This window comes from Saccostrea cucullata, unplaced genomic scaffold, assembly GCF_032062105.1.
Source record: "Saccostrea cucullata isolate Sc308-1 unplaced genomic scaffold, CSIRO_AGI_Scuc_v1 ctg378, whole genome shotgun sequence".
NCBI lineage: Eukaryota > Metazoa > Mollusca > Bivalvia > Ostreida > Ostreidae > Saccostrea > Saccostrea cuccullata.
This window is the reverse complement of record NW_026923092.1, coordinates 8,042-80,130: the sequence shown is the minus strand read 5'-3', so window position 1 is coordinate 80,130 and position 72,089 is coordinate 8,042. Positions and strand designations below refer to the sequence as shown.

The following is a 72,089-nucleotide window of genomic DNA, read 5'->3' as shown; positions in this document are numbered from 1 at the left end:
TTGTTAGTTAGATATGATAAAATCATGTCTTTACCTGAGATTTTGATGCAGATTTTGTGCAGAAATGCAGCATTCAAATAAGGCAGTATATTCACTAATACATTTCTTGGCAGTTCTGAAAAAAAAAATACTTAAGTTACACATGGCACTCTGTCTTCCAAAAAAAAAAACAATGTGTATTTCCAAACAAATTCAATACATTGTGTTTTAAGGATACACCAAAGGTTTCCAAGGGGCAAAATTTAATTTGCTTGTAATTCTTTCATTAACAAAGATAACATATTAAAAGTATATATCATTTGAAAGCTTGTTAAATTCACTATTTAATAATCTTAATTTAAATTTTCATTTTTATCTTGTTTAAAAGTTATTAATATTTTAATGTAAATATTAGTGCATTCATATTTTATAAATCAAGTTTTTTGTATTTCACCTCTCAAAGTCAAAATTTTGCCTCAATGTAGATTAAAGATTGAACTTTAATACCGTATCTCAGATTTTTGATAAATCTTTTTATTCAAAAGTTACATCCATTTGTCTTTCAATGTTACCAATTTATTAGCCCAATTCTACATTTCCCCCAAGAATTCGAGAACTGAGCAAGATATCAAAAATCTGAGATACGGTTTTGTGAACAAACATTTGAGAGACAATCTAGCCAGTTTTCAGAGAAATTGGTCAATAAATAAGGGAGCTGAATCCTTTGAAATAATACCACCAACTGTCTGATCTTACTTTACAGTAGAGGGCAAAAACCCATTACACAACCGAGTCTGCCAAAGCTAGAAATATATGACACCTTGGAGATTCAGCTTTGGATACCTGTCACTTATCCATATTTCCTATGCATATTCACAAGAATGGGAGGTTCTATTCTTTATTTAGGTGCTTTTAATGAAGTAAAATAGGTTCAATTCTGAATCAGAAAGATTTCCCGGCAAAATGGCAAGAGCTAAGCTCCACCTCCTATTTCATGGTCATTAGTGACCTGTTAGATCTCCTTCCCTAAACCTTAGAGTCCCTGTTGTTTAATTACTGATAGCCTCTGTGTGGCTAGTGAAGAATTCCCCAAGTGGTCACAGTGATTAATTGCTCCTTTCAGTAGCAGGCAGTTACAGACCAAATCAGAAGCTTCAATAACGGCACATTCACATGTGTTAGTGTTTATGTTTGATTATTGTTAAATAATTAGAAAACCATTCAATAATCAGCAAGAATTTTTCATGCATTATAAAGCAGTGGTTAGCATTGTTTTCTTAGCCAAAAATCTCAAAATTGACAAAAATCTTGAAAAAAGCCTTTGGTGTATCCTTAAGAGGCCTTCATAAAATTCATTGAACATGTTGAAAATAAATCAAGACAATGGTACTTTTTCGGGATGGGGGCATTTAACTTAATTTTGGCGGGTAATAAAGAAATGCATATTCTACTATCTTAAATTTTAAGATAGAAGAATATAAATATATCTGTGCATTTCTTTATCCCCCTTAAAAATTGTAACATAAAAGCTTCAAACATTTGAGCACAAAACAGGGAATAAAAATATTCTGGCCTTAATTACCATTATTTTGACAAGCAAAAACTACTTGCAGCTTTTTATTAATATAAAACCCTTTCCAACTTTAATTTGCAATCAGAGATAAATATTATTTCTGTCCCTGTTTTAATTTATGATAGATGACTGATGTAATGTAAGAATGCCAGAATTGCATTGTTGCTATATCATCTGCTGTAAACCAACTTTTATTCGCAACAACTTTATACTGTGATTTACCAGGAATAAACTAGTTCGCGATGATTAATTTTCGCCATCAAGCCTTTTTGGATCTGTTGTTAATGACACATACTCTTTAACAATCTAATTAAAATTAGATGTTTATAGATCCACTCGCATACTCACTACACTAACATCTAACAACATCCCATTTAGGGTCACTTTAGAAGTCAGAAGTCAAATTCTATCAACCAATCAAATCGTCGCCTGCAAAATAATCGTATATTGTTGAAGCGAATAAGTCTAGAGCTGTTATGAATTTGACCTCTGACGTGACCCTTTATGGGAAGTTGTTAGATGTTAGTGTAGCGAGTATGTGAGCAGATCTAACATCTAATTTTAATTAGATTGACTCTTTAAGGACCGGTTTGCGACAAGAAATATTCATGATAACGAGGCTCTCGCGAACTTGGCAAAAATTTCTTGCACGTGAATAAAAGTTGGTTAACAGTATACATTCCATAGCATACACCTCAAATAGCTGCAGAATTGTAGCTCTCTGAAAAAATATATTGATAGACCAGAGAGCTACAGTGCCACTCATTTAAAAAAGTGTATATTCATCGAAGTCAATGGGCTAATGAAATTCCCATTGATTCTTAGGCCACAAAAACCATAAACATAATAGTCTCTCAGAGACTATTATGTTTATGGTTTTTGTGCTCACATACTATTGGTAAGGAGGACCAGAGTAATGAGTGTATATACAGTGGAGTCACCAATTCCGGGTCGTCTCCAAGTCCGGGTCACTCATTGTATTTTATGCTATATTTGTTAAAATTTAAGCGCAAAAAACTTAATGAATACACTGGTCATGAAGAATTGGTCTTTTTGTCTGTAATTAATTACAAAATTTTGAATATCAACTGTAAGAGAACACAATTGAAAATCTCAAACACACGCATTGAAAACGGGTATGTTTCTGCTTCGGTGACAGGCTACTTTCGTTTCTGTTCGCTGCAGCAAGGCTGATATAAAAGTTGTTGATAAATAATAAGAGCTTGAAAGTGTGGAAAATACATTCAGTTTTAATTTAGAAATCAATCATAATGATCACTGCTCAAATAAAATTATAATGATTAATTAATCAAACTGTAGTTGTTTCTCCAATTGCGGTTCACGTAATTGCGTGGTATGAAACATGTCAAAACTCAATGTACAAAACCAAGCAACAACCATGTATTTACCTTAATTATTTAAAGTATTCTAACTAGAAAATATTTTTCTAAAAAATAATACTGAGTTTACCCTTCAAATGCATTTTTTAAATAAATAAATTTAATTTTATTATTTTAATCCAATATATATTTTTGTTAATTCTGCATATTGCAATTTGTTTTGTTGTTATTGTTTTAAAAATTATTTAAACATATTCCTGTGTTTGTATACTTTTTTTCCAAACTGTATGAATTCTTTAATGTTTCAAAATCATAAAATTTGTGTTCCGAAACGATCCATGACTATTACAAGACCGTGAATTCACATGACCCGGAAATGGAGAAAATGATTCGTAACTGGGGAAGCTAGGCCGTGCTGAAATACCGTTGTAAATATTGTTCCCGTGTAGCTATTTTGAAAACAAATATGTTTTTGGATGACTCTTGTTTTGTACTTTCAATACATATATTGCATAAAATATAAATCAAACAGCTTTGCAAATTATCAACGAAACACCCTGACGTGACCCGGAATTGGCAACTTCACTGCACTAGACTATATAAATATTTTATTCAGCCAAAAAGTAGATTTCCTATGTTCAGATATTTGCTATTTTAGAGGGTCTTGTACTTTCAAGAACTGAAAAAAACTGCGGACCAGACAAAAATTATACACACACACCCCACAATTTGTGTTCCTCTATGTTTCAATCTTAAATTTTTTTATTATACACACACACCAATGAAGGTACCAATTTGTGTTCCTTGAGCATGCGATGCGTTTCAATCTTACACTCAGACCATATCAAGAATTTTTATATACAAAGAATTATAAATTATATTGATTAAAACTTACAACTGACTAGTTTAATCAATAGTTTGGAATGAAACAATGAAGGTACAATATATACATATTTTTTCATATCACCATGATCACTATTTGTCCATTATTACAAAGATTACATTGTCTATCATTTTTGCATTGCCTTGATTTGCATACAAATTTTTTGGTAGTGGCAGCAGCAGAAAGGAATACCTATACTCTTACCTTGTAACATCTCTGGTGTAAAGAAATTAGAGTTTTCTCCTACAAAAGCTGATGTTATATCCAGAAGTGACTTCATTGCTGAAAATATAGAAGCATTTTAGTAAATTTAAACAATACTTGTTTTAGAAAAAAAGGGGTCTCATTTTTTTTTACTGATGGTTTTTTAGCAGGATGTGTAATGACTGCATAATGATAATCTGACATCTGCGAGTTTTCACGATTCAGGAAAAAAATACTGTTAAAAAATACCTGATTTGTGATGCAGCCTCTCTATCCTTGGATAAATTGAGCATGGGAAACCATGTGTACCTGAAAATACTAATTCTTAACCTAAAATTTTATGGAAAACAAAGATTTGCAATTATTTACAATATCGCAGATCAACACTGGATGCAGAATTATGACACTAATGTAAAAAACCAAACACGATTATTTCCGGATAATTTGAAAATCAGACTAAATGTACAACTACATGCGATTTTAGCTGTATATTCATGCACTCGCTAATATGTGTTTAATGATAATATATTTTATACAGTAATTATAGTGTTGTTGACAGTTTTCTAGATGCCACAAAAGTTTTGCAGAATTTTTTAAAATGCTTGAAAACTTAATGAACAAAAAAAAAGTTTTGATATATTTGCTTTGCTTAAAAATATATTATTCTTTCAATTCTTAAAAGAAATTACTAGGTTGGATATCAATATTTTTTGCATTATTATTCTGGATGACTTTTTTTAAAAGTTCAAATATACTGGAATTTTTGTTGTCGAAGTCTTAATTGAAAAGGGGTATCATAATGTAATTAAACGTCATGTTTTATCATTATCATCATATAATACAAATGTACAAAATGTAAATATATTATATAATATCATATTATTTCATATACTAAAAAAAAATTACGGAAGATTTTCTCTTTTTGTCAAATAAAATACATAGGAAGTAAATTATGAAAAAAATAAGCATGTCCTATTTCGAGTTGGAATTCCCGCTAGTTTCATACGAAACCTGTATTTTCGATATATTTTTTTTAAAACAGGAAACGGAATAGATAGATCGAAATAGACGCCTTGAATTTTGAATTTTACCAAAAAAAACGCCAACTACAAGCCGAACATAAAACAGGTAAGTTGTAGAAGGTTTACTTTCTTTTTTATCGATTAAATGTTAAAAAGTTATTTTTAGGCGCGACCTTTGTAAGTATCTTGAGCACAAGTACAAACTTTCTAGGAGAAATTTGCATAACAAAATTTCTTAAGACAATTTTCTTACATTGCAATAAAAGAAAAGTAGTTAAGACAGCATATAAACGTTATACATGTATTAACGACTCAGGAGATGAATCTGCATATGCTTTTATAAAGATTATATTTTCTAAAACAAGTACTGATTACAATGGAGTCAAAATGTGCATGTACCCACACACACACATACCCTCACACAGAGAGAGAGGTGTGGGGGGGATTCTTGTGATAATTAAGCGAGGCCATTCCAAGTTTTTTCTATGTTTAGCGTCACACACACACAACATCAGGAGTCCTGAAATTGATTAATTTAGTTGAAATTTTTGAATTTTGTCACTCCACAGAGAGTTTTTGCATAAGAATGGATATTTCTTCTATTAAAGCAGTTTAGTTAGATCAATCATTTGAAGGGCGTCATTTTTATGACTTTAAAGCCTGTGTTTTATGTTTTGGCTTGTGTGTTTTTTGCGAATAGATAGGTAGGTTTTTGAAAGATGGGTGGACGCTAAACAGAGAAAAAGCTTGGAATGGCCCGATATGGAAACTTCAGTAGGTAAAACATTTAAAACATTGTGTCAATTTTTCATCTATTAATGCAATTCTTCAATAAATATTCTTCTTTCATGACTTTATTTAAGCAGTGGATTTTAAACTAAAAAAATACATACATATATACATGTATTGTTGTCAAAAATCAATATTAAAATATGTGAACTGAATTTCAAGAAATATATACATTCGCATTCAGATAATTACGATTGATGTGTATAATAATGATTGTAGGTAAAAATAATTTATAAATATTCAACAATAATCATTAATTGCGCTTGATAAAATGTTTTAAAAATAAACATTCAACTTTAAATTTTGAAAATGGTAATAGAAAATTGTAATTAATCAATAAAACAAGTACTTTTGTATGTGTGTGTGTGTATGTGGGGGGGGGGGGGGTAAAAAGCACTTTAACCTGTGTAAGCACCCTTCCAGGGGCAAAAGAAAGTAACTATCTAATTAAATTATATGTATTTATTGGTAAGGCATAAAATAGCTCAAAAGGCGACGGTGATAATAATACCAATTATGTATCAAGGTATATCCAATAAATTTTATATTGAAATAATACAGAATTGATCAGGAATGCACAGATTTTTTATTTGGAAAAAAATTTGATTTAGTTTCCATATTATATATTTTGGCTAATATATCGCAGGCGTATATCAAACAATGTCCATAAATTGCATACACTTTTTGCTTGTTGCAAGGATTTAATCAGACTTCATATTCAAATACTTTAAATCACAATCACAATTATATCATATTTATGTCGATTTCTTTTGAAAAAAAATTATTTTCAACTTTTTTTATAACATTAAATATTCTGGGCATTTTTTTTAGAGGAAACCTCGAGAATTAACGGTCCGATTTTATATATGTAAAGGCTGAATTATAAATGAATACCTCGCAATTCGATCTGTAATTTTTGCCTTGATATAAAATTATATCTTGTCAAATCTGTTCACAAAATTTTGCTAGAATTCGAAAAAAAACTATTTTCTAAGACCAAATTATATAAACCCCTCTAATTATATCTTGCATTTACTCCCATGTATTTTTTTGCAATTACAAGTATCCAAATTTTTAAAATTCTCAATAAGAACACCTACACTGAATCATTTCTACGAAACTTTAAAAGATAAGTTAGAAATCATTTTCGAAGAAATGTACCTTTATTCATGAAATCCAAAGAAATGAGGTAAATACAAATACTTATATGATTTAAAAAAAATTCCAATACGTTATTCATAACCAAATGCGCACATTTATGGTCAAAATCACGGATCTTCTTACCTGTGCTTTATAAATGTATATATTTATAAATGCTTCATTCCTATTTTTTTTTATTTATAATAACTACGCGAGATCCAATAGAATTTAAAGTGGCATAACGATCGATATAAGGCAATTTCGTTACGATGTCTTTTTATGCATATGTATTTTGTATGTGGTGAGTGATTAGCGCATTTTTCCGTTTGTTTGTTTTTTTTAGTGAAGATAATATATTCCTCAGAGATCCAAAATATGGGTGATTAACATATTATGTCTGAACAAAATCGTCAGACTTCGAAAGCAATTTAAAAATCAATGTTTCAACACCTTAACCAATTTACAAAAAATATACTTTGCTTTCTATTCTTTTCGATCCAAAAGCCGAAAAGAGACATTGTAACAGCAAATGTCTGGGAACAGATTGTGTAAAAGAATGTTTAGGATGTACATGTTTAGAGAAAGGTTTTGCCCGTAAAAGGGTGGAACGATGGGATATGCAGTGTACTGAGATATGTTTTGAAAGGCTTTTGTACTTTTCTTCGAAAATTCTGTCATCGATCAAAATTTGCTATTCATTGCATTCTAACACTATTAAAACAATTTTTAAAAAGATGAAAAGTATTTGGTGGTTAATTCATTTTCAAAGGCAACCGTTCCAAGAGATAAAGTTTTGGACTTTCAAGTCTGAATTTTATAGGAACTTTCAAGTTTGAACATGTCCAATCCATTCTATCTAGACGAATCAGATGGAGTTGTTGCAAAAAGGCAAAAAAGTCGGTTCACTTTACGCATAAAGTGGCCCTGTAGATATGCTTAATTAATTAATTGTAAATATTTTGTGTAATATCCTCTCTATACTGTTTTGTACAGTTTATGAGAATAAAGTCTTGTGTCTTGTGTGTGTGCCAATTGATTGATTAACACTTGATTTTCTATTTGAAACATTAAAATAAAGTAGAGACTTGGTGCTTTCATATCCTATCAAAATTTTCTCCTCAAAGTCCAGGTCTTGAAGAACTGGCTTTATGAAATTTCAATGATCTTGAATTTTTAGGTAAACAGGTATAATCGAGTACTTTCCGTGGAAAAATAATTCATTCTCTCTAAAAAATAAAACATGTCCAAATCCTCAGACACAGTTCTATCATTTACTACATATTTTAGATCAGAGGTTGCTGAATTTTATCTAAAAATAGCTTTAAAAATTGGCCGTTTTTATACACTTTTTCAGAATATGAGGAAATTGACGCATTTCGTGACGTCATAATGCATTGACTAGCCAGAAAATGACGTCATTTTTGAAAGATACACAGTCACCAAAAATCTAAGTGATATTTAATGAACTTTGTTCTTATTAGCAGAATTTATTAAAAATAATCATAAGCTACGACCTTCAACTCAACAATCAAATATATCCATGGGTTTCTATCAAGTAACAATAATAAATTTATTTTAAGGTCGACTCGATATGTCCAACTGAACTCGAAATAAAAGACATTACAGAGTTTGTAACATCTGTTATAAAATTGGAAGTTTTATTGACTGTAGTCGATAATGATCAACTAATGACTAAAATATATGACAAAGGTACATTGTATTGCAATAAGTTTTTCCATCGTCAACTTTAATTCCTTCTTTAAGTAGGTATATTCCACCATTACGTGCATATGGTATCTATGTCTCGCAACTACCATTCGATACGCAAGAAAATGTTCTAAATACGATAAATGTTAAAACGGAGGCAAGCTACTGACAAATGAATTTATGTATCAAGGATTTGAAAATCCCGTTTATAGTTAACTTTTCGCAAACTCTACGGTCGTTATAATGATCTTCTGTCAGTGGCGTAGCATCGTTTTTGAAAGTGGGGGGCCAGGCAGAGAAAATTTTTTTTTTACTTACCTGAAAAAGTTTACAAGCAAAAAAAAAAAGGGATAGGTAAACTTTTTCTCAGTGTCAACTACTTTTATTTGTACTTTTCGACAGGTTTCATACCATTTGCTAGGTCACTGTTTCAAAACCAGATTTGACCATGGAGTACTCCATGACCAATACATACATGAATGACCCACGGCAGATGTGACCGGTTGACAGGGGATGCTTACTCCTTTTAGTCACCCAATCCTAACTGTGGTGTTTCCAGGGATTTTTGCCTGTTCACAATTTCTTTTGTTTTATGGATTATGAGACTGAATGTTATTCTTTGTCTTCACCTTCTTCAAATACGATATCTAACAAACTATACAAATAAAACAAAATCATATATTATATAACAAAACACTGTTATAGTCATTTAAGGGTAAAATACAAATTGCTGTTAATATAAAAGAACCCCAAAATAAAAAAAAATCATTAATGAAGAAAGTACTGCTCACTCAGCTAGGAGAAAAATACAGTTTGGTGTGTAAAAACCACACTTTTAAAACAGGAAATCATTCATACGTATTTACTATATTCACTTATTCAAAATAAATTAAAAATAAATAAAACTGGGTGTGTTTTTATCATTCTGTGTATAACTTAATAAAACAGCCTCCCTTTGCGTGCTGGTTAAGGGAATCGAAATTTTGTGTAGTTCTGGAAAAAAGTTGTTTCTTTGACTTTTCAGTTTTAGGCATTGAAAAATACAGTTTGGTGTGTAAAAACACACACTTTTAAAACAGGAAATCATTTAACAATAGATTTTGTTGATAAACATAGATTTATTTACTATTCACTTATTCAAGAGTTGTAAAAATAAATTAAAAATAATATAAAACTGGGTGTGTTTTTTATCATTCAAATGTAAAATATATAACTTTAATATAGTTTACAGTCCGTTAACATAGTTTACAACCTCCCTTCTGTGAAACGATGATTAGCTGGTGAATTTGGGTGCTTAACCTAGTTTCACAATTGAAATTTTGTGTAGTTCTTTGACAATTTTCTATAGTTTTCATCTGTAAAACTATATTTAACGGTTGTAAACTAGTTTTAGAATAAAACTTTAACAATTTTTGCATTTTTTACGATCGTTAACTATAGTTAAGAGTTGTAAACCATAGTTTACAAAAAACTGTATTTATAAGATATCTATGTTTTGCAATCGCAAATGATTGTTTTCGGTGTTAAGTATAGTTTACGGTTGTGAAATATAGATTATCGCGTTAACTAAAGATATATAGTTTTCGTTGTTAACTATAGTTTACAGTCCGTAAACAATATTTTAAACCTAGTTTATCTTAAACTTGATTATCTCATTTTTGTGAATTTGGCGTGCCACACACATTTTGTTAGAGACACACATTTTGATTAAAATTATTTCTATTTGCTCGTATTAATACCAGTATTATCTCTTAAAAATAATTTGTATAACATAATATACCTTGAATATGATTGATTTGCATTTTAAAAGACTCATACTTTAATAGGCATTAGATATATATAGCTACCTCAATAATCTCTTTAATTCACAGAAAAATAAGTGAAAAAAACCTATAAATTACAGTTACTAGTTTTTTCTTCTTTAATGTGTTGGTTTGTACAGTAAAAATAATGTTTCATCAATCTAACTATATCAAATATACCTTAATTTGCAGATTAAGGTAGAATAAATAAGGAATTCAGAAGGCTGACCTGTTCCTGTTATAAATTTTGTATTTAACGCCACCCGTCTTGATCTTTGGAAGTATTACAAGGTAAGGTGTACTTACATGTATCCCCATGCATTAAAGATGTTATCTCCAATGCTTCTAATTTTAAGTCGTTCTAATTGGACATTTTCTTCGTACAGTCAACATTAGGTGTATATATATTTGAAGGAAAAATATTTCATTGGACTCTTGTCATCGAATATCAGAGATCTGGCACTGGTCCTATCTGTAAGTGCTACAATACAAAAAATGAAATCTTTAACATTTAAAAAAAACGATAGATTAAATTTTATTAAAATCAAAATTGATGAAGAAAGTAATCTCAGATACTAGTATATCTAAACAAAAATATTACCTATTGAATTTGGTGATGTTCTAAAAAAAAAAGGGGGGGGGGAGGGGGATGTAAAAGAAAAGAATAAAAAAATTGATATACATATATTCAATGAAGATTAAACTGAAATAAAAATGAAAACCTTTTAACTTGAAGGGTGTGAAACAATGGGGATCACTTAGTTCCTTCAAATGTATTCCTTCTAGTTTATTAAAAAAAAATGTACAAATGTATCTAAATTTTGAATTTTCTTACAAAAGTCTTTACAAAAAAGGAAACAAATGTATTTATAGATATGTGGTGATTGTTGCTTGTACCAAAAGAACGTGAACTTTCCTAGTATATCTTCAAAATCCTATATATTTATGTCAATTACATTATACATCAAACATACCAGTCTAGATTGGTATATCAATTATGATAGAGTGGAGTCATGCAATGGTACAGTATAGTTAAAAAAAAACTTTGGTAAAGCAGAAGGTTATAGAAGATTTTTAACCTTTCACCAAACGTTAAAATTTTTATCATTCAGCATCCGGATTTTTTTTTTTTTTTTGTTTATTTGTTTTTTATCTACAGGATGTGCACATCTTTTCTTAGTATTGTTGGCCCTTAGAGGAAGTAAAAGGAAAGAAAACAATATTTAAAAATATGACGTTTGTTGCTTAAACTGATGGACCCCTACCCTTCCACCCCCAAGGATGAAGCAGCATCATTGGTACTCTTTTGATTATACAAGTGTTAAACATTGGGAGTATTTCATTTGTTAACAATAGTCTGATGCCTTTGCTTGTGTTCTACATGTTTGTACAATATCAAACTTGAAATGTGATTCTCAAAATTGCTGTAAATTTTCAAATTGTAGATTTCTTTTCAAAATTAATTTAACTATTACACATCATTTCCTTTTATTAAAAGATGAAGTCAAGGACAATGAATTAGTGTATAAGTGTACTATATAAACATATACTCAATGAAAGAATAATTTTTTGTGAAAATTATAATGAATGAATTTTAGAAAACCATCTATCATAGAAAATCTATAATGCAGCTAAATCTATACTTTTCATTTTATTTTATTAGAAGATGTTCCTGAAAATGAATGAGGAAGATAAAAGTATTGCAAACATTTTGATTTTTGAAAGTACTTGATTTAAGCCTGCATCTAATAATACTTTTAAATCAATGTCCTCATTCAATCTGCTTTGTACGTCCTTGTTATAATGATTCTAAATTAGGAATTCTCATTAAAAGTGTGAGAATATTTAGAAGTGTCTGTTAATTACTTCAATCATTTATTGAACGTATGATTTTGTTCATTTCCTTTTTGATCAGGAAACACTAAAACTAACATCCTTATTAACTGGAAGTAATTCCATGTGTGCATAAAGTAAGAGTTTATTCAGCATTAATTCTCCACATGTTCAAAAAGCCCAAAGACTCCGGAATGGTAAGGTCCCCCTTTCTTCTTTTTATTGTGCATGTTTCAAACAAAAAGTGATTGCTTCTTTATGCCTTGACACAATTTTCTTTTTTCTTTTGATTTCAGGTACTAGAAATTTCAATACTGTGAAATTGTCTTTCATTTTTCTTCCTTTTTTTCACAATTTATTGAAAGGTAAGTTGACTCTTTTTGAATCCAACGATTTTTTTCACTGATAACGCAAGAAACTGACAAACACGTATTTTTTTGTTACATTTCATTAGTTTAGCTATTTTTTTCCTCAGGTCTATTTCTTTTAAACTGCATGATATAACACATAGTAACAAAGTGGTAAGGTTGTTGCAGCAAAGGCAATATCGTCTATTTCTTCAAGATAAAAAAAAATAATAAAATCGAAGGGCAGAAATTTGGAATGCATCATATACTAATGACTTCTTTTATTTACTGTTCATAATTATGATACATCTTAAACAAGTTTTATAATGTAGTTTTCAACTTAGATACATGTGAGCAGCTTGAAATTTAAAGTACACTTTCAGCTTTCATTTTAATGTATTTTGTTATATCTCCTGTTTGACAAATTTTGAAAATTTGACAATAATTTAAAAAATATACGAAATATTATCGTGAAATCATATTTCACATCTCTTCCGACATATTTCAAAAATAGACACAAGTGTCGCGATGTACCAACGTCCGTTTGAACTCAGTTTCCTGGTATATGCAACAAACCAAAAAATACTTCCCTATCAAAACCCTAGTTTGAAGTTGTGTTATATGTCCCTTTATTTTATTGCAGATGAAGACACATACCGATGCTGGAACTCGATGCTGCCGACATGATGCTTTTATAGTAGTAAGCGAACTACAAAAGATCATCACAGTTGTTTGGTAATGTTTTGCATTTGCTTAGCCTTCTAGGTTTGTATGCATAAATGTTTCCCATTTTGTGTATCGTTTTTCTTTCCTTAATATGATGGCGGTTGTCGATTTTCCGGCAGTGTAATAATTTAATGACTGTTAATTTCATTCAGGAATTTTCTCATCTATGTATCTTTTCCTAGGGGTTAAATGTTATTTCTTAAAGGATTGCATTGTTGAGAATACACTTTGACCTTTTGCATCTGTTAGTCAGTCCGGATGTTCTTCAGTATATGAATTTTTGTTTGAGGTTTTTGTTTATATATGCAAAGCATGCGCCTCTGACTCAAGTTGTTTCGATTTCAAAGTCAAGGGTTAAAATTACTTAGTTAGGGAAAAACCTGTAAACGGTTTTCAATCCCACCCACATTTGTTATGTATTCAAATAGTTTTCTCCTTCTTCAATCAATTGTTCTTGCATGTTTTTCTTGATATCGCACAATGACCCGATTGATTTCTCCAACTTATTATCTATCTGCAGAATGTTCTATTTACACATGGCGTGCATAAACGATATCTTCCTTTTTTAAAAAGTGGAAAAGAAAGAATAGCAACTGTTTCCCGCTTAAACACCCTTACTTGATTAGCAAACATTGCACAACGGTTGGTTTAATTCATCAAGGGGTTCAAGTTTGATTTTTGTTAAAGGTCGTTGTGACTTATCTTTTTATCTAGTTCAGTGGGTTCGTAGTAGACTGAAATAGCGCTCATTCATACTCTTTACGGGTGTGTGCATTTCTTTGAACTGTCCATGGATTCCGAGAAAACGACAATTACGTAACAACATGTCCGGTCTCGTAAAAATCTGGATCAAGACTAATGGGTATGCAGTTTGTGGGTTTCTAGGCGCATTATTTTCTATGCTTAATGAAAATGCCCCCAGAAATCCTAAAAATTTTGTATCCAAGTCTCTCTAAATTGATTCTGTGATGGGCGTTACTGGAGCAAGTTCATAGTTTGATTGGTTCTCTGGCCATGATCATATTGGATTAATGACGTATGCATGCATATTCTTAACCTTGGTGAGTTGTCAGAATCTTTCGGCTCTTTGACTCTCTCTTCTTACAAAGACAGTATATTTATATGTTTGTTAATTCTGAAATTTAAAAAAAAAATTGAAAATATATGTTACGGTTTTTTCTCGTTGATAATAAATGCAATTAATGAAACACTTTTTCGTTGTTTTTTGTGGTAACAAAGTTACATGAAAAGATAACCAAATTTAGATATTTATTAAAAATGCACATCTTCAACTTTTTTTCTGTAAGTTGTATATTTTAAAAACGGGTAGATGAATTTCAATTTTTGAACAAAATATGTACGTAAAATATATATGTCACTAAAACTTCCGCGTTCCCCATGTTTCTCTTCGCTGATTGGTTAATCAACAGTGTTCTGATTGGACGAAAACACAGAACAATTGATAAAGGTCTGTGCAAATATGTGCAGGGGATCGGCGTACATAAGTACTCGGCATTTTCTGAAAATTTAATGACCCACAATTCGTAACTTAACTAGAGCGTGTGAAGAGATTAGTCAATCTAACTACAGCACACCCTAGATTGAAAATGTCTAAAGCAATATTGTAATAAGTGGAGATCAGTTAATAATTATATACAAATAAAAAATGGATTAAAAAAAAAAATATGGTGTTGTATTCGAAATCTTTCAGTTTATAAATTATGAAATATATATCAATTTTTGTTTTCAATTCATTTGGAAAAAAATTTTTTATGGTAATATGTTATTTAGGAAATCGAAAATGGATTGAGGCAAGTTTAAAACAATAAGGGATAAATCAATTTTTTTTTTTTTTTTTTTTTTTTTTTGGCTTTTCGTCACTTTAATCTCAAATAAACTTATGGGAAAAACAAGTTTTAGGAAAAGAATGTTTGAATTTTTTTTTTAAAAAGAAAAAAACCTACTGGTTGCAGAGACACTTTTTTCATGCTCACTATCATTCTCCTTTTGGTAAACGGAAAGCAAGCAGTTGACAATATGCGTCATAATTATACACATGAACAGGAAACTTTTTAACAACGACAAAATCAACATAGTCGGATAAATGAGTATTACTTCTGACCCATTTAACACGCATAATTCTGCAGAGCTTAAGAATAATTATAATGAACAAGTTTAGTGTTACAAAAAAATCAATAATTTATTCTTCGTGTCGAATTTATTAATTCAGAAAATACAAGGGAGGAGGGACACAGGGATTTGTGTTATTTTTTTTAAAACACAAAATATATAAATATATGGGATGCATTGAAAATATAAATATATAGGATTTTATATTATATCAAAAAATGTGCTGGCACGAATTTCCTGCAGGAAACCTGCTCTTGTCGGCGTCCTGTGAATATTTTGGGCCTTGGATAATCTGTGATCTTAAAAGCTTTTTCCTGTTATCCAATTAGTGAATTAAATTATTTCCTGTTAAAATTACACGTTTTCAATGCTTTACAAATTATAATTTACAAATTTCTCTTCATTTTACTCTTAATAAAATGTATACTTTGAAAATTTCAATTCAAGATATGAAATTATACAATTTCCATTAAATTTGTCAACAATTCACATACACTTTGTTTGAAAAATAATGCCGATCTTTGATGATCCGTTAGAACTTTTTCCACTTAAACTCAAATTTATTTTAAATATCTGTATATCTTATCTAATTAAAAGTAGATGTTAGATCCGCTCGCATACTCGCTCCACTTACATCGAGTTTGCGAGCGGATCTAACATCTAATTTTGATTAGATTGTATCTTATATGGCCGTAGATTGAAAGCAGACTCCAAGAAATATTTCACGAAATTGATGGTTTTTCATTGTGAACAGTTTCTTTCCACAAAGACCAAAAATATAAAGGTTACAGCCGATTTTGTTTGAAAATTACGTTTAGCTATAAAAACAAAATAATTAATCAAAGAAAATAATCAATTTCAACTTCTTTTGTAAAATCAGAAAAAAATAATAACATTTACTGTGGTTGTTTCCACATGTCAGAAAGAAATTATGCATCTTCATTGTATCCATTTATTACATTAAAATAAAAATTAAAACAATTCATGTTGTACATGTAAGAATAGTTTCTACACTTTTCAAAAGAAAAGTATGAATGAAAAATGAAATACATTTTTCATCCTCTTTTCCCTATATCATATATATGGTATCATTATCCTATATAATGAACGTTTTTTTTTTTTTTTAGAAATGAAAGCTTTGTTGGCCTATCAAGTAATTTATTTTAGGAATAAGATTTACCGTTTACATAAAATCAGAATAAATCTACGAAATACAATATTGCAATATTTAGAATGCTGTTCTGAACAAGGAGAGCTTTAATGAAAATTGAAAGACAACAAAATATGGGATATCTGTATTTATTTATTGATTTTTGTATGGTAATGTCAAATTGTTGTCCTTAAAATGTGGAAAATATATTTTTAAAAAATATGTTTTTACTTCGTGTAAATTTGAAATAATCAGCAAAAATATGCTTTTTCAAACCCACACAAACAAAAAAGTATAAATATCTATAATTTTAAAGATTTATTTCAGAGAATCGCCAATATACCTCTTTAATATTAAAATTCCCAAAGCCTCTTGCTTTGACCAAAATTTTCTTTTTGGGCAAAATGAGAAAGTAGACAAGGTTATTTGAAATAAAATGAAAACATTTTTTTTCCAAAATTAAATATTGCAATTCGAAATTTTTTGGTCATTTGTGTAAATTCTAATACAATATTGCAAAAGCTGAATAAAGGGAAGTTAAAAATTTATTTTTTCGCCTAATTTTACTCTCTGCTTTTTTCTACATGTGTATGTAATTTCAATGTTCCAATGCTATTTGGAATAGTTAGTTTTTATGCCTGCCAATTATTTAAATAATACACGAGCTATAGCTTATAAATGATATTTTAAAAAAATGAATCTTGATTCTGCAAGATAAATTCTTTATGAAAATATTTTTGTTAGAAAGAAATTAAAAACATTTTTGTCCATACATCAATTCTCTGTTGTTATATTTTCGTAAATATTACATTAATTTTAACTTATTATATACTTTATTCATGCTCACTCCTCCATGGCACCTGATACCACCTCTGATGTTTCGGAGGTCCGTATTTGTTCTGCTTCTATTTTGTATTTTTTTAATGGACTTTGAGATTGAATACTGTTCGTTATCTTCATATCCTTCTTCTGTCAACTTAACCCCTGAGAAAACGTCAAACTTAATGTGACCTAATTTAAATAACTGCATATGTTTTTATTCTATTTCTCGTAAAAAAAATCTATTGTATAGATTTTCGAATAAACTTTTTGATTTTATATGCATATCAGTTGTAATGAATTTAAAGTGCTGTAACATTACGGTGTAGAATTAAATACATTTTATTTCATTATATATTTTTTGAATGATTATAATGTATGTCTCAAAACTTGCTCACAGTACCTTTTTCTAGTTTATTTTAGAGAGGAGAGAGAGAGAGAGAGAGAGAGAGAGAGAGAGAGAAAACACAAAAATAATGGGCAAAAATCTTACCTTTACCATTAACAGTTATTCCCATAGTAAATAACATCTAGTGACTGAAAATCACATCTGATCTAAAAACTAAATGATCTTCTCCTTCTAAAGGGATTGGGGATCAAGAAAGGCTGCAGATATAGTAAATAATGACCAGTTATATGAAAATTGAGCTCATTAACAATGTGAAATGACAACAAAAATGTTATGTGATGATATCTATATTTATTTACTGATTTTTGTATGGTAATGTCAAATTGTTGTCATTAAAATGTGGAAAATATATTTTTGAAAAATATGTTTTTACTTCGTGTAAATTTGAAATAATCAGCAAAAATATGCTTTTTCAAACCCACACAAACAAAAAAGTATAAATATCTATAATTTTTAAGATTTATTTCAGAGAATCGCCAATATACCTCTTTAATATTAAAATTCTCAAAGCCTCTTGCTTTGACCAAAATTTTCTTTCTAAGCAAGATGAAAAAGTAGACAAGGTTATTTGAAATAAAATGAAAACTTTTTTTCCCAAAATTAAATATTGCAATCCGAAATTTTTTGGTCATTTGTGTAAATTGTAATACAATATTGCAAAAGCTGAATAAAGGGAAGATAAAAATTTATTTTTTCGCCTCATTTTACTCTTACTGCTTTTTTCTAACCATATCAAAACTACATGTGTATGTAATTTCAATGTTCCAATGCTATTTGGAATAGTTAGTTTTTATGCCTGCCAATTATTTAAATAATACACGAGCTATAGCTTATAAATGATATTTTTAAAAAATGAATCTTAATTCCCTAAGATGAATTCTTTATAAAAATATTTTTGTTAGAAAAGAAATTAAAAACATTTTTGTCCATACATCAATTCTCGGTTGTTGTATTTTCGTAAATGTTACATTAATTTTAACTTATTATATACTTTTTTCATGCTCACTCCTCCATTTAAGCATAAATTTATACCAAAACCTCATGATTTTAATACAAAAAATAATATCCAGGCCTTTTATTTTCACTGACAAATTTTTTTAATGGACTCGAAATTGAGATATATGAATACTATTAAACTTAATTATCATATCCAAATTTTTCTGTCAACTAATAACCCCTATGATCGAAAACCCCCAAAGCTTAAAAATTAAACTTTCTAATTTAAATAACTGCAATTAACTGTTTTTATAATTACCAATTTTGTCGTAAAAAAAATAATACGTTAACCCTAACATAAAAAAAAAATAGATTTTCGAATAAACTTTTTGATTTTATTTGCATATCAGTTGTAATGAATTTAAAGTGCTGTAACATTATGGTGCAAATAATTAGAATAATAATTATACATTTTATTTCATTATATATTTTTTAACTGATTATAATGTACATTTTCACTTCTATACAAAACTCCAGGGCGTATAAATATATACCGCGGATCAAAAGTAAAATAAACCGGAAGTAATGCAATACGCCACCATGTAAATAGAAAAATAGACTGTCTGCAAGCCTACAACACATGTCTGCTCAATACAGGTAAAATACTAGTGAAAAACATAATTTAAATAAAACATCTAGGGGTTCATACTCTATTAACAACATTTATGCAATTATTTTAACAAAGACATCATTAAATACTTTCATGCATTACATGTACTGCGTTCTACCCCCCCCCATCACTCAATAAAAAATGCAGAGAGAGAGAGAGAATCTAATTACATAAAAATAATGGGACAAAAAAACTTTACCATTTTTGTCCATTAATTCTCTGTTATTCCCTTAGTAAATAGCATTAATTTTAACTTGAAATATACTTTACATGCTCACTCCTCCATGGCACCTGAAACCTCTGATGTTTCGGATCTATTTCCTTCTATTTTGTAAATGGACTTTGAGATTGAATACTGATTCATATCCTTCTTCTGTCAACTTATAGTACATAATGACCTAATTATATTCATTCTTTACAACATATATATTTTCGAATAAACTTTTTGATTTTATAATACAGACATGAATTTAGAGTGCATTAACAATGTGAAGATGTTTACATTTTATTCTTATATATTTTTTGAACATAACAATGTTACTAAACAAAACTGTGATATAGAAGAAAAAAAACATGCAGTACTGTTTTTCTAATAAAAAACAAAAACTTAGAGAGAGAGAGAGAGAGAAAACACAAAAATAATGGGCAAAAATCTTACCTTTACCATTAACAGTTATTCCCATGATTACATAATGAAAATATTGTTATTCATATTCTCCTTCTAAAGGGATCAAGAAAGGCTCTGAAATAATGACCAGTTATATTTTCTTACAACAAATCTAAGTATAAACAGACACTAAAGAGCTCATTAACAATGTGAAGATGTTTCTTTGTATTCTTCACAAACATAACAATGTTACTCTGTGATGAAGAGGTGCAGTACCGCTAATTAAAAAAAAATATTTTAATTTAAGTTTTTATATTACAAGATTTCCTAATTGCACTTTGCTTTTGCTATCATTATCCTATATCAAACACTTACTGTGTATTATAGTCCTGATGGGCTAGACGGTACTATAAATACAGTTGCAATGACAATCCAAGAGCAATCATTTCAAAAGATCCCAACTTCATCTGGAAGTCAGGATCGTGCAAATGATGTTGAGGAGTTTGTTAAACGATGGATTTAATACAAGGGGGAAAATTGATCATAGTATATGGAAAATTTCATTTTTATGTTAAAGGTGCATCTGTTAAGAAAGAAGGACACTAAATCATTATTTCTAAAAGGACCTAAATTTAGGGAAACCACGATCTTTAAAATGGCGTAATAAGATTACACCAGGCGATGGGCAAACATGAAAACAAAGACATTGACAGGTTGTCAGAATGGATTAAATATATCAGATGAACATGTATATTAAAATCTAGCATAAAGCGATTGAGGAGCAAAATGAAAACGACTTATCCTTCTGTGTTCAGCAATTTAAAAGTGAAAAAAGAAAAATAGATAGATTACACGGTCAGTATGCACTGGTACCTGCTGACACAGAAGGTAAAATATTGTCTTTGTTTGCCAGGCTCATTATATAAAGTGTATTTTAGAGGAACTGGGAATCAATTATATTAGTGGTATTCCAACTTATACCCATAGCTGTTTTTCTAGGAAGGAAATTCTTCAAAATGATATATCAGTTTTGAATATTTTTGATATTCGGAATGCCAACAACCAGAAAGAATTTGAATTACCATTTCTATATTGGATTCCGAAACTTCACAAAAATAATAACAGATACAGCGCGGGTTCCAGTAAAAATGTTTTACCAAACCCTTTTCTTTACTCCTCACTAAATACTAAGAGTAATGAAGGAGAGACTTCACGAGAGCTGTACAACAATGTCCGAGAAGGGGTGTAATCTCTAGAATTCGAGAATGTGGATTCTTAAAAAGTTCCAAGGAACTTTTGGAAAATTTGAAATCACAAAATTTTACCAAAATTAACAGCATAAAAACTTGCAACTTTTCAACTTTATATACAACCATTCCTCGCGATATTAAGGTTCAAAGGTTCAAGTTTTTTTTATTTCATTGACAGCTGCTTTTTTAATAAAAATAGAACTTGTAAATTTACGTATCTTCTCATTGCAATTGATCATTTGCAGATTTTCTTAAAAAAAAAAAACCATGCTCTACGTATATATGAACAATCTCTAAATCGAGGTAAATTATTGACAAACAAGATGCTGAAACAAGAATATCAGCATTCATCATGTTGTAGCTTCTCTAGTCGATTGAATGACCTTATCAGCGAATAAATTTATCATTAAGTCAAAATATTTATGCTGTCTGACATTTTTATACAAATTATTAGCCCATTACATATACCCTGAATTGTCGACGGATTCGTTTGTTATTTCTCAAGACACCGGGCACGCGGCGGGTGCGACCAGTCGACAGGGGAAGGTCATTCCTTCGTAACATCTGATTCCACCTCTGATGTTTGAGGGGTCCATATTTGCTCTGTTCCTATTTTTATTGGTTAATGGACTTTTGTACTGTTCTTTACCTCCATATATTTCATGTTAAAATCGGAAACAGCAAAACATATTACTTTCCTACACTTTATAAATCTATTCTTCATGGTAAATTAAAAATTTGTTGTTTTTTTTTTCATATCATGAATACAATCTTTATCATTAAAAATGAAATTCGGGATTGTTCACCTCGTGAAATTACTTTGTAAATGTTGGTTCTATACATGTCATACAAGTATTCGGAGGTTGGCATTAAAATGCTGGAGTTTTTCATTGAACAATTTCTTTGGTATTTGAAGACCATATAACAAACTCTACGTTTGATAGCCATATACTAGTATGTCGATATACATTACATGTAGATAACAGTAATTTTTTTCCAAAAAGTTTTCCATGAGAAGAAAAATAACCTGCTGGGGCCTTCAACTCGACAATTAAATACCTATATTGAAATTAACAATTATTACTTCCATTCATATGTCAACTCGACATATCGCACGAATTTGAAATATGACACAACAGAAGCTGCAACATATGTTTCATATTTGAATGTTTTTTCTGACCAATTTACCATATGGGCCAATTAACACTAAAAATGTGACAAACGAAACTACTTCAACTTTTCCATCTTCAAATTTCTTTCTTATTTAGAAAAATTCCAATACTACTGACATTTGGTGTATATGTCAGCCAACTCATTCGACACCAAAGAGCATTGTTGCAACCACATTCAATAGTGGTTGCAACAGAGCATGATCTGAATATTAATATGGTCAGCATTTCGTTAATTCTATATTCGATATAATGAGACAGTCATTGTATCGAACATAGAACATACGAAATGTTGACTTTAAACGAGACTGTTGAAATTTTTGTTTCATCAACTTGTTAATCCATAAATACCTCGTTTTAGAAATAATTCCTACGTACAGCATATTCTTGCGTATCTAATCAACTGAGAGATATAAACCCCCAATGCTGGTGAGAAGGATACATTGCTGTATTACCTTGTATTATAAGGTAGGGGGTCAACTTTTATCAAAAGAAAAATAAGTAACGTCAGGTGTATGTGGTTGAAACGTTAAAGTCATCATATTTATAATAAAGTTTGGTTGTTAAATACCAACGTCTTTTTCTACTAAAAATATCTAAATATGAAACAGATGTGTAGGACTCTTTGGAATCATTTCTTTCAAGCTCCTTTGGGATATATCATGTCGACCTAAAAATGGTAATTAACTATTGTTAATTGATAATACGCTGTCGATAGATCTAAATAACAAGTTGAAGGTCGCGGCAAGTGTTTTTTTTTTCTGATGTAGAAGTTGTTTGAATACATTCTGCTTCATATGAATACAAAAATGGGTCTGCAAATAACAGGGCGCAAAATGTACCCATGGGAATGCTTGATTGTTGGAAGATCTGTTCTCCAGAATCCACACAGATATTGTCAATCAGAAACTCTAGTATCTTTTAATATCAACTACAGATTACTTATTTTGATCAAAGTGTTTTTTCAAAATCGTTTTACAAAGATCAATGACGAAGTAAATAAATTTACGAGTTCCATTCTCATTAAAGAGGCAGCTGTCTGTGAGTATTTGAATTCTGATCTTAAATTTATCATTGGAAATATGTATTTGTGGTGAAAAGTCGTAAGTTTTGATTTGATTTTGATAAAAAAAAAAATTATAAAATTTTGTGACTTCAATTTTTTCTGTAAGTTCAAAGGAATTTTTGGAAAATTTGAATCATAAGATTTTACCAAAATCAACAGCTTAAATACTTTTCAAGTTTATTCACAACCATTCCTCACGATAAATTATAGTCCAGGTTCTTTGATATCAATGACAGCGCTAGCTGCTTCTTCAATAAAAATGGAACTCGTTAATTTACTTACCTTGTCATTGGTCATTTGCAAAATTATTTTGTTGAAAAACATTCTGATATAGTACACACAAGTACTCTAAAGATGACATCAAAAAGATGCTTGAGTTTCTAATTGACAATATCTATGTGTTTTTTGAAGACCAAGTCTTCCAACAATCTATTGGAATTGGGTACCAATTGCGCCCCGTTTTGAGTAGACCTATTTTTGTATTTATATGAGCAGAATTTGTCCAAAGTCTTACACGTGAAAAAGAATAACACACTTACTGTGGCCTTCAACTCGATATACTAGTAAATTTGTCAATTAGTAATGGTTATTTCCATTCTTTTGTAGATACAATATATCTCGGTGAACTTGAAATAAAGGATACCACAGAGTTTGACATATCTATTTCACATTTGTTTCATATTTTGATATTTTACTTGAGAAAGACGTTATAATGATAATGATAATCTAACATAAACATGATTACTTTAACTTTTCAATCGTCAATGGTACAGATCTAACCGCTAATGTTTTAGAGGTCTGAGTTTGCTTTGCTTCTATTTTGTATTATTTTATGAACTTTTGTACTGAATACTGTTCGTTATCTCCATATATTATTTCATGCCACGGGGCTGAAGTTGTGTGTTTCTGGATCCGCGCCTGCATGTATAGTGTCATTGCATGAGCAGTGAGGAATCTTTATCGTGTCATCATCTACTGCGATACTGGGTCCCGGTTTCTAAGGTCTCATGGAAAGATCCGCAACTTTCACCTCAAATTACAAAACAATTGCTCCTTTTGAAGGAACAGTTGCCACCTACATTTTATTGGCTCAGGTCAATCGTAGCAGAATTAAAAGATGTATGCATTGGTGGGGGAAGCAGGAATAAAATGTGTGAAAAGAAAGCCATCCATTTGTCACGGGGGCCGTATTTGAGTGATAGACAGCAGCAAACGAGGAAGACCTGTGAGGAAACAGATAATCTGTAAAAATGTCATCTTTAAAAAGATAAAAGAAAGGTGATGGAAAGAGATAGGCGAATTTACAGTTGCATATGTTACGCGAGAAGAGAAATTAAAATATTAACAAATGAAGTTATGTTACTGAAACATGTGTTAGAAAAACAAATCTAAATTGATAGAGAAATTTTGAAAAGTTGCTAATTGGCCACAATGTGTGAAATATATGATAGGGAAAGAATTTTAAAAACTCGTGACGTATACTACTTTTTTGACAACACAATGTTGGTAAGTGTGCTCGATCCATGGTTATCCTGGTTAGAAAACGTTGATTTTTAACATTGGGAAACATATATAGTTTCTATCAAATTACATGAAATTAAACTTATTACGTAAACAATATCAATATTTTAGGCGCCCAGATCTATAGATCAGGGGCACATATTGTTTTTGTCCCGTCTATATGTCTGTTTGTCTTTGTTGTCAACTTAAACCTTGCCATAACTTTTGAATCATGAAAGATAGAGACTTAATACTTGTTAAGGCATTTCCACCTTCCTGTGGGTGTTGCTAAAACGCGGAACGGAAAACGGAACGGAAAGCGGAACGGAACGGAAAACGGAATGTATTATTTTGGATTAAATCACTTAAAATACACAGATTTTATCATAAACGATCTATCTTATACGTATTCAATCCCCCACTATTAAAAACAAGTTGATTTTGTTATGCTCAAAAGATCTCTTCTTTACGAAAATCGCTAACACAGAGTCACCTATAAATTAATTTGAAAAGGGTCGATAAAAGAACTTGAAAAGTATTTGACAAGCAATAACACAAAAAGAAGACAATTGTTTGGTTCGGGAGGGGGGGATAAAACACAAAAAGAAAACAATTGGTTGATTCGGATGGGGGGATAAGTTCCAACTCCAACATCTTTCAGCACTATTTTTTTTTACACTAACTTTAATACTACCAGGGACCTATATACTAACTTAGTATACATATAGGTCCCAGATACTACATTAATTACATTCACAAAAAGTATGAGGATGTCAACTTGACCGAACATCTCTGTAGTAAATAGGTTTTGACTGGGGGGGGGGGGGGGCAAACATTTGAGATCTAGATGAACCATGGAAAGAGAAATAAAATGTAAAAAATTATTAAGATTACGTTTAGGGCAAACCTTTACGGCAAGCTCGAATAAACATCTCTTATACGTACTGGTTATTAAAATTGTATTCAAAATAGACTAGAGTCGCTTTCTATATATTTAAATTCTGGATGGAAAACTTTCATGTGGTAGATATAATACAGAATCTTTGCATTCAATGAAGTTAAATTTTGTTTGTTTAATTTGCGGTACATATGTGTTTTTTTTGGGGGGGGGGGGGTATATGAATGACCCGTAAAAAATGAGTTTGTTTTCCCGCTGATCGGAAAGGTCTGAGAAGTTGTAATAGGTATGCCCCCTATGATTCGCGAATTCGACACTGCGTGCATAACTAATTTTTACATTGACACTGGAAACAAATTGAAGGGGGGGGGGGGTAGTAAAAATTTCCAACATACAACAAATTTGACCATTTTTTTCACGGAGGGTGTGTATGACTCATTAATATATAATAGTTTACAATAAATTTTTATCAGAAATGATTTTTACATCAAGAATATTGCTCTTTTATGTGATTTATATCGAATCTATGTTATTTGTTTGACAAAAATTTTCCGCTTTCCGTTCCGTTTTCCGTTCCGCGTTTTAGCAACACCCCCTTCCTGTGAAGTCATGGGTTTTTGAAAAGATTGTTATTAGCCTATTAGAAAAATATTTTTTTTGTATGAATGCTTTTCAATAGGTGTAATGAAATGATTGTTAAGTAAAATAATTATAAAAATGTATATTTTCCTTGTTTAATCAATTATTCAATTTTTAAAATGTTGCTAAGGGCAATAACTCCTAATCTATTTAGGCATATTTTTTTACTGTACATATTATGTAAAATGCTTTCCCTGATAATCACAATTCTAATATTTATTATTTTATAAAGTTTCAATTACTGGAACTTTTAGCATCATAATTGTGTTTTTTATTTTTAATGTTTTAAACAAGTTTTTACCTAGCATTTATAATACTGTTCACTAAAATGAATAACTTTTAATGCAGCCAGATATGTACTTCTATCTAATATTGCCTTACTTCAGTTCTTATTAAATATGGCAACCTATGAGGATGAAAATACCTTTAGTGGACCTGGTTGATTTTTTTTTTTTATTAATTTTCACTCATTTTCAAACTCTTGGTCCAAATAGCAAGAAAAAAAAACCCGTGAATTATCCTTGATCCAATTAATTAAAAGAATTTATAGCTCACAATAGCTCTGAAATCCACTTAAGCTAACTTTATATTTTGCCAGAAATTGCATAAGAGCTTATATGTACTAATTGATTAAACTATATAATAATTCTTTTTTTATCGAATAATAAACGTACAGTTTATGTACGTAACAACGAAATCATCTTAGTCTCTAATGCGTTTTGGCAAATGAATTGCAACTACTGGGTTGAAAGAGGTACAAATACATCGACCAGAAAACAAACAATTGCAAAATTCACCCAAGGTGCACTTTCCCAGGGTGAATATGGAGTGTTTGCCGATAAAAACAATTGAAGAGCTTGACGCATGGACACCGGGTGACCAGGTAGACGGTAAAGTGTGCAGTGTTCCATTAGCAAAGAGGCGAGAGAGGTCCAGAAGCACTCCAAAAACATTACTCTGTCATGACATGTGTGGAGGGTATCTTACGGACAGGTTGTGAAGATTTTATATCTTACATACGTGATCTTATCTGTTTAATTGCACTCATCTGCATTGATAGCAGCAGATCTATAGCTCGCTGGCTTTTACCACACATATGCATTTATACTGTGTATGCTAATTTATTCAATTCATTTGATATAACAGGGCTCTCACACCACTTTTTGGGACTGGGGCCGGGGCCGTTCAAATTGGGAAAATTATCGTCATTTTGGGAAAAGTTGGAGAACACAAATTCATTTAAAAAAATCCTCAAAGTTTGCTTTTCTAGCATTTTATCATCAATGCTAACTCTGGTTTGAATAAACAGTTAAACAGATTTGGGTATAGGCTATTTATGAAAGTACATTAGCTTTGTCATTACTATCTTTGAGTGTTGATATTGCTTATATGTCTTACTGCGTGACAGTCGCTAGTCACACCCGAATTTCCTCGATCACATGGGCATTTGCTTACCAATACAGCACGCAGATCTAGGTGCAGCTTACTAATGTTTAAATGAAATGTCTATTTCTGAAACCAAAATGCTGGTTTTTTAATAACCACACATATGCATTTACAATAAAATAGTAGTACAGTTTCACTTTCATTTGCAAATGTGTTTTGTTTGGGTTTTTTTTTTTTTTTGCGATTAGGTTTGATGGACTTTTATTTTTTAATTATAAATATTTTACTCTGGATGGAAATCGGGAAATTTACATCTTTCTTTTGGGAAAAAAGGTACCTTTTTTGCATTGGGAACTGGGCCATTGAACGGCCCCAATTTTAGAAAATCGAGAGCCCTGTATAAAATGAAAGATTAATCAGTAAGTCATTAATATCTAGTCAATATGCTAACCTGAATAAATAACAACATCACAATATTCAATATGTGATTTAATTGAATTGATCATTATGCTCATGACTTAGTTATTTTGTCATGAACTTTCAGATTTGTGCAAGGGGCTGAAGATCCACAACCATACCGCTTTTATCACTGGCAATACATCGACACTTTCATATACTTTAGTCATCACTTTGTCACTGTTCCACCTGTAACATGGATTAATGCAGCCCACAAGCATGGGGTTAAAGTTCTCGGTAACTGACTCTTGTTAGTTTTACTTAATTATAAACTATATATGTATGCAAATATTATTTGTTAAGGTCTGGCTACTTCAAACGAAAAAACATTCTAGGTATGTGAGAAAAAAGTACTAATTTTAAAAAAGTCCAGTGCTTTGATGAATACCACATCAATTATTTCTACCAATATTTTTTTGTGTATACTGGTAATCATGTAAAAACTTTGAAGTCATAGGACCTTGTTTTAACTGACAACATGGCCAGGAATATTTTTTCAAAAATTGTGAATTTCTTATGTCAGTTTTTATGTTCATTTTAGGAACATTCATTACTGAGTGGGATGATGGTAAGCTTAGAAGTCAGAAGCTGTTAGAATCTGAAGAATCATTTAAAAGGATTGCCAATAAATTAGTTGAAATTACAAAATACTATAATTTTGATGGATGGCTTATCAACATAGAAAATGTCATCCAGGTATTTATGCTATATGAGTATTTAAAACCCATTTTATCTGTATTTTTCCTTTAATCTCTCTCCCTCTTCCTCTCTCTCTCTCTCTCTCTCTCTCATTCAATCTTTTTTTTTTTTTACATATTTAATCTATTACAGTCAGATAAGACAGAGAACCTGTGTAATTTTGTGGGCTATTTGACAAGCCAGCTTCACAAAGCAGTGCCAGGGTCTGAAGTCATTTGGTATGACAGTGTACTGAACACAGGAGAACTCAAGTGGCAGAATGAACTCAACTGCAAAAACTGGTACTGGTACTTATTAAAATCATTATATACATGGTTTCAAGTAAAATAGTAATATTTCACATGTTCCATGACCATAATGGCATATTCCAGGATAGGAGCAGCAGAATATTAGTTATTTATCAATAGCAACAATACATATCATTTCACTATTAAGTTTTTGTTTGATGTATTTTTTGGCTAATTTAAACTTTGTAAAATAGTATACTAACATTCTTAACTTCTCTATGAGAAACCAGCCACTGCAGATTTCAATTCACGTTATTACTATTTGGAATTTTGATTTGTATGACAAAGAAAATTCAAGAAAGAAAAAAATGAAATAATTTTCTTTGAAAAGAAACATTGTTTAAAATATGCATCACCCTTTTCATGGAATTTTTTTTCAGTATGTATTTTGATGCCTGTGATGGAATATTCCTGAACTACAACTGGACAGATAAGACACTCCACAACTCTCTGACAATGGCCAGGGATAAGGGGAGGGATATGGATGTATACGTGGGGATTGATGTCTTTGGTAGAGGGTGCTTAGGGGGAGGAGGATTCAACACTGTAGAGGTAAAACCCGTGTAAAGTTTACAATATATTTAAAAGTTACGGGTAATGAAAAATCATTTCATTGTAAGCATCAATTTGTTATAAGTGTGTTTGTTGTAACCTTGTGTTTTACAATATACTGAAAGACTTGATTTATATAAAGTCTTTCAGTTTTCTTTCTGTAAAATATTGATATTAATGATTTGCAAAAGTAATATTTTTGTTTTTTTTTCAATTTGAATTATATCAAGTCTCCTTATTTAGGGAACGTTTTTAAAAATACAATATAAAAATACAAGTGTAAACTGAAGTTTTCGAAATAAAATTTTAAAATATACAAGTGTAAACTGAGCAATCATTTTGTTTGAAAGCTCAATAACTTACTCATTTGAAGATCAAGATTGTATAAGATACAGCTGTTTGTAGGAGTGTTAATAATATTTTATATGCTTACAGGCCCTTGCAGCTATTAGGAGATTCAACATGTCTGCTGCTATATTTGCTCAAGGATGGGTCATGGAAACACAAGAAAAAGAGAAGTTCACAGAAAATGAAAATAAGTAAGTTGAACAGTGGCTAAGTATTGGAACAGAATTCTACTTTTCAGGAATTTTTATCCATGGTAACAATGGAGACTTTCTAAAATCTGAATTGATATGCCATGGAAATGTTTTGGTATGTTTGTAAGACATATGTATTTTATATGAACCCCTTTGTTCTGATTAATGCAGATTTTGGAGTATGCTGGATTGCCTCCTGCCTGCTAGTGAATTAACCAATTTTCCTTTCACCACCTCATTTTGCCAAGGGTTTGGAAAGAAGTACAGTTTACTTGGTGAGGTAAGAAAATGTGTATATTGTCATGACTAGGGGAACAAGAGATTTTGTGTGAAAGCGCTCACCTATGAACTTGCAGACTAAAAAAAAAAAATAAGACAAATTCATCTACAATTTAGCCAAAAACCTATTTTAGTCATCATAGACATATTACTGAAAACTTCAAAGATGTTGTTACATTTTTCTGAAGAAAAAAATTAAGAAATGCTGTTTTATGTATAAAAACTTTGCAAACAACACGTATCTGAAAAATATTATTGACTGATTTTAAATTGTTTTGCTTTGACAGGTCATTCATGAGAAGCCATGGTATAATCTGTCTCTCCAGGAACTCCAGCCGACCTGTACAAACTCCCAGTTTCTCAGGCATCATCTGCAGTACCAGCCAGCCATAGATATTTGCACAGACGACCCACTGACAGGAGGAGCCTGTCTAAGTCTCAGTGGAAAATTGTCTGTGGATGGACAGCCACTTTTGTTCAGGTATAGATAAGGATGAACAGATATTTTTGGACAGAATGTTTTTTGAATCTCCAATGTAGTTCATGCTGAGTAAGAAGTAACATATCTTGATATTTTTATTATCATCAATGTAGGAGGGGGATTGTATTACTTGTAAATACAGTTTTAAAAAAACATTCTGTAAGAATGGAAGTTTTTTTATTTTTCCAGTTTGGATATTAACTCTCTAATCTTTATCAGAACATTTCACCTTGATATTGAATTTTCAAGATGTCACCCATGAAACTATGAATATGATGCAAAGGGAGATAAATGTTGCAAGAAACACATGTAAATTTTTTTTATAAAAGGTTCATGTATAATTTCTTCCAAGTCATTGTACAAATGACAGATTGAGACCAGCTTCTATGTGTAGATGTATATTGCTGTATATCACCTTTTGGATTTTCAGATTATTTGATACATCTATTACTCTGCCTCAAGAAGACGTCATCATGTCTTACACATACAAAATGAGCAGCACCACGACCTGTGATTTGTTCCTACAACTGGAGGTCCAGGAAAGTAATGGATCTAATCAGTTGTGGATTTTGCGAGATACGAAAGTATCTCAGGTCCCACAGAATATGACAGTATATAATTCACTGTCTGATGCCGAAGTTTTGGATTTGATCCCTAGTGTGAAAGCATCACCAAGCAATGGTTGGATTACAAGGTATTTGACATTATGAAGATAAAAATGTATGCATGAAAAGTCCAGTTACTAAATAACGTAATGTAAGAGTAGATATTATTTGATTTCAGGTATTATTGTATCAAGTCAAAGGGTGGTTCAGCAATTAAATCCATCAGCTTTGGCTTGCAGTCCACAGGATCCCTTGACAAACAGTCCATTCAAATAGGTCATTTACAGGTAAACACTTTATTGCTTTATCTACAAGTATTTAATTGAATGCAGTGTTTGTATAATGTTATTATTCCACCTCAACAATTGGGGAAAGGGTGGTTTAAATAACAGTTTCTGTTTATCATACTAGTTGTCTGTATGTGCAAGGTAGAGCTACAAGTTCATGTCACTCTTTGACTAATTTTGAGAGGTATATCCAAATCCCACTTGCAGACTGGTACATCAGTGGATAAATAATTAATGAGCTGCATGCATTGCTGGTCCCTTTGCAGGGATTATCTAGGCCAACTCTAGTTTAACACTACTTTGACAATAAATGTACTCTTTTTCCACAGATTGTTGCACTGAAAGACCTTCAGTCACTTCCAACAAATAAGGATATAGAACAAGTTCAGTGGGAGACCTCGGAGGAAGGGAAATCTAAGATTTCCTGGCAATTTCCAGAAGACAATGCCGTTACTTATTATAATGTGTACTCAGCTTCAGAGGGCAGCAAATGTTTACTAGGACAGAGTAGAACAAAATGTTTTTATACCGACTCAAAGAACAAAGGACATTTGTCTATACAGCCAGTTTTCTTTTCTTCTATCCCAGGAAAGACAACTTCATGCTAGCCAGCTAGCTTCAATGTCATAATTAGCTAAATTAGCTCAGGGAATAGCAACACCATGTCAAATGGCGAGCTCAGTTACCATGTCAAGGCTAGCTAGACTAGCTACATTCTTGACAGCGTTTCATTGTGTGATCCTTTTAAAATATATGATTATCTACTAAAACTTGCTAACTGAAAAAAAAAACATTATTATTGAAAACAATTTATTTTCTTTTGTTGTACATAAAATGAAAATTATGTACAAAATAAAAAAAAAAAACATGTAAATTTTCCATTTTTTCACCTGTCTATGATTCATATATTTTATTAACTTCCAAATAAATGTATAAAAAAAGAGAGAATATTGTTCATCTTGTTTTCTGTACTTTCATTCTGCACAAGTCTTTCCATTTTTCCATTTTTGGAATTAAATGTTGAAAATGTGTGTAAATTTTATCAAAAGTTCTGCAATGTTGAAGAATCTCATTTCAGAAATTGTGCAAAAATTGACAAAATGTTGCAGAGGGAGAAAACACTTATTTTTACTTTTCATTCAATACAATGGTGTATATGATAATAGCACATTCAAGTGCAGAATAAATATGTCACTTTATAATATTGAAATGACCTACTTCTTTAAAAAAAAAATAATAATAAAAAAAAATAAAGCTTCTTTCATTATACAAATATTTTTCAACTAATAATAATAATTAGCAAAAAAAGAAAAAAACAAACCCTATTCAAACCCTGTATGTTTTCTCTATGCCTTGAAATTTCATAAGAAAGCGACAGTAGGTAAAAGATACGGCATTGAGGCAACAAAAAATAAAGCTATAATGTATAAAATCTAATTTCTTGTGATAATGATGTTGTGGTTTATGAATTTATAGACTAACTGAAAGCTTAATGTAGAAACATATTGGCAAAGTGTAGAAAGTTTGCGTATATTTTTGCTGTATTAAAATAACAAGAGGCCCATGGGCCACATCGCTCACCTGAGCACTAAGGGTAGGAAATAGTAGAAAATGGCTTTCTATTGTAATGTTTAAATCCAAAAGTAGTCCCATGACAAATCATGGATTTGCTATTTTTAGAAAATGATTTTTAAAGAATTTTCCTATATATATCTTTAAAAATTTTGGTCAGCCATTTTGACCCCGCCCTACCCCATGGGGTCATGATTTGAACAAAATTGAATCTACACTACTTGAGCATGCATGCTTCCATAAAAATATGATGAATTATGGCTTTGTCATTCTTGAGAAGAAGATGTTTAAAGATATTTCCTCTTTCTATGTAAAACTTTGTCAGCCATTTTGGCCCCGCCCTACCCCTAGGGGTCATGATTTGAACAATCTTGAATCTACACTACCTGAGCATGCTCCCATATAAATTTGATGAATTATGGCTTTGTCATTCTTGAGAAGAAGATTTTTAAAGAATTTTCCTATATATTTCTATGTTAAATTTTGGTCGGCCATTTTGGCCCCGCCCTACCCCGGGGGGTCATGATTTGAACAAACTTGAAACTACGTACACTACCTGAGCATGCTTCCATATATATATGATGAATTATGGCTTTGTCCTTCTTGAGAAGAAGATTTTTAAAGAATTTTCCTATATATTTCTATGTAAAACTTTGGTTGGCCATTTTGGCCCCTCCCTACCCCCAGGGGTCATGATTTGAACAAACTTGAATCTACACTACCTGAACATGCTTCCATGTAAATATGATGAATTATGGCTTTGTCATTCTTGAGAAGAAGATTTTTAAAGAATTTTCCTATATATTTCTATGTAAAACTTTGGTCGGCCATTTTGGCCCCGCCCTACCCCCGGGGGACATGATTTTAACAAACTTGAATCTACACTACCTGAGCATACTCCCATATAAATATGATGAATTATGGCTTTGTCATTCTTGAGAAGAAGATTTTTAAAGAATTTTCCTATATATTTCTATGTAAAACTTTGGTTGGCCACTGTGGCCCCTCCCTACCCCCGGGGGTCATGATTTGAACAAACTTGAATCTACACTACCTGAGCATGCTCCCATATAAATATGATGAATTATGGCTTTGTCATTCTTGAGAAGAAGATTTTTTAAGAATTTTCCTATATATTTCTATGTTAAACTTTGGTCGGCCATTTTGGCCCCGCCCTACCCCCGGGGGTCATGATTTGAACAAACTTGAATCTACACTACCTGAGGATGTTTCCCCATAAGTTTCATTTTTCCTGGCACAGTGGTTCTTGAGAAGAAGATTTTTAAAATATGCCACCAAATTTTCATTAATTCCCAATTATCTCCCCTTGAATGAGGGCGTGGCCCTTCATTTGAACAAACTTGAATCCCCTTCCCCCAAGGATACTTTGTACCAAGTTTGGTTGAAATTGGCCCAGCGGTTCTTGAGAAGAAGTCGAAAATGTGAAAAGTTTACAGACAGACAGACAGACGGACAGACAGACGGACAGACGGACGCCGGACAAAATGTGATCAGAAAAGCTCACTTGAGCCTTTGGCTCAGGTGAGCTAAAAAGGGGGCTGCTTAATACATACTTGTGTTCTTCTTTATATGTCTATAACAGTTGAAAATATATCTTAGATAATGCTTTCAATACATATTTATTATTATATATAATATGTACAATACACAAATGAATTCAAACAAGGCTAGCAAAGATACCAGTAAACTATTATTGCAATCAAGATTCAGCATAATAAATAAGCATCACTAGGCATAAAATACATGTACACTGTACTAAATGATAACAAAACATGGAATGCACAACGATGGAATACTTGATAACATGAACAATAACATAAAACAGTCTAAAAATAGATATTAGCATTTGCAACAAGTGTGGAAAGGGCTAAAGATTGGGAAAGAAGGATTATATACATTTATTGTTTAGCACAGTTTTGATTGATTTATTTTATACCAGAATACACATACTGTTATAAAAAAAACTTTAGTATGGATTCAATTTTGACATATCAGTATATTGGCATATTTGTTAAAGAAGACAAGTGATTTTTTTTTTCAAAAAATTATACAGAGAAATTAATCATCCTTCAAATTTTCCAGAAAAAAAATCAAAGTACAGGATATGGCGATTTTTTCCAAAAATAAAACGTGAAGCCTTCAGTTTTAACAGATACATGTACTTGATGCATGCAATGACTTTGAACCAGGAAGTCCCTAGAAGATGTAAATTGCTAGATTTACTACATGCACATAGTACTTATAATTTACACTTAAACACTTCTGTATCTCCACCCAAGAATCATCTCAGACATTTTACAAATACAGGCATCTTAATTAACAAAAGACTAAATGCATCATTCTGCCATTTAATTTTTGTTTCATTGTTGAATATGCTGCCCAGGTATATATACAATCATGCATGTAGGAATGAGCGGGTCTAAATTTTCTTTCCATACTGGAGTTCACTTTCATCATCTTTATTGTACTTGTAAAATTATCAGGAAGGTGAAATTTCAAATACAGGCAGAAAAATAAGTACAGGCAAAATATTATTCCCTCTACACTATGGAACAGTTATAAACATTAATGGTCACTCCACAACAATTGTAACAATTCATTACCCAATTCTAAAACATAGTTTCTTTTATAGTGGCATATTTATATTGACAACAGATCTGAAAACCACATAATTGTATCATTAAAGATGCATCTTAAAGTTTCTTTGGTATAAAAAAGGTAATTATTTATATAACCCTGTATTTTGCATACTTGTTCAAAAAGTTGTGAACTGATAAACAGACTGACCAAATACAACATGACAGGATAGGCATGAAGAGCATTTGAATGTTTTAGATATTTTCAATACTGCAACATCTTTCTTCTTTCATTGAACAACCCTTATTTCATTGCACTAACAGACATTCTCTGAATTAGTATATATTATGTATTGTGTATAATTAATAACAAAAAAAAATTTGTAACATTATCCTTGCGTCAGTTCAAACAAAGTTGAAAAAACAGAAAAAAAAATTACAACAGTCTTCACACACACACACACAGACTCCAACCAGAATTGCACCATTGGTTATCACTCAATGTCACACAGACAAAACACCCTGACGACTAAATCTGTCACGTCCTTAGTACAGAAAGTCTGAAGGACTCCGACCTCTTTGGAACCAAAAGACTGGCCACTGAAAAAAATCAAAAGGCAGTTTAAATATAAGTAAGAGTTGTGTCCCTTTTTCAAAAATTGCACAATATTTGGTGAATCAGGCTTCAACAAAACTAAACTATGAGTACATGAAAAGCAACTCAGGATTGTACTGAGTTTGATGGTTTTTGGACCCATCAATTAAGCCCTAAGGAGCCTGGATGTGAAAATTTTGGATATCTTTCCCCTGTCATCCATATATAGCCCCTTTATAGTAAAAAATTGTTTGGAATTAGTTTTGCCAATTCAAAGAAGTTGAAAAAGTCAAAATTTCAAGTCCATTGGTACAGAGACTGGTAACATACTTATAATGCTCATTTCACATGATAGCTGTAAAAACAGGTAGGAATTATTTCTTTTATATGGTAGTGATGTAAAATTGATCATAGTATGTAACAGTCCTTTCAGGGGCATATAACCAAGAAAGTGATAATGAAGATCACTGATTCCCAATAGGTTAATTGTTTTGCCACTAGTTCCCCTGAATCTGAAATACAGTATACATACATTTCAAGTTTCATTCCTGATCAATGTACGTAAAATTATCCATGCATAATTTCAAGGTCTTATTTAATAACAGTATAAGATACTGATCACACTTCAACAATGCATTCATACTTCTCATAGTCATTTATAGATAACATGGGTATCTTACTATATACATATATATACATTGTAGTGTGTTAACCCCAGTATGGTGAAAGTACATATATATTTGCAAGTACACAAATAAAGCTTAAATATGTGAATGAAGTGCTGCCAGAGATAGAAGGCAAGGATTAGCATAATACTATAAATTAATGTAACATGTACTTTGTTCCAATATTGTGTGCATAAAGGCATACAACTGTGTAAAATTACCACACAATACTGCCACTGTTACATTTTTTATGCTTAAAATGGTAGTTTTCAAATAAAGAGCAAGAAATGGGACTTGCTTTGCTTGAGATGAAAAAAAAAACAAGGGTAAACATGAATAAACTATTGTAGTGATTTAGGAATAAAATAATGGTTATTCATTCATTTTCAAAAACTGGTGCTTTTGAACGTTTGTGTTATTTTCATCCAATGAAACAAACTTTCACTCTTTGTATAAACTATGATATGAGATTTTTATGTTAGTGTTTTTCCTTTCAATCTGTGCTTTCAGGTTTGCAAGCTAGCTAGAAAAAGAAAACAACTTGCCATATGAATTATATGCTTGATTCAGGATGTCCATGCATGAAGTTACATTTTGGCTCATGGGAAATAATTATTCTTCTTATTTCACATATGAACAACAAAGTATAGTTTATGACAAGAAATATGAAGCAAAATAATTCTGCCATTTGAAGTCCCTGCAGATACTTTTAAGATGTATGTGACAGAAAAATATGTTTTAAAAAAAACATACTGTCAGTATTGAAACTTTGATTATTACCCATACAGTTTCACAGCAAGAATGGATGATATTGCATATGCCGCATTAAGCAATTACAACTTATTGTGATTTAGTTCAGGGAGTTAAGTTATTATACAAGAGGTCATACCTTTATTTACGATAGATCTGAGTGTCTGAAAAATTAGGTCTTATTTTTTTACTATGTTGATAGTTTGTAACACTAAGCCATGCTTTTGTACATTAGAGTATCAAATAAAGTTAAAATTTTGGATAATTTAAATTTTTACAAAAAAGTTGTTTCTGTATAATAAATCTATAGTTATGTAAATATGAGTATAATAAACGTGTTAACTTCTATATTTCTGATAAATATAAAATTTATTTACATATGAAATGGATATTTAGATATTACATGACTATACACAATATATGTCTGCATATAGTATTGTGGCTCTTTTCCTGAACAAACTAAAATTCTAACCCTTGCAATAAAAGAAAATTAAATTAAATGATATCTTTAATTTTTACATTTCAACTTTTAGACTTCAGATACACTGATGGCACAAAAATTTTCTTTACAGAAAAACACTGAACACTTTTCAAGTGAAAATTCTTAATCATACATTTAGGCTAGTGTCACTAGAAGTTCCACAAATCCATGTAATGTACATATTTTGTAAGGCCTAGCCATTAAGGCAATATATTGTGCTTTAAAAATTTAAGTAGCAATTAAATGAAAGAAAAAATTGCAAATAAAAAAAATAACACAATCCATTAGTACACCTCAGCAAACTGGAAAACTGCATGTTAAAGAAGAAGCATTTTCTTTTTTAGTAAAACAGCTAGGACAAAAAAAAATTAAACTTGCTTGAAATCAAAAAATAATACTAAGCACAAAAATAATCGAAAAAAAACTGCAGTAATTAATACACACACATTAAAACTATTTCTACACTAAAGCCTTACATCTGAAATAATAAAATATACATACATCTATTGTCCTGTGGTGTCATGGGCAGCTCTGTAACTCGTTGTAATGCACAAATCCACTGATTCATATCCTCACGTGTCTCGGCACTAAGAATAAAGTCTCGTTCTGGCGTGTGGAGGGTAAACACGTAACCCTGGGTATTACAGTTATCACTGCAGCCCATACTCACAGAGAAATCCCCATCTCGATGCCCAATAAACACCTCTCCTTTTGGATAAGGATGCTGAAAAAAATTGTATGAATTAATAGACTTTCTCCTTGTAGAGTCATTGCTCATAGAAAGCTTCCTCTTTTAATCGAAATGCAAAAGTAAGGAATTGACCCTATTAAGTACCCGGTGCTTATTTTACATACAGTATATACAGGTAAACTTCGTTATCTCGACATTGACGGGACAATCGGAAAATGTCGAGATATCCGAGGTGTCGAGATATCAGAGTTAAGACTCGACGTCCTTAATTTTACTGCATAGTGACATGTAAATACGTATATCTACGTACATTATGTACACGTCTTCAATAGACTGTACCTCGTTTATTTCAGCTATCCCTTCATTCAAGTATTTATTAGAAAATCTAAAGTTATTCATAAATGTAATTTATGAAATGCTTCCTTTTTTATCGAAATGTTCTCGTTTTACTAATAACAGTTTTCCATCTTGATTCGAGACTCTGCATTCCGCGTGCAAATTGCTTTATCAGAACAGGATATGAAATGCGCTCTATAAACTTCGAACCGTAACGGTGCAAAGTCGACTTCCGTGATACGAAAAAAAATAATAATGCGTATTTAAAAAAAAAATCATTTCACTTCATTTTAATTTCATCATCATTCATCTTTTTTTTCATTGTATTTTCAAATCAAATTTTAAACGGATTTGATTATTAAAACAAACTTAATGATGTTACACATGCATGAATATTACAGTATTTAATAGTCGTGCATGTCGTAGATTGGATTGTTTGCTGTTGAATGCATTTTTACCACAATTTCTAAGTTAAATTGAATTCAATGTGTATATTATTCATTGCAATTCGGCATCTTTTTTTCTTATGAATGATAAAGTTCTGTTAGATTTCGACATAAATAAACGGTTGTACATTTACGCAGAATCGAGTAGATTTATCAATGATATTACCCAAGCTGAACATTAAACAATTAACGTATTAGAGACGCCAAGGGGGCTTGGGATTTCCTACAAACACATTTCTACAGAAACAGTATGTAGTCAAAATATGGGTGCCAAAGGTGTGAATTTCTGACGACGTTGAGATACACGGAGTCGTCCGTGCGTGACGAGCGACCAGCTGACAAACAATTAGGTTAAGTAGAGCAGAAAATTTCCCCAATGTCGACATAAACCAGGTAAATTTTGCTCTTGGGACTGTGAATATTCGTCGAGATAAGCGGGGTAGTCGACATTACCGAGGTCAACATATCAGAGTTTTTGCAAATCATTTATATAGTAAATAATGCCGGGACCGCGGACAGACGTCGACATATCCCAGGTTGTCGACATATCCGATGTCGAGATACCGAAGTTTACCTGTACATGTACATGCAAGTACATGCAATCTTCTGTTTATACATGTTCTATACAGCTCATAAAACCTCAAGATCACATAATACTGTGAAATCAATTTGTACAAGGATGTGATTTTGTTTTTGAGGTATAAAGAGATATGTAAAATGTCATGTATAACTACTAAGATATTCATCTATAAAAATCAAATATTTACTAATCTGTAGTTTTTCCTCAAGGCATAAAAGTTTTAACTCCACAAAAATATTTGATTTTACAGTACTTCATTTCCTTTCTCTGCATTCATTCGTGTACTTAAGGTTTAACTAAGTTTGAACAATGATAGATTTCTAAACCATGCACCATAATTTTATCTGTTTCCAAGTTAATAAATATATTTATTATATATATTACCAGAGGTTCTTCTAAATACATAAGTTTCCTTTTATCCAGTGTAAAAAATCGTTTTTTGAAAGGCTCATTTCTGGGGCCCATTTTCTTTAACCAGCCCTCTAGAATAAAATCTCTGGTGAGTTCTTCTGCTAACTGAAAAATACAACATAGACATTTAATTTTCAAAAGCCAATATACTGTTAAGTATTAAAGCACTGTATTCAATGTTAAGAAAAAAATAAAAAATGTCAAATTGTGCTTTTCTTGAAATTGATTGGAACTTTTAAAAACAATGGTCAAATCTCTCACCTGAGTACCTTGACTAGTGAAAAGCAGAAAGTTTTCTGCATTCAAAATTTTAAAAATACGGCAAAGAGGGAGGGAACAACAATTTTGGTTCGTTATCATAGAAATCTGTTATATCTGTTACATTTGCAACATGTTTTTAATCCACAGGAAAAGACAATCACAATGCTGTAAGCATGAATTCATTAAAAGTGTTTTCCTTAAAAACATGTTTTACTGTACATGTATGAGTACTAGTGGTCCATTCTTTACTGAGAAGTCATGATTTGATCAAGCATGATCAGCTCCACCCAGTCACCCCTGGGGTCATGAGACTCAGGATTTGTACAAACTTGAATCTACCCTACCTGAGGATGCTTCTATGCAAATAACAAAAATATGTTTAATACTGAAATCAAAAATCCATAAAAATGATCCAAATCCCCAATGGAATGCCACTTATATTTCTGAGAGTTCCAAATGAAAAAGCTAATTATCTATTGCTATTTATTTTACACAAGCAATAGATTTTTGAGTTACATGTTTAAACTGAGACGGTAAAATTTAACAAAATGTTACTTGGCAATGCATTGTGATTTAATTTTCCTTTCACAGATACTCCTTCTCTTGAAATTTATGGTAAGTTCTTCACCCTTTAAGAGTGCCCCTCTCTCTAAACATGCTAAAGATAAGTGGTTACATGTTTTTATAAAGATACCTACATCTGCCTCTTCCCTATCAGGGAAAGCCACTTTCTTCCTCTCCAGTTTGGCTGCTCGGATAGCATTATACCAGTCTACAGCATCCTGTCAACATATCATCAAGATATAAAAACATACTTAGGACATTCAAAAATATCTTTCCTTTAAAAAAAAATCCATCTTCAAACACAGTGGCATATACAGCAACATCTTTACCAAACCGAGTCAACCAGATCCTTTTTTTTCAAAAAATTTAGAAAGAGTCCATGCAAGTACTTAATCTTACAAAGTTTTTGAAATAACAGAATCAATACTGTAAGATCACAATTTTGTGGGGTAAAATGTTCAAGATTTGAGAAAGAAATATTGGTTTGTGGGGATTTGCAAGACTTCAAGGTGGGAGAAGTGTTGAGTAATAATGCATATTAAATTTTACATTCGTGGTGGTCATAAATTCGAAGGTCTCTACATACCTCAAAACCATTGAAAATCAAACCCCACAAAAATTAGTGATTTCACAATACATAAAAACAGTCACCTTAGGATCATCTGTATATACAAATAGGTTCCTCGTAGATCCTTTAGCAAAGTAAGTGATCTGCATGCCATTAGGGTTCCCAATTTTATCTGGGACAAAAACTATATTAAGGTCATCTAGATTGATCTCAGCTTTGGGTTTCTCATCTTTTTTACTCTGGAAAAAAAATTAAATGGAATAAAAATTCATAAAGTGAGAATTATCTTAAAATTCTTTTCTCATTTGAACTGATTTTCAAAATTTCAAGTTCATGTGTTAAAATATTATTCTGCAACTGAGAAGTAAGGTAATGCCCCCCTTCCCCATATATGTTTTTTTCCTTCTAACTTTTTAGTTTAGTTAGTAAAGTATTCTCTATCATGTCTATTGTAACATAACTCAAACAATCTTAGGAAGCTGTCAGGAAGATATTTTTTACTTTAACCAACATACCAAAAAAAAAATACTCTCCATAAAGGATGTCCTGATTAATATTATAATTTGTAGTTTCAAAGCTATGTGCCTGACATGAATACCGTGATGTAATCTTTAAATAAATTAATAAGGAAACTATTAGCCTTTTTCAACCGTGTACTTGAAATTTCAGAAAACAAATAACAACAGTATTATATAATTTGCAAAATCAGTAGTAACTTGAAGATTGCAATTTCCTTGGACAAGAATGAAAAATAAAAAAAATATGAAAAATTATACCCCAGGGTTTCTTTCTAAGAAAAAAAACATACAATAGAATTGTCAACTTAAATTTTTTTCATACATTAAAGGCAACAACTATTTTTTGATGTACTTATATAGACTGCTGCATTTTTCAGATTCCCTGATTACACTGATTTTGAGAAATTTTCACTTCCTTATGACCAAATATATGATATTTCCTTCTATTTTGAGATAAGAGTGATAGAAATCAATCTATAATGTTACAATGTTATAAGTGTCAGAGTAAAAGTTTTGTGTTTTATACTGTACTAGAGCATGTAGAGTGAGAGTCTTTAATATTAGGAAAAATGGCTTGAGCAGAAACTAGCAAACTGACCAGAAAAGTTAAGTCAAAGAATACATCAATATCAACAAGATTGGTGCAGTTGAATAGCTCTCTTTGATAATGTAACAGAATATGAAGTTTGAAAAATATCTTAATATTGTTTCTTTGAAACTTGGCTATATACAAACTTAAGAAGAAAATTTATGAGGTCAGGTCAAAGGACCGGTCAAGGTCAATAAATGTTGATGCAGTTGAATTATGCTTATCAATGTACTAGTATATCAGGATATTACGGTTCGATAAAAATATTTTGAATAGTTTCACTGAAACTGAGCTAACAGCAAATTCTGATGGTCAGGCAGATGGACAGATAGAAGGACATGATAGATATGCCAAACACCATAACATCTGCCATATTCAGGTGTGGCCTATAAACCCCTCAAATAATATCATAAAACATTATAAATTGTTGCTTCATTTTCAATACAATGAAGTTTAGGTATTTAATGCATGTACATCCACCTTTCAAGAAGTTGAAGTTACGATAACTTTTAAAATCCACAAATTTCATGAAGGGATATAAAAATATGTATTTATATAAGGCAGTAACAGAAATTAAACATTTCTTTTCAAGCATGATACACCCTAAAACACACTTACATTTTCCTTTGCAAAGTAAGACAATGTATTGTTTTCCCTTGATAAGATGAATTTCCTCTTCTGAAATTTCCTATCATCCCTCCCTTTTTTCCACATGATGCCCTCTTTTACGGGACAGTTGTATCCCGTGGGAACATCTGGGGTTTTGAATTCTAACCTACTGTATTTGGCTTTGATGAATTCTGATTTTAATACTCTAAAAAAAAAAAAAGACAAGACATTTTAAAGTATTCACCAGTTTGACATTTTGTACCACTTTGATTATTTTATAACCATGTCAAATTTATTTTGAATCTTTTTTTTTTCTTTTAAATATACACTGAAACTCATAAATATAAAAAAATTCAGATCTGAAACTTTATTGTTTTTTAACAATGGTATTTTTATTTCTCTGACTCAGACCAAGCCAAAATAACTACATGTACTTGTCTCATATGGATCAATTCTAACTCAGTTACAATGGGATGTTTAGATACTCACTCCACGTCATTATGATGCGGCTTTCTGTAGTAGGGAGGAATGAACTTTTCATACTCTTCATTCACTATTGTGTTGCCCTTGTCTGCCATCACCTGCAAATTCAATCAAAGTACTAAAAGTACTGCATGATGGAAGTTCTACTTGTTTTGCCTTAATATAAACCAATTGCAAAGACATTGTATGATATATTTGCAACATTCATTGATCTTTTACAATTACACTGTAAAAATTAATAAAACAAGCATATCAAAGAGGGAAGAAATCAAATATTTAAAATATTCTGCAGTGTTCATCTAGGGTGTAAAATTAATTGCCCCTGCCCCTATAAGCGCCCCCTTAGGTCTTTTTCAATCGTCAGGAAATAAGGGCCACCTGTACAGTGATTAAAATCAAAAAGAATGGTATCAAAAAATTGAAGAAAGTGAAAATGAAACTTTTCTATTACCCAACATATCTGTGGAAAATGAAAAATTTAGCATAATTTGGGTGGATAATCTTCACTTTCAGTAAAGTTAGACATTAATATTTTAGTGGTTCCTTGTATTTATTTATTTTTTAAAGATTAAATTAAATTATGACATTATATATCATAAAGAGAATACCAAAATAACTGCCCCCTTTTTGCAATTTTCTAAGCGCCCGGGGCGGTTAATAGGGATTATACAGTAATTAAATTAGCAACATTTTCAAAAGTTATTTTCTAATGATAAATTTGGCACATAATCAATATAATTGTATCAAAAATTATATTAATCCATCTATATATGAAAGCAATTTTACTCTTTAAACTCTTTAATGAATAATACATCAGCAAATATTAACTTGAGAAAAAAATCTGAATATACAAATAGTCTTATGCACTGATTGCATTTTCAGTATGTATTGCTCTGTTTATCATGTGTATAAGGTTATTATAAATTGATAACCTTTTGTTTAAACAAATGGTTTACAATTGCCTGTTTGTAAACAATTGAAGAGAAATCTGCTTAGGCCATCCTTCAAAAATTGTTTGTTTGGAATTGCCGCCTGAAGGGTTTCAGACACAGGAGGGAGGGAGGAAAATTATTTTTTTTTTTAATTGAAAACCTAATTTTACATAGATCTGACACTATATTTCAGTGTTTTGTATGGTGCATGTGATACATGTAATGGGCAAAAAAATTGATTAAATAAAAAAAAAATCTTCCTACTTTTGGTCAATAAAATTTTTTCAGGAGGGGGGTATTTCAATGAGGCGGGAGGCAATTCCAAACAAACTATAATTTTATTTTGGCCTTATATAAATATGGATATCTGATTTAAAATTAATCTGTATCAATACACATGGTATTATTCATATTTCCCTACATACCCTGAGTTTTGCATTATCTAGACGTAAACATATCTTAGGAACCTGTAATAAGAAGTCTCTGTAGAGATTGTAGCTCTACTAGTTTGTACTTATAATTATGAAAACAGAAGAGAAAAAAACACATGGACTTAAAACTAGGACTATAGCAACAATAAGAATGATCCTTGGTAACATCAGTTTTCATGGAAACCAAAGAAACCCAGAATTATGCATCTTTTTTCTACTCTATTTGACAATGTATAATGTATATAATAAAGTTTTCTTGAAAAGTTGTAATCTGACCAAAGCTCTAGGAAGAGTACCCTGTTTTGAAAGAATTTCATAGGAATTTTTTTTATTTCAAGGTACAATGGCAAAATGTTTTTTGAAATAAGTATACATACTGACATAAGACAACCATCTTACAATCATATACATGTACATTGTACAAGCTACCATGGCTACTCTGGTCTCTGACCAGTAGAGCCAAAAATCAACTTGTACACAAATGACACTTGTTGATGTCCAGTACATACTAAATGTACTGAGCTTTAGGGCAACAGTATAAGTCAACAGGCCAACTGACCTCTACCCATCTAGAATTACTTGTAGTGTTGTCATTCACTTTTCATCAAATTAGGCATAATTTAAAGTTCATTATCTTTCTAAATGTTACAATTGCTAGAGATAATAATCTTTTATGTTGGCACAGAATTCAATTCCTACTAGTCTGACAGCTAGAAAATTTAATAATTAGTCAAGAAAAATTTCTCTGATAATGTTAAATATATTCAACTAAACTCAAAATCTTTGGGTGCATGAAAGATAATTTATGCATTTTTAAGTAACCAAGTATCATTCTATACAGGAAATATTCATAGGAATGATCTACATGTCAAATCAATCTATACATTTAAAGAGTCCAATTTACATTTCAACCTTTGATGCAGCATATTTATCCAAACATCTAAACCTTACTAAAGAAGATATTTTAAAGTTAGTGACCTTTTGCTTAATAACTTAGGCAAATAAAAAGAATATTTGGTAAACAATTTAACATGGCTTTAAGCAAAAAATTACAAATGCTGAAGATCATAGCTTAACATATATATGCTGAAGTTTATCACTTAGATATGCTGAAGTTTATCACTTAGATATACCTGGTACTGAGGTTCATAGCTTTATTTATGCTGAAGTTCATCACTTAGATATGCTGATGATTACAGCTTACTTATACATTTATACTGAAGTTTATAGCCTTCTTAAGCTGAAGTTTACAGCCTACTTATACTTCAATGGATGGCTTACATATGCTGAAATTGATAACTTACCTGAACTTGGTCCCCATCCCAGATATCCAGTCTGATAGACTTCACTCGACTCACATCTGTACCAAATCCTCGATGTACCCCCGAACAATCCAAACAAATAAATGCACCTATGTTACAAGATGCCCACTCTGGATCTGCAAAATAATGATGATTTAGAAATCAATTTTTAAAAAAACTCTCTAAGAACTCAGCAGTGAATCAAGATCAAAACCTCGAGCTTCCAATAAGCTACACATGGATGAATACTCATCAGCTAACTTATCACTAGGAAGGTTACCTTATTTTTGTCCAGAAGAATATAACTTCAGATTTACACAAAGCATCTAAAGTTGAAAGTCTGACATTAATCCTCATCTTCAGTATCTCCTATAAAAGTTCTCACCTATTAGATTGTCAATCCATTGACACATACACCAAGTTATTGCACAAATGTTTAAACAGGAACAGTTCAAAAGAGATAGTCCCACACCCCCTATCCTTAACAGAGCTATATGATATATTTCTCATAGATTCCATGCACCATCAATTTTTAAACCAAGGCAGGCTATTGATGGATAAGTTGATGTTACAGGGATTTCAAAAACTTATATTTTGTATTTTAATTCAATACATGTTGTAATGACCTTATTAATCAGATATAACCTATATTTGGCTGACAAGTTTCGTACCAATTGTTAGGCCTTTGTTTTTATACTTAATTTGACTAAAGAATGTTCCATCTCCCTCATCAATAATACCAAGGGCCCACAGCGGGTGAGACCTGTCAACAGGGGATGCTTACTCCTCCTTGGTACCTGATCCCTGATAGTCTGCAGCCCTTATATGATTTTTATTTTTTAATAAATGGATTACATACATCATGTATTGATACCTTAATTAATTTCACACAAGAACTTTTCCTAATAAAACCAATAGGTGTTTGTCTGTATATGTGTGTACTGATCATCATCTATTGGAATAAATGGTAAATTTGATCAACGGAATTTTTTTTTTCAATGAGTATGAGGAAGGGGGAAGCCCGGTTACCTCTTCTTGTCACAAAACAGCTGTTTGCACTCTATTTCTGAACCTTTTTTTTTAGAATACATATTGACAAATTATAGTTAGAACCAATCCTATGACAACTACAGTCAAATTGCTTTCATTTTGAAAAATTAGTATTCATTAACTAATTGATTTGAATACAATTAATATAATACAACCATTTATTTAAGTTTTCTTTTATTAAAAAAAATTGTGAGCTAGATCTTTTGTAACCTTTTATAGATTAATGTTCGGCATATTATCATTTGTGTTGTACTGAATAGGGATGTGCGATTTTATCGGTATACCGGTGTATCGCGATTTTTTGTTGCGTGATACGTATCGTGATACGGAGACCTAAATACCGGTCTTAAGGTACATATTATAAAGTCCAGAAATTATTCATTTAATTGTTCAATCTTTCAAATTACAATTACAGAAAGTGTAAAAAATGTTGTAAAAAGTGAAAAGAACGGCGTCTTACCGTCCAAACATAACTGATTTTATAAATTCAAGAAAGTAAAATTTTGTTTTTCAAGCATATTTTTTAGAAAAATAATGACTTTTCCTATAAAATCATTGTAAAAACTTCTTTTAAAAATATCATAATATTATTTTGTGATATAAATCGTGATATATCGCGATACGAAATGTTTGGCGATACCCATCCCTAGTACTGAACATGAAATCTACAAAAAGAAAATAAATATCAAAATAACTCTTTTTTTTTCTTTATATGCTTGAAATATGAATTTAAGAGCTGGATCTACATTTGTAGGTGTTGCACTCCAGAACACTTATACACACTTCAATTTGAGTATTTAAGCTCCATTTTCATTATAGAACAAAATTAATTTTCCTTGTTAGCCTTTTCTCTCTCAACTAAACTCTATAAATAAACTGAAATATACATGATAAATATAACCCAAATATAACATCAATGTATGATTCATGTTTCAATTTATATATTCTGTTTATATATTCTATACGCATGCTTGTTATACAGTGTAAATTGGTGATTAGAATATTATCTGGCAGAGGAAGCATTTTTCTTGACTTAAAAATTTCTTATTGAAAAAATGATTATAAATACATGTATACCTATACAAAAAGAAATGACTAACTTAACAAAAAATTAATATGTTGTCCTGAAAGTAGTTGGGTGGTATTATATTTTTACTGCTTACTACCAATTATAATTTTGTTCATGAATATTCTTCCACTGAATATTCTAATCTTAATGACATTCACAAATGGTAGTTGTGCTTTCCACATTTTAAACATGTAAAAAAAAAAATTATTTTATTGCTGTCAGTAACATCTAAGCCAATCTTTCAAAAAACTTTAAAAGCAGATTGATAACCATATATATAATTGGCAGATTTCTATTCAATTGTTTGTATGTCTTTCCTATCAATCAAGCAACTCTTTCTCTCTTAATATGTGTATGTATATTGTACTTCATGTATATGATTATTATCATTTTATACAAGTGTTAACAAATACAAAGTACTTTTTCTTTGCCCCACAGGGGCCCTTAATTGATTTGGTCAACATGGTCAATGAATTGAATTGTTCTTGACAGGACTTTCACCTGCAAGTCCAGGTGAAAGTACAGTGATGGTCAACTGCACCAATTATATCAAAGGACAGGAGAAAAGTTCAAAATGCATGGTTGGGCAGGGTATTAAACCTTTCTGCATAACTAGTCAGGTGCTCTACCAACCGAATTATCAAGGTTTAAATATCTATGACCCATATAAAGTAACATCAACATTTAGGCCTATGAAAAAACAACTTCAGATATTGATATGCCATACAGAAGTGACTCATGTGAAATCATGATAATAGAAACTGAAAAATGATTACTTCATTTAAGTATTTAATTACAAAAAAAGGATTGCACTAATTGTTTAATTTTTTAAAAAGAAAATAAACATGATAAAGCCCCAAGAAAATGTACAATTTCAAAACTGAATAACCTTCACTTCTATATTGTGCCATACAGTAGGAAAATGTCTTATTTCTGTTTTATAATTAATTGATAAATTAAATACTCGTTAATACATTTAAAAGATTACTTTTGAACAAACATCTCTAATATTCTATGCACTAAGTAGGCCTATACTTGAGGTGAGGATACAAAGATAACGTGTTCAAAGCGTAAGATCTGACAGTACATCGTACACACAAAATTCGAATGCTACATACTTTCTTTGCCACAGTCTGCACAAACGCCGTTTCCTGGTCTTCGAAGCAATTCCTCAAGAAACTTCTTGTGTTCCGCCATCTTGTAGAGCTACCTTCCGTAGCTACTATTTTTAATTCGGAGATTCACCTTGTGACGTCATTGATGCTTAATTTAGAAAAATAATTTATGTGTTGAGTAATTTGAACAAAAGGACATTCGGGTTGGCTTTGTGATTCATTTATTACTCATGAAAAACGTGACAATGACACAACTTTACAACGATAATTATATAATTATACAATAAAGTAGGTTAATTTGATTGAATCAAGCCACCCTCTTCTACGTATATATGAAGTAAATAATTTGTAATTGAAAAAAAAAAACATGTACATACATGTTTTTCCCACTGACCAGATATTTTGTTTAGTCACCAATGGACGTTTGCTTTAAATTTTGTTTGCAATTTTCTTTTTAAAAACAATTTCAGAGGTGCCTTATAGCCAAAACTAATGGCTGACGATACTGATGAGACGTTCCCATTCCAGGAGCATATTGCAAAGTTGATGAGTTTGATCATCAATACCTATAACTCCAAAACAGAAATTATCTTCTTGAGAGAATTGATTTCCAATGCTGCTGATGCACTTGACAAAATCCGATTTGAAAGTCTTACAGACCCATCAAAATTGGACTCGGCAAAGGAACTGGAAATCCGCATTGTTCTAGACAACGAAAATAAGACAATTTCCGTCATTGACACGGGCATTGGAATGACCAAAGCTGACTTAGTGAACAATCTTGGGACCATTGCAAAGTCGGGTAGCAAAGTCTTTTTAGAATCTCTGGAATCTGGAGCGGACATTTCTACAATTGGTCAGTATGGTGTGGGGTTCTACTCTGCATTTTTGGTTGCTGACAAAGTCAGATTGACCACCAAACATAATGACAGTAGGCAGTATATATGGGAATCTGCCGGTGGTGGATCCTTTAACGTAAGATCCGCACCTGAGAATACAATTGGTCGTGGGACAGAGGTCACTCTTTTCCTTAAGCAGACGGAATATTGCGAGGAGGCGCGAATTAAAGAAGTAGTGAATAAATTCAGCAATGTCATTGGATACCCTATCAAGCTCATAGTGAAAGATGGGACAGTTTCTGATTTGTAATTTAAATAATTAAGCATGCGTAAAAACAGAAAATTAATATTGAATGCTTTCGCACTAATCAAGAAATTACAATTATATTATTATTAGTGTACATTATATTCGTAAAACCTTGTGGAGAGGGAATGTTTTAATTACTATGACCAAGAATGTACCAAGTCCCCTACTCGTGGTTTAACAAAATTGTGCAATATACATGTTAGGCCTCATCAAATCTTTTTACATGTCAGATATGAATGATATTCAGTTTTTATTGTTTGTAATCATGTATTCCAGTATGGTTTTTTTTTCAGTGATATTATTTGTTTATATAGCTGTTCCTTGTGTGTGCAGGTTCATGATTTGTATTTCTACCCATATCAAAAAATAATACAGTAAAGTATATTTTTAATATACTTTTAATACATTCATTTTTGTACTTTCTTAAAATAATACAGAAAAAATATATTATTTTCCTATCACAAAAAATTCAGTATATCATTTTCGTATTAAAATTTGACTTTGATTTTGTACAGTGTATTATTTTTGTATTTTTTTGGACTTAGATTATTTTCAGTGTATTATTTTTGTATTTTTTGGACTTAGATTATTTTCAGTATATTATTTTTGTATTATTTCAGGACTTAATTTTTTCCAGATGTATTTTTTCTGTATCAAATTTGAACTTACTAATTTTACAGAAAAGTCTATACAGTTAGACTGTATCATTTCTGTATTAAATTTGGACTTAATAATTTTACAGACAGTTTGTCTGTATTATTTTTATATCAAATTTAGACTTAATAATTTTACAGAGTTTGTCTGTATTATTTTTATATTAAATTTGGACTTGGTAATTTTACAGAAAGACGATCAGTATTTTTTGTCTCAAATTTGATTTTAGTTCATTTACAGAAAATTCCATATATTTGGTCTCTATTTCTTTTTGTTGTTTGGGGGAGGGGGGGTTAAATTTAGACATATTTTTTTCTATTTACATTTGTCTTTATGAACTTTATAAATTTAAGAGAAATTCCTTGCAAAATGTCTGCTGCTTTTTTTTTTTAAGTTTATAGCATACCCGGTACTTAGAAAATTTATATTATATATTTTTTTTCAGGAATCTTGGTATCCGATTATCTAGAACTTAAATAAATAATTGGTACTAAAATTTATGTTAATCTCAATCAGTGGTAATCTAGAGAAATATTTCCATCTTGGGCATGAAGATTTTACAGCGGGTTTACATTAACTTTTCAGCGGGTTTACATCTTTCACTGTTTAGATCTATCACACAACAGGTGGTCTTGCAGGCTAACAAATGGTTACATCATACTACAATTCAGAAATCACGTGATTTACCTGTGCACATGGAAAGTCCCAACTGGCAACTAGCTAATACCATGCATACGATGTTTTCTTCAGATTTTAGTAAATATGTGCATTTTTTTCACTCAGAGAAGGAATCATATTCAAATTATCCTAAATAAATTTCAAGAAATGAGCTTACAATGTTCAAGTAGAAAGGGATGTGCAAGTAGTAGGTTTCCTAATTAAATTATCAGTGTGTTTAAGATAGATATTTACACTAGAGAATGTTAGCTGAAACTAACTTAGGTTGTTTTTTTAGCCTTTTGTCACATCACATTCAGTTTTTGGTACAAAGTAAGTTGTTTTTATTCAGATAAAATATCAGACGAGTTTTTCTTCAACTCTGTGTTTATAATTCTACTCTCAGTTTAAAAAAAAAAAAACGATCCTGATTTTAATTAGTTAATAATTTACAAGTTAATTATGTTTGATCTTGGGCTAATTCTTGTATAATCAATGCAATCAAATGACAGTTTCTCAAGTTAAATCTTCTACCCTGACAGCCTGAGGCATGTTAATTAGCCAGGTGGCTGTGTGAATCGTTCAAGCGTGAAGTGATTTCCTGTCGTGAATTCACAGTTGGTCAATTGTTGGTTGCGTTATGTAAACAAGAGATTATCAGTATGCACTGAATCAACAGAACAGCTAAGGAATATTGCCAACACTGGGAATATTTATTAATTTTTTGTCAGGAAAAAAGGACATGGCGCCGAGAAAAGGGGGGCATGGCTCTATACCTTGTTATTTTGCTTTAGATTTAACACTAAATTGATCATTCAACTTGTATAATTAAAAAAACAAAACAATATGGCTGACTAGAAATCTTTCATCTGTAATCGGAAAATTTCTTAAAAACAAATATAACGATTATAAGAAATGAGTCCTCCTAATTATTCTAGTAATGATCAAGGGTTTATTAAATTGATTTCATATTACTTATTAGACTTCGTACATAAATACATTTCCTTAGACTGTTAAAAAATATTTTATATTTAAAAATCGGCAATCTTCGTAAATAAGGAGCTATTTGATTGGTCAGATTTTAAAATTTTTCTTTGCTTTTCTCTGATTGGTTAACGGTAATTTACCCACGCCATTTTGAAAAATAGATCGACGAACAGAATTGAGAGAGTTGTGATGTTTAATGAAAATTTAGCTAGTATTCGCCGATGAAATTGGTAGAAAATAGACGTTTAGCTACAGCATGTTAGCATGGATCACAATTTTAAACAAAGAAAAGCGAAAACGGAAGGAGGTTGGCGTTTTTCAAGCATCATGCCCTGGCTTTCCTGGTGTAAACAACGCCATATGCGGTAAGAATTTAAATAAAATAGCACAGTAGTTTCAATTTTTAAAATGTGAAATGTAGATTAATAAATGTTAATAATATCTTTTATAACCAATTCATAGTAGGTCAAATTGAATGCAGATATATTGGAGATGTTGGATTTGTGGCGAAAGAGAGTTTTGTTTTACTTCTTTCTATCTTGAATTGTATGGATAATTACGGGCTTTCAACATGTTCAATGGCAGATGATATTATTTACATGGACCAAAAATGACTTAAAAATTAATTTCACCTTATCCCTCAGGCCTAAGCATGGAATTATAACAGATAAAATCATCTTGGCATACAACCAATTAAATTTTGAAAAGTGAAGGGGGTGGGGGGTGGGGTAATCATTGCAACTAAGCTTCATGGATTTATGGTTTAGCATACTTATAATTATTTCAAAAATGACTTGAACAGTCTGTGTGGTTCCCTATCGTATATGATTTAATGATACTAGGCACAAACTAATTATTTTTTATATCAATATATGATGATCCATGTTTCCCTTCCCCAATATCAGTTTAAGATTTCAAATCAAATGACCCCCCCCCCCCCCCAATTCCAATGAGGTGTATTGACAGTTTTATATTTTCATTTTTTAATGGTCTTTATTTCTACCTGTTCTGCAAAACATTTATCAGTATCATTACTTTTTCAGTTTGAGTGCCTCTACAGAGCCAAAGAAGAAAAGCTGATTAGTTATAGAGGAATAGCTAGGACACCTACCCACCCACCCTCCCACCCTACCCCTTGAAGCATTACAGGTGTGTAACATTGACAAATGACAATATCAGCTAATCATGTGAAGATTTCTTTTTGTGTGTGTCTGTGCATCTATTTTTGATATACCCCAGTACATTTTGATATTCTATTTTGTAGTCTAAGATTATGCAGGACCAAGCAGGATGACAGTGAGAAAACTGGAGATGTACTTCTTCAATAAAGTAAAGTGCTGTGCAAAAGAAACCCCAAAGCAGAGAGAAGATCTAGACTTTTGAATTCATATCTCATTATAAATGTACAATTTACAAAGGCAATAAGATTGATAAAACATGACTTAGAAATGAGGACAATTGAAGAGTGAATACTGTATGTAAGGCAGAAAAGATCAAGATTATTGCACAAAAAGTAACTAAATCAGTAATCTAAAGCCATTTCTCTTTAAAATCTGATTGAAAGCTGCATTTAAGAAGTTTTTCACGTTTTTAGTACTTTTCTAGGCACTGCTTTGTATTATTTAAAGCTTTTTTATGTACTTTTTGTCTATCATTCTTGTGCCTTTTTTGAACTCCTAAATGTATTTTTTTTTTTTTGTACCTTTCAGAATGTATTATTTTTAGATTTTTTTTATTTTAAAATCGATTTTAATACAGAAATAATAGACTGATACAAAATTAATACATTTTGTATTATTTTCCTATTTTTTTTTTTTCAAGGTGCTCCAAATAATACAGAAACAATAGACTGATACAAGATTAATACATTTTGTATTATTTTCCTATTTTTTTTTTCAAGGTGCTCCAAATAATACAGAAATAATAGACTGATACAAAATTAATACATTTTGTATTATTTTCCTATTTTTTTTTTTTTTCAAGGTGCTCCAAATAATACAGAAATAATAGACTGATACAAAATTAATACATTTTGTATTATTTTCCTATTTTTTTTTAAGGTGTTCCAAATAATACAGAAATAATAGATTGATACAAAATTAATACATTTTGTATTATTTTCCTATTTTTTTTTTTTTTCAAGGTGCTCCAATTAATACAGAAATAATAGACTGATACAAAATTAATACATTTTATATTATTTTTGTATTTTTTAGTTCTTCTCTAAATTGTATTATTTTTGTACTTTGGATTAGGATTTAATACAGAAAAAATACAAGAGTACAGAAAAAATACATCAAGTGTATTATTTTTGTATTTTTACTGAGAAATAAAGTATATTAAAAATATATTTTTTTGTGTTTCATTTCTAAGAAAGTGTATTATTTTTGACCTAATTTGGAACCAAGATAAAAAGGGTTCCAAATTTGGTCATTAAAAATATACTTTTTTTGTATTATTTTTGTATTATTTTAATCTATTATTTTTATATTTATTTTCGATATGGGTAAGGAAAGATATTTTTTGACATTGGGTAAAAATATATTGAATCAAGCTTTGCTATACTTTATGGATTCTGGATAGTGGGTTCAATGATTGGGTTAATTCTGAATTTAATTTTTATTTTGTTCTTCATCAAATTTATCTGGAAGAAAAAAAAAACAGAAGTCCTTGAACTTCTCATAAGGTCACATGTGGTAACCATAAATTAAGTAAAATTTCACAATTTGATTTATATAAACTCTGCACTTTTTCTTATTGATAGCATCTTTTCATGGACATGAGAATAAATCATGTTTTTCTTAAAATTCACATCCAAGAAATAAATGTCTGCAAGAAATGCTTTAAAAATAACACTGCCATGATATATATATTCACAAGCTTCAAGAAAAATGTGTACCCAAGTGTGCTTGATAAAGGAAAAATTTTTCCAGGTGATGTATTTTCCACTACATTTTTTTCCCATGTTTTGAATAACACGTTTTGAAGTGGATTGAAGTAGTAAAGGGTGTATTGATTGTTGTCAAATGTCCACAGCAGCATTCATTTAGACTGAATTCTTCATTGTAGTTTAGCACTGACTTGCTGTATCCATACAGCCCCATTCTTTCTTATTTGGTTATTATTTCTTAACATCCACTATCTCCATATACTTGTATATTTAATCTACTTAAACAATTTTTGAAATTCAAGTATATTCAACTGTATTTCACATTTCAGTTTCACTGTGTGTCAGTATTTTTAATTCATTTTTCCACATGAGAGCACCATTTCTACATTTTTCCCTATGGGATAAATTGTAATCTGTTGACAGATTTTCTTTTCTCATTTCCTGTACACCCAAAAGGGTCTATAAACTTTTTTTTACTTAAAATTGGCGATTTCTTGCTACCTTTTTCACCCTTTTACCATTTTTAGGTCAACTGAGTAAACTCAGGTGACCTATTGCTATCCGTTTTTGTCTGTCGTCATGCGTCGTTCGTTAACATTTGAACATTTTCTGCTTCTTCTCTGCAACCACTCAACCAATTTCCACCAAATTTTACATAAAGCATCTATGGGTGAAGGGGAACAAAAATTGTGAATTTCATGGTCCCTGCCCTGTGGCAACGCACTTTGAAAAAATTACGCACTTTGAAAAATTTTTTCAAAGTGCGTTAAAATTGGGACAAAATCAACGCGCTTTGAAAAAATTTTTCAAAGTGCGTTAAATTTAGGACCAACTCAACGCACTGTGAAAAAAATTTTTCGAAGTGCGTTAAGAGTCTACATCAATATATTTTACCATGGAGACACTTAATGCACTTTGAAAAAAAAATCATGTTTTAGTCATGGAAAGATTTTATTTGTTATTTATCTTTCAAAAAACTAAGCCTAACCCTAACCTCAAAAATGAATTAATTTACTCCAGTCAAAAAGAGGAGAAGACGGGTATAAGATCCCTCAGTCCAAAAATTTTGAAAAATTTTTTTCAAAGTGTGTAATTTTTCAAAGTGCGGTGTAACACTGCCCCCCTGGGGCCTGAGGGGTGGGGCCAAAACTACTAAAATTAGTGCAATCTTTAAAAATCTTCTTTACTTCTGGACATCAAGCAGTCAAACTGTTAGCATGAATGTAATGACCATTGAGTCCTCTACCAAAATTTTGAAATTCATGGCCCCTGGATCAGGGGTTCTAGTGCTAGGGCGGGGCTCTATTGATTATATAGTGAAAATGCATTACTTCTTTAAAAGTCTTCTTCTCTGCTCCTGGGTATTTAATAAACTAACTAAGTACATAGTTATGATGAGGAAGAATGCCTTTTGCAAAATTGTGAATTTCATGGCCCCAGGCCAGGGTCAGGGGTTCTAGTGCTAGGGCGGGGCTCTATTGATTATATACATGTAGTGAAAATGCATTATTTCTTTAAAAATCTTCTTCTCTGCTCCTGTGTATTAAATAAACCAACCATGCAAGTACATATTTATGATGAGGAAGAATGCCTTTTCCAAAATTGTGAATTTCATGGCCCCAGGGTCAGGGGTTCTAGTGTTAGGGCGGGGCTCTATTGATAATATAGAGAAAATGCAGAATTTGTTTGAAAATCTTCTTTTCTGCTGCTGGGTATTCAACAAACAAACTAAGTATATAGTTATGATGAGTAAGAATGCTTCTTCCAAAATTTTGAATTTTATGGCCCCAGGGTCAGGGGTTCTAGTGTTAGGGGGGGGGGGGGTTCTATTGATTATATAGAGAAAATGCAGAAATTGTTTGAAAATCTTCTTCTCTACTGCTGGGTAGTGGGTGTTCAACAAATTAACTAATTATATAGTTATGATGAGCAAGAATGCTTCTTCCAAAATTGGGAATTTTATTTCCGCAGGGTCAGTGGCTCAGGTGTTAGGGTGGGGCTCTTTTGATTATATAGTGAAAATACATTAATTCTTTGAAAATCTTCTCTGCTCCTGAGTTTTAAATAAATTAACTAAGTACATATTTATGATGAGCAAGAATGTCTCTTCAAAAATTGTGAATTTTTATGGCCCCAGGGTCAGGGGTTCTGGTCTGAGGGTGGGGCTCTATTGAATATATAGTGAAAATACATTATTTCTTTAAAAATTTTCTTCTCTGTTCCTGGGTATTAAATAAACTAACAATATAGTAATTAGTAATAGTAATAAGGAAGAATGCCTTTGTGAATTTTATGACCCCAGGGTCAGGGGTTCTGTAAATGTTAGGGCGGGGCTCTATTGGTTTAATAGAGAAAATGCAGAAATTGTTTGAAAATCTTCTTCTCTGCTCCTGGGTTTTAAGCAGATGAACTACCTATATAGCTATGATGAGCAAGGGCCATTCTTCCTGAATTGTGAATTTCAACGCCCCTGGGTCTTCTCCTTTCTATTAATCAAACATGGTGCCTTTTCCAAAATTGTGAAATGTGTGGACCAAGGGTCAGGGGTTCATGTGTGGTAGTGGCACTACTGATTATTGCTTAATATTACTCAATACTGATTAGTTGAGATACATTTTTTTGTTCCCCTACTCTGTCTATGGGTATTAAGTAACCAAACTAAACATCCTAAGTGTATAGTTATGATTAGCAATGGTGCCTCTTTCAAAATTGTGAATGCCATGATGTTTAGTTTAAAACATGAACCAAAGTCATTCGTTGCAAAGTTGTTGCATGATGCTCAGGTGACCTATAAGGCCCATGGGCCTCTTGTTTTCATTCCCAAGTCTTTGTTCTCTTTGCACACTCAACTTAATTTTACTTTTCTCCTTGAGCTTTCTATACATTTTAATTGTGTACAAGTTTAATAGAATATTTATTATATTTTTCATTTCATATTCAAGATTGAATGTGTTTATGAATCACTTTTTATGAATTTACAGAATCTGAATGTATTTTTTTGTAAAATGAACTCAATGATGTATATTCCACTAAGTCTTGTTGTGAATTCTTCAACTTTTTCAAATAAAACTTTAATGTGACTATGTAATGTAGTGCTTAAATCATGTAATTTTTTAAATAAACATTTCTTAAGACTTTACTGTTTTATTGTTTCTTAATTTAAAGTTGTTATATGTTTTTTATCCGAGAGCAACAGGGACTTCCCAACTTTATAAGAATTATGTCATATATCAATCAAAATTAAAGTGAGTTGCTTAAATATTAAGAATCAAGTAAAACAACTACATTTAAATCATTGAATTGACCTAAGAAACAACAAGAATTGTTTTATTATATGTTTCAATGGTTAAGCGATGAGAACTCATAAAGCATTCCATACCACCAGTTAATTCCTTTTTCATTTGCTGAAGTCCGTTATATGGCCAATTTGTTAGAAAGTGCTTACAGTAAAGATTTTATTTGAAATGGCGTTAACATAACCTTGTCCCTCAGGCTCGTCAAATATTGCAGTCTTCAGGTGGCTTAAAATCATCGTAGTGATATAAAAAAATACTCCATAATGTTCAACAGTAGTTAAAAGTAGATCACTAATAAACAAGAACGTATTTAGCCTATAGTTGATTTTGATAAGTTTTGATATAAGTGTAAGGAAAGGTAACTCCATTTGGAGTTAATGTAAAACTTGGATCCCCCATTGTTGCCCCACCCTATCCCTAAGTGGTTATGATTTGAACAAAAAAGAATCTACTGTATCTGAAGATGCTTCCATAAAAATATCACTAATCATGCATGGCTTTAACAGAAAATTTTTAAAGATTTCCCTCTATATTCTTATGTAAAACTTTGATCAGACATTGTAGCCCCACCCTATCCCCGGGGTTCATGATTTGAATAATCTTGAATGTACACTATCTGAGAATGATTTAACATGAATTTCATCTTTCCTGTCCCAATGGTTCTTGAAGGGAAGATTTTTAATGATTTTTCCAATGTGAAACTTTGATCGGCCTTTGTGGCCCCACCCTTGCCACGGGGGTCATGATTTGAACAAATTTAAATCTACACTACCTGAGGATGATTTAAGATGAGTTTCATCTGTCCTGGTCCAGTGGTTTTTGACAAGAAGATTTTGTAAAAATTCCATTATTTTTTCACTAATTCATAATTATCTCCCCTTGGAAGAGGATATGGCCCTTCATTTGCAAAAACTTGAATCCCCTTTACCCAAGGATACTTTGTAGCAAGTTTGGTTGAAATTGGCCCAGTGCTTCTTGAGAAGAAGATGAAAATGTGAAAAGTTTACAACAACGCAACAACTATGACGACGACAATGATGACAGACAACGGACAAATTTTGATCAGAAAAGCTCACTTGAGCCTACGGCTCAGGTGAGCTAACAAGAGGCCCAGGGGCCACAGCGCTCACCTGAGCACATCGGCCAGAAAAAAAGCACATATCAGATCAGAACTGAAAGTTTACTGGGGGGGCTTGAATTTTAACCTCCCAAGGGGTCATGATTTGAAAAAAATTAGAATCTAAACTACCTGAGGATGATTCCATTTAAATAGAAAAATATCACTAATCATGGCTTTGAAGTACTTGAAAAGAAGATTTTAAAAGGTTTCCCTATATATCCCTATGTAAAATTTTGGTCGGCCATTTTGGCCCCACCCTAGCCCCAGGGGTCATGATTTGAACAAACTTGAATCTACACTACCCGAGGATGATTCCACATGTGTTTCATCTTTCCTGGCCCAGTGGTTCTTGAGAACAACATTTTTAAAGATGTTTCCAATATATTCCTATGTAAAACTTTGGTCGGCCATTTTGGCCCCACCCTAGCCCCGGGGTCATGATTTGAACAAACTTGAATCTACACTACCTTAGGATGATTCCACATGAGTTTCATCTCTCCTGGCCCAGTGGTTCTTGAGAAGAATTAGATTTTTAAAGATTTTTTCTATATATTCCTATGTAAAACTTTGGTCGGCCATTTTGGCCCCACCCTAGCCCCGGGGGTCATGATTTGAAAAAATTTGAATCTGCACTATTTGAGAATGATTCCACATGAGTTTCATCTTTCCTGGCCCAGTGGTTCTTGAGAAGAAGATTTTTAAATATTTTTTCCTATATATTCCTATGTAAAACTTTGGTCGGCCATTTTGGCCCCACCCTAGCCCCGGGGTCATGATTTGAACAAACTTGAATCTACACTACCTTAGGATGATTCCAAATGAGTTTCATCTTTCCTGGCCCAGTGGTTCTTGAGAAGAAGATTTTTAAATATTTTTTCCTATATATTCCTATGTAAATTTTTGGTCGGCCATTTTGGCCCCACCCTAGCCCTGGGGTCATGATTTGAAGAAACTTGAATCTACACTACCTGAAGATGATTCCACATGAGTTTCATCTTTCCTGGCCCAGTGGTTCTTGAGAAGAAGATTTTTAAAGATTTTTCCTATATATTCCTATGTTAAACTTTGGTCAGCCATTTTGGCCCCACCCTAGCCCCGGGGGTCATGATTTGAACAAATTTGAATCTACACTACCTGAGGATGATTTCATATGAGTTTCATCTCTCCTGGCCCAGTGGTTCTTGAGAAGAAGATTTTTTTAAAATGCCATTAATTTTTCTCTAATTCATAATTATCTCCCCTTGGAAAAGGGCGTGGCCCTTCATTTGAACAAACTTTAATCCCCTTTACCCAAGGATACTTTGTAGCAAGTTTGGTTGAAATTGGCCCAGTGGTTCTTGAGAAGAAGAAGAAAATGTGAAAAGTTTACAACGACAACGACGACGACAACAACGACAGACAACGGACAAATTTTGATGAGAAAAAATTGTTAGACTTTGTTTCGTATAGATTTGTATGGTAACAAATTATTAAAGGTATAACAAATTAAGTTGCATATGAAAACAATGATTTTGCATTCATTTTAGCAATAAACACCGTGCTAGATTATTGAAGATATCATTTGCTAGAAATTGTTTGATAAGATAATTGATGCATTGTACATACCGTATGAACTGATATTTTACAATGATTTTTAACAGTTTGATCATTAAATTAGCACTCCATAGTACACACATTCAGCAATGCATTGTACATATAAACACCAAAACTTCTCCTCTGCTTTTAAGGGCTTGGAACCTTCTGCTTGAAAATAACATATCCCATAGAATATGTTAATTCAAGCAGGCAGCATTAAAAGTTTTGTGCCTTTTTTCAGTTATTTTCTTTCTCTCTCATTTTTTTCTGTTGTTTTCTTTTCTCTTTTTCTTTTTTTTTCTCACATATATATATTTTTTTCATTTTTTTTTAGTTTTGTTTTTTTCTATTTTTTTTGGTTTTGTTTTTTTTTTCCATTTTTTTGCTTGTTTTTTTTCTTTCATTCTTTTTTTTTTTTTTTTTTGTTTTTTTGCACAAAACTTGCCAATGAGATTAAAACAATTTCACATTTACAATTCAATATTCCACAATAAATTCACAATTTCACATCAACAATTAACAATTGCATTAAAATATCACAATTTAACATTTTTAGAGGCAAATCTCTATATTACACTTTCAAATACAATATTACAATGTTACATATATTTCTTTCTGAATATTTAGTTACATCAGTATATTGACTTATTGAGGGATTCAATTTCACAATAAACTATAATAACGAAAAGGTGACTATATAAATTATTCTTTCTACAACAGCTGACAGAATTTACACATATAAATGACATTCTATGAATACTCAATCATTACATCTGGAACATATTTAACTTCATCAAAACAGTTACAATAATGAATCATTATCTCATTGGCATAATAATAAAAAGATAATTTAAAAGACAAAGCAGCCTCCAACTAGTCCCTTTCAGCTTCTCCTCCCCGAGCCAGCCTGGCAACCGTGGCAGTGAAGGAACTTAAGTTCCAACCAGTAATGCCCCAGGGTATCGATAAAGCCTACTTACAACTAACCTTCAACTACTTCATCTTAACAATATGATTATAATTATCTAATGAAGAAGAAAAAGAAAAGCAGGGGGTCAGTGTGGGAGGAAGACGGAGTACCCGTAGAGAACCCACGTGTCCGAATGGGCGACCCCATACCCTGACATAATTCGGACACCCTTTACAAAAATTTATATTTTTAAAAAAGTCTTTGAAAAAAACATTGTTACTAAAATGGATTTACATCAGTGCTTTGAAGATGTGGATTATAATTCTGCATTAATTAAGTCCTGCTTCTTCATCCACACAATATGATCTCAAGGATGATGTTCCTTCTAAAAGTTTCTTTGATTTTCTGTAAACGAACAAGGCAAGAAATTGTCAGGTTTGAATAAAAAAAATAAAGAAGAGACCTATATGCTACATTGCTCACCTGAGCTCTAAGGGTAGGAAAAAGTAGAAATCAATACAGTACTTTAGATCGACACCATAATTTCACAACATCTTAGTTTAGTGACTTAGCTATTTGGTATTAATTAGCGAAACAACATTTTCGCTAGCTGACTGGTTTCTGTTGTATATAAACATTAATAATAAAAATATACACTAGAATAAATTTTTCACGAGCAGACAGTCCCTCTTCAGAAATTTTCACTCATATAGCACTGCAACATTTTTCAGGGGAGGGCTGCAAATGTAGACCAATACTTGGTATTGAGGCTATTGAGCAGTGAGGGACTTTTTTTGCACCTACTGCAACATGGCATCACAGTTTGTACAATTTTAGTGAAAGACTGGTCTTCTTGTCCCACAGTGGGATAATATTTGAACCCACAATGGTAGGATCAACTCCTTACTATGCTACTCTATAGCAGATTCTCTTAAATAACACTGTACCATGCAGACAACAACATAAAATGTGAAATTTAATTAGAATTTCACACATAAATTATATCAGATGTATCATTCTCGGGTATTATTTGTATGAATTAAGAGTCATTACAAAATCAAGCTATATATATTGCCAACTACAAAAAAAAGTCCTGGACTAAAAATTTGGTCTACTAGTTAACTAAGACCTTGCTTAATATTAACATTAAGATGATTTGGAATATCATAATGTCATATACCTGATCAGTATCAGTTTATATCCACTGTGGTATGTCTTGGTGGAAAAGTCCACATCCATCAGGCATAAATTGTCCTCCAGGTGTTTCCACCAAGTCTTGTTGGGGACATCTGCTGTTTCCACATTTTGAAGATCATTGTCCATCAAGCTTGTCTGTGTTAATTGTTTCAACCAATTCCTTTTGGGTGTACCTGGTGTTTTCACATATTGGAAAATCATTGTCCATCAATTAAGTTTGCCTCAAGATTCATTATGGCCTTGCCTCCTCAAGATTTATTTCACCATGTCTTTTTAGAAGTATTTGCTGTTTTCCCAGCCTTCCACCAATTACTTTGGGTGTAGCTGTTGTTTTCACTTATTGGAAAATCACTGTCCATCAAGTTTGCCTCAAGATTCATAATGGCCTTGCCTCCTCAAGATTTATTTCATTAAGTCTTTTTAGAAGTATTGGCTGTTTTCCCATCTTTCCACCAATTACTTTGGGTGTACCTGGTGTTTTCACATACTGGAAAATCATTGTCCATCAAGTTTGCCTCAAGATTCATAATGGCCTTGCCTCCTCAAGATTTATTTCACCAAGTCTTTTTAGAAGTATTTGCTGTTTTCCCATCTTAAAAGAGGTTCATCAAACTTGTTTATTCCAGCAGTTTCCACAAGGTTCTGTTGGCTGCAGCTGCAGTAAGAGTCAGAAGAAAATAAATGAAGAAAATACATCACTGAAGTTTTTTTAAGGAAAATCCTCATTTAACTTTTTTAACAATTGTTATGTTGTCTCAAGAGTGGTTTAACATATATGTTTTATATTATTAAGCAAACATTCAATATTTGTGTAAAGAAATGGTTTATCTAGCTGAACATCATAACAAAAGTCAGGTATTGCTGACTTTAAGAAATAAGATCAGCCAAAATTTTAGCCAACTAGTTCATTTGACTTTGTTAATAAACTGATCTTAGATTATGATAATGTCACATACCTGATAAAATTCATATCAGCATCCTTTGGCTATTCATCCTCCAGTTGTTTCTATCAGGTCCTTTTGGGTTCATCTACTGTTTTCACCATGTACTGTTAGGTGCATTTGCTGTTTCCACATCTTGGAAGATCAGCAAGTACTGGCTATGCATCATCCAGTTGTTTCCATCAGTGTCCAGTTGGGTGCATCTGCTGTTACACTGGTCTTGTTGAGGACATCTGCTGTTTCCACATCTTGGAAGATTAGCATCCATTGGTCCTGCCTCCTCCAGCTGTTTCCACCATGTCATCCCCTTGTTTACAATCGCAAGCTTTTTCGTCTCTGACCTGTAGAGCTAAAAATAAGCCAGGCTAAAAATAATCAGTCAACTAGTAAATTTGACATGGTTAATTAAATGATCTTTAATCATGATTTTTTCATATACATGTACCTGATCAGTGTCAATTATCTCCTTTGATATGTCTTGTTTGGAAGGTCAACATCATCAGGCAAGTCTCCTCCAGTTGTATCCACCATGTCCTGTTGGGTCCACCTTCTGTATCCACCAAGTCCAGTTGGGTGCAGCTGCTGTTTCCACCATGTCCCGTTAGGTGCATCTGCTGTTTCCACGAAGTCCTGTTGAGTGCATCTGCTGTCTCCAACATGGCCAGTAGGGTACATCTGCTGTTTCCACCAAGTCCAGTGGAGTTCTCCTTCTGTATCCATCAAGTCCAGTTGGGTGCAGCTGCTATTTCCACCAAGTCCGAGGAGTGCATCTACTGTTTCCACCATGTCCTGTTGGGTCCATTTGCTGTCTCCAACATGGCAAGTAGGGTACATCTGCTGTTTCCACCAAGTCCAGTGGAGTGCATCTTCTGTATCCACCAAGTCCTTTTGGATGCATCTGCTGTTTCCACCAAGTCAAGTGGAGTGCATCTGCTGTTTCCACCTAGGACAGTAGGGTGCATCTGCTAAAAATATCAACAGCTTTATTTCACTGCATGCATTTTACACTAAAATACCCTAGTCAGTCCCTTTCAACAAAGATTTCATTTCCTTAATTTCTTAGATTTACATAACTTTTATTCTGTGTCTTGAATTTTTGGTCTTTAATTTGTTTAAAATGATTGCATAATAAAGGTGACCATTTAATAAAGTTTTATAGGATATTTCATTGAAAAAAATAAAAGGACCACCTAAGAAAGATCTCTGCTCTTATAAAGATGAACTATGAAGTTTGGCTGTATATATTATTGATTTGAAATGGTATATTATAAATCTATAATTTAACAATAATACTTTCAGTTTTCTATATACAGCAAAATTCGTTTAGTACGAACACAAATTTTGCCAAATCACGGTTATAGCGAAGCTATCTTGTATCTCCCAGCTTAATAAATTTAACGAATTCATTATACGGATATAACAAATTATGGATATAGTGAAGTAATTTTATAGGTCCCGGTGACTTTTTAACCGAGTTTTACTTTATTTTTTCAATTATTATCAATTCAATATTTTCTATCTTACCTTATCGATGATGGTTTAGAATTTGGCTTATTTCTCTTCATCTTTACTGAACACTGTCCAACTATAAAATACTAACAAAATTTTAAAATAGAGCTGAAATAATAGATACAGTCAAACTCGTTTGGTACAAACACAGATATTGTGAATTCACAGATATAGTGAAATTATCTTGAATCCCTAGCTATAAAAATTTTATGAAATCATTTCACGGATATAAAAATTATGGATATAGCAAAGTAATGTCATAGGTTCCAGTGACTTCGTTATAACTGAGTTTGACTGTAATAAGGCCCTCAATAAGACAGATGTTTTACACACTGTTTCCTCATTATCCAACATGTCTAATGTTGATGCTAATGCATAACGCAACAATGAACATTAGACATATTCTTAGGAATAATAAATGCAATTAAAATAAAGCTCAGAACAATAATAGTTAACATAATTCATAACTATCATAACAAATAACTAAAAATCTCAACTAAAGCAAATAACTGAAACTCATAACTATAACAAATAACTAAACTCATAATAACTAAATAAAACTCATAACAATAACAACTAACAAACACTCATAACAATAACAAATAATTAAAAATCACAACAACAGCAAATAACTTAAGCTCCTAACAAGTAAAACTCATGACTGCCTCAATAACAAATAACTGAAACTCATAACAATGTCAACTAATAAAATCTTAAAAACATAATATAACAAATAACAAATACATGTAAAACATGAAAATTAACAACTTTTACAACCCTCATAAACAAAAAACTAACAACTCAATAAACAAATAACAATAATAAAAACCTAATGAACAAATAACAACAAATACTAACAAAGGAAACAAAATAGAAATCAAAAGGTAAGAACAAAAAGAACAAAGAGACCTAACATCAAAATAATACAAAAAAAACCTCCAGTCCAGCGTTGTTGGCATGCTGTTCCAATCCAATATGCCCAGCCAATCCTCCAAGTCTTCTAACGATGAAGAGCCAGCCAAATCCAAGTGCACCATTTCCAACGATGATATCCCGGCAAAGAGAGAACAGAGAAGATTAGACAAAGAAAAAACAACAGAACAAAAAAATTTTTATGCAAAAAAAAAAAAAATGCAGCAAAGAACTACAACAAAAAATGTGTTGAGAGTGGGGGAGGGGAGGGAAATGTTAGTACTAATTAGTAAGATTGCACAAATGACAATGAAACCAACTCACCTCTGCTTTTCCTTAACAACTTAGCAATACCTCTACTCCAGCGTTGTTGGCATGCTGTTCCAATATGTCCAGCCTCCTCCAAGTCTTCCAACGATGAAGAGCCAGCCAAATCCAAGTGCACCATTTCCAACGATGATATCCCAGCAAAGAGAGAACAGAGAAGATTAGACAAAGAAAAAACAACAGAACAAAAAAACAAAAAAACTACTACAAATAATGTGTTGAGAGTAGGGGAGGGGAGGGAAATGTTAGTACTAATTAGTAAGAGTGCACAAATGATAATGAAACCAACTCACCTCTGCTTTTCCTTAACAACTTAGCAATACCTCTACTCCAGCGTTGTTGGCATGCTGTTCCAATATGTCCAGCCTCCTCCAAATCCTCCAAAGATGAAGAGCCAGCCAAATCCAAGTGCACCATTTCCAACGATGATATCCCGGCAAAGAGAGAACAGAGAAGATTAGACAAAGAAAAAACAACAGAACAAAAAAACAGAAAGAAAGAACTACTACAAATAATGTGTTGAGAGTAGGGGAGGGGAGGGAAATGTTAGTACTAATTAGTAAGAGTGCACAAATGATAATGAAACCAACTCACCTCTGCTTTTCCTTAACAACTTAGCAATACCTCTACTCCAGCGTTGTTGGCATGCTGTTCCAATATGCCCAGCCTCCTCCAAGTCCTCCAACGATGAAGAGCCAGCCAAGTCCAAGTGCACCATTTCCAACGATGATATCCCGGCAAAGAGAGAACAGAGAAGATTAGACAAAGAAAAAACAACAAAACAAAAAAAACAGAAAGACAGAACTACTAAATGCAATTAAAATAAAGCTCAGAACAATAATAGTTAACATAATTCATAACTATCATAACAAATAACTAAAAATATCAACTAAAGCAAATAACTGAAACTCATAACTATAACAAATAACTAAACTCATAACAACTAAATAAAACTCATAACAATAACAACTAACAAACACTCATAACAATAACAAATAATTAAAAATCACAACAACAGCAAATAACTTAAGCTCCTAACAAGTAAAACTCATGACTGCCTCAATAACAAATAACTGAAACTCATAACAATGTCAACTAATAAAATCTTAAAAACATAATATAACAAATAACAAATACATGTAAAACATGAAAAATAACAACTTTTACAACCCTCATAAACAAAAAACTAACAACTCAATAAACAAATAACAATAATAAAAACCTAATGAACAAATAACAACAAATACTAACAAAGGAAACAAAATAGAAATCAAAAAGTAAGAACAAAAAGAACAAAGAGAAAATCAAAATAATAAAAAAAAAATCCATATGCTGTTCCACAAAAAAAAGAATCCTCCAATAAACAAATAACATGTAAAACATGAAAATTAACAACTTTTACAACCCTCATAAACAAAAAGAACTAACAACTCAATAAACAAAAAACAACAATAAAAACCAAAAAAATAACAACAAATACTAACAAAAAATGTGTTGAACAAAATAGAAATCAAAAAGTCACAAAAAGAAATGAAAGAGACCTAACATCTTCTACAAAAAAAACCTCCAGTCCAGCGTTGTTGGCATGCTGTTCCAATATGCCCAGCCTCCTCCAAGTCCTCTAACGATGAAGAGCCAGCCAAATCCAAGTGCACCATTTCCAACGATGATATTACCGGCAAAGAGAGAACAGAGAAGATTAGACAAAGAAAAAACAACAGAACAAAAAACAAAAAAAAGCAAAGAACTACAACAAAAAATGTGTTGAGAGTGGGGAAGGGGAGGGAAATGTTAGTACTAATTAGTAAGAGTGCACAAATGATAATGAAACCAACTCACCTCTGCTTTTCCTTAACAACTTAGCAATACCTCTACTCCAGCGTTGTTGGCATGCTGTTCCAATATGTCCAGCCTCCTCCAAATCCTCCAACGATGAAGAGCCAGCCAAATCCAAGTGCACCATTTCCAACGATGATATTACCGGCAAAGAGAGAACAGAGAAGATTAGAAAAAGAAAAAAGATCAGAACAAAAAAACAGAAAGAACTACTACAAATAATGTGTTGAGAGTCGGGGACGGGAGGGAAATGTTAGTACTAATTAGTAAGAGTGCACAAATTATAATGAAACCAACTCACCTCTGCTTTTCCTTAACAACTTAGCAATACCTCTACTCCAGCGTTGTTGGCATGCTGTTCCAATATGTCCAGCCTCCTCCAAATCCTCCAACGATGAAGAGCCAGCCAAATCCAAGTGCACCATTTCCAACGATGATATCCCGGCAAAGAGAGAACAGAGAAGATTAGACAAAGAAAAAACAACAGAACAAAAAAACAGAAAGAAAGAACTACTACAAATAATGTGTTGAGAGTAGGGGAGGGGAGGGAAATGTTAGTACTAATTAGTAAGAGTGCACAAATGATAATGAAACCAACTCACCTCTGCTTTTCCTTAACAACTTAGCAATACCTCTACTCCAGCGTTGTTGGCATGCTGTTCCAATATGCCCAGCCTCCTCCAAGTCCTCCAACGATGAAGAGCCAGCCAAATCCAAGTGCACCATTTCCAACGATGATATCCCGGCAAAGAGAGAACAGAGAAGATTAGACAAAGAATAAACAACAGAACAAAAAAACAGAAAGAAAGAACTACTAAATGCAATTAAAATAAAGCTCAGAACAATAATAGTTAACATAAATTCATAACTATCATAGCAAATAACTAAAAATATCAACTAAGGCAAATAACTAAAACTCATAACTATAACAAATAACTAAACTCATAACAACTAAATAAAACTCATAACAATAACAACTAACAAACACTCATAACAATAACAAATAATTAAAAATCACAACAACAGCAAATAACTTAAGCTCCTAACAAGTAAAACTCATGACTGCCTCAATAACAAATAACTGAAACTCATAACAATGTCAACTAATAAAATCTTAAAAACATAATATAACAAATAACAAATACATGTAAAACATGAAAAATAACAACTTTTACAACCCTCATAAACAAAAAACTAACAACTCAATAAACAAATAACAATAATAAAAACCTAATGAACAAATAACAACAAATACTAACAAAGGAAACAAAATAGAAATCAAAAAGTAAGAACAAAAAGAACAAAGAGACTTACATCAAAATAATACAAAAAAAACCTCCAGTCCAGCGTTGTTGGCAT

At 31.6% G+C, this 72,089-nt stretch overlaps 4 protein-coding genes and 2 long non-coding RNA genes across 9 annotated transcripts in view; 3 read left to right on the top strand and 3 right to left on the bottom strand.

The window, feature by feature from the left end:
• The window catches only part of LOC134263145 (uncharacterized), a 21,579-nt gene extending 17,118 nt beyond the window's left edge, over positions 1 to 4,461 (bottom strand). For both annotated transcript variants that reach the window (XR_009991192.1, XM_062745454.1), the window contains exons 1-3: positions 4,229 to 4,461; positions 3,980 to 4,057; positions 35 to 115 (exon numbers count right to left, since the gene is read on the bottom strand). Coding sequence is in view for 1 of the 2 variants with exons in the window: in XM_062745454.1 (XP_062601438.1) it covers positions 35 to 115; positions 3,980 to 4,055 (157 nt within the window). In the remaining variant the exon portion in view is untranslated. The remainder of the gene's footprint in view (positions 1 to 34; positions 116 to 3,979; positions 4,058 to 4,228) is intronic.
• A 22,925-nt stretch (positions 4,462 to 27,386) lies between these two features.
• LOC134263143 (cytosolic endo-beta-N-acetylglucosaminidase-like) lies at positions 27,387 to 33,030 on the top strand. Its single transcript, XM_062745453.1, has 11 exons — positions 27,387 to 27,581; positions 28,519 to 28,667; positions 28,972 to 29,126; positions 29,262 to 29,410; positions 29,797 to 29,968; positions 30,404 to 30,507; positions 30,679 to 30,787; positions 31,074 to 31,267; positions 31,698 to 31,961; positions 32,051 to 32,159; positions 32,489 to 33,030. The coding sequence occupies exons 1-11, from the start codon at positions 27,412 to 27,414 to the stop codon at positions 32,765 to 32,767; spliced, it is 1,854 nt and encodes a 617-aa protein (XP_062601437.1). The 5' UTR covers positions 27,387 to 27,411; the 3' UTR covers positions 32,768 to 33,030.
• A 1,785-nt stretch (positions 33,031 to 34,815) lies between these two features.
• Positions 34,816 to 50,918, bottom strand: LOC134263142 (arf-GAP with dual PH domain-containing protein 1-like). Of its 3 annotated transcripts, XM_062745452.1 has the most exons (10): positions 50,777 to 50,918; positions 47,543 to 47,676; positions 44,882 to 44,973; positions 44,402 to 44,597; positions 42,760 to 42,915; positions 42,243 to 42,326; positions 41,257 to 41,388; positions 39,321 to 39,543; positions 38,478 to 38,502; positions 34,816 to 36,928 (listed from the first exon to the last, which is right to left on the bottom strand). In XM_062745452.1, the coding sequence occupies exons 1-9, from the start codon at positions 50,853 to 50,855 to the stop codon at positions 38,480 to 38,482; spliced, it is 1,119 nt and encodes a 372-aa protein (XP_062601436.1). In that variant the 5' UTR covers positions 50,856 to 50,918; the 3' UTR covers positions 34,816 to 36,928; positions 38,478 to 38,479. The 3 variants fall into 3 exon arrangements, with proteins under 3 accessions (XP_062601436.1, XP_062601434.1, XP_062601435.1); XM_062745450.1 differs by lacking the exon at positions 38,478 to 38,502 and having other exon boundaries at positions 34,818 to 36,928; positions 39,296 to 39,543; XM_062745451.1 differs by lacking the exon at positions 38,478 to 38,502 and having other exon boundaries at positions 34,823 to 36,928.
• A 277-nt stretch (positions 50,919 to 51,195) lies between these two features.
• On the top strand, positions 51,196 to 52,266 carry LOC134263141 (heat shock protein 83-like). Its single transcript, XM_062745449.1, has one exon. The coding sequence runs from the start codon at positions 51,266 to 51,268 to the stop codon at positions 51,920 to 51,922; it is 657 nt and encodes a 218-aa protein (XP_062601433.1). The 5' UTR covers positions 51,196 to 51,265; the 3' UTR covers positions 51,923 to 52,266.
• A 2,238-nt stretch (positions 52,267 to 54,504) lies between these two features.
• Positions 54,505 to 55,815, top strand: LOC134263140 (uncharacterized). Its single transcript, XR_009991190.1, has 3 exons — positions 54,505 to 54,582; positions 55,261 to 55,366; positions 55,482 to 55,815. It is a non-coding gene; the product is annotated as an uncharacterized LOC134263140 (long non-coding RNA).
• A 7,759-nt stretch (positions 55,816 to 63,574) lies between these two features.
• On the bottom strand, positions 63,575 to 67,866 carry LOC134263139 (uncharacterized). The gene is made up of 5 exons (XR_009991189.1): positions 67,671 to 67,866; positions 66,592 to 67,111; positions 66,162 to 66,511; positions 65,189 to 65,860; positions 63,575 to 64,413 (listed from the first exon to the last, which is right to left on the bottom strand). It is a non-coding gene; the product is annotated as an uncharacterized LOC134263139 (long non-coding RNA).
• Between the last annotated feature and the right edge of the window lie 4,223 nt (positions 67,867 to 72,089).

Excerpts from the sequence above, each read along its gene's own strand:
- LOC134263141 (XM_062745449.1), top strand. The coding sequence starts at position 51,266 with ATGGCTGACGATACTGATGAGACGTTCCCATTCCAGGAGCATATTGCA.
- LOC134263143 (XM_062745453.1), top strand. The coding sequence starts at position 27,412 with ATGGAGTGTTTGCCGATAAAAACAATTGAAGAGCTTGACGCATGGACA. Across the intron at positions 27,582-28,518 it reads GGAGGGTATCTTACGGACAG|ATTTGTGCAAGGGGCTGAAG; the intron begins GTTGTGAAGATT and ends ATGAACTTTCAG. Across the intron at positions 29,411-29,796 it reads GAACTCAACTGCAAAAACTG|TATGTATTTTGATGCCTGTG; the intron begins GTACTGGTACTT and ends ATTTTTTTTCAG.
- LOC134263142 (XM_062745450.1), bottom strand. The coding sequence starts at position 50,855 with ATGGCGGAACACAAGAAGTTTCTTGAGGAATTGCTTCGAAGACCAGGA. Across the intron at positions 44,974-47,542 it reads GGGATGGGGACCAAGTTCAG|GTGATGGCAGACAAGGGCAA; the intron begins GTAAGTTATCAA and ends TTGAATTTGCAG. Across the intron at positions 39,544-41,256 it reads TGTATTTAGAAGAACCTCTG|CATCCTTATCCAAAAGGAGA; the intron begins GTAATATATATA and ends AATTTTTTTCAG.